Raw genomic sequence first — 72,089 nt, 5'->3', positions numbered from 1 at the left:
CCAAGAATCGATTGCCTGAAAAGATAGCTCTGAAAGTGGTTATTACACCTCCATCTCCATTCCCATATCGGGATAATAAACAAGTGTCTTGGAGATATGATTGCCAAATGGGAGATGTAACAAAAGAGAATGAGGAAGTAGATGAGGTGGGACACTTTACCAGAAGTGGTAGGTGTTATTCTCTTAATCCACCTAAAGAGTCTGAGAAGAAGGTTGCGGTTGATAAGGGGAAAAAGGTTGATGTGCAGATAGAAGAAGATAATTTTGTTATCAACGAACCTGTAACTGAGAGTGAAGCAATTGAATTTTTGAAGTTTCTGAAGCACAGTGAGTACAGTGTTGTCGAACAGTTACACAAGTTGCATGTCCGTATTTCTGTTTTATCATTACTTTTGAGTTCAGAGGCCCATAGGAATGCTCTGTTAAAGGTTTTGAACCAGACTTTTGTTCCGAAAGAGTTGCCCATTGAAAAGTTGGACCGACTAGTTTCTAATATACAAGCTGATAATTTTTTATCTTTTTCTGAGGATGAGATCCCTTCTGGGATGATTGGTAGTCAGAAGGCTTTGTATATCTCAGTTAAGTGTAAAGGGTATGTGTTGTCCTGGGTTTTGGTTGATAATGGTTCGGCTTTGAATGTGATGCCCTTAGTGACTCTGAAAAAGCTTCCATTAGATAGTACGCTTATGAGAACCTGCCAAAGTGTGTTCGAGCTTTCGATGGGACTAAAAGAAAGTGTTGGGCAAGATTGATGTTCCTCTGACTATTGGTCCAGCAACTTATGAAGTGGAATTTCTCGTAATGGATATTATGCCTACGTACAATTGTTTGTTAGGAAGGCCTTGGATTCATCAGGCCGGTGCAGTTTCGTCCACATTGCACCAGAGACTGAAATTTGTGATTGATGGAAGTTGGTATGTATTCACGCTGAAAGGACATTATTGCTTATATTTCTACTACTGCTTCGTATATTGAAGTTGATGAGGAAGCAGTCGAGTGTTCTTTTAGATTGTTGGAGTTTACAATGCCACGTTTGTGGTCGAAGATAGGAGATACAAAGCCTCGATTGTCAAACTGTACCAATATGGGGCTTAAATTGACTCTTGGAAGAGGAGCGAAAGTTGGAAAGGGGTTAGGTCGACAGTTGTAAGGACCGGTGAATCCAATATACCCTATTACTAAAAGAGATCGATTTGGTTTGGGGTATCAGCCAACTTCGAGGGGCTAAGGGGAATCAAGAAAGGTTAGGAAATGAGAAAGACCAAATTGGCTGGTGAAAACCTTAGCTGGGAACCCATGACCTTCCCGCCATTGAGCAGCATTTTCATATTTGGGGGGAATTCAAGGAATAATGAAGTGATGGTTGAGAAGGCTTTAGAAGATTTAGGCATTAATGTTATAACTGATGGTGAGTTTGAGGAAATGAGAGCTATGGACATTTATCCTACACCGCCGGGCTTCGTGTTGAATATTGGACCGCGGAAGAACTGCCTGTAGTTTAAAAATATTTTACAAAGTAATGCACTGGGACTTTCTCCCTGTTGTTCATACCCTGGGGCAATAGGTGATTTTATGTAAAGGGTTAAGCTGTTTGTTTTTGCTCGCTTTCAATAAAATATGCATTTTGTTAGTTCCAAATGGCAAACATTCTCCCATGCATCTTTTTCATTCATTTTTTGTTGTATATATATATATATATATATATGTATTTATTCATTTCTATTTATTTATATGGGAAACGATCCTCCCATATGTATATATGTATATATATCTTCTCTTTCGTTTTTCTTTCAGGAACTCAATATCAATAATATGAATGCTAATGACTCTGACCCGGATATTGATTTCGAGAAGCCTATATGTCAAGGGGAAATTGAGGATTGTGATGATGATGAGGGATGTGAACTACCTTCTGAATTGCTGAAAAAGTGAGAATGAAGATAAGCAGATTCTCTCATAAAGAGTCTACTGAGATTTTGAATTTGGGGACAGATGATGATAAGAGAGAATTAAAGATCGGTACCACTCTGTCAGTTGGAGGTCGACAAGATTTGATAGAATTGCTTCGAGAATACAAGGATGTGTTTGCTTGGTCATACGAAGATATGCCAGGTTTAGATATAGAATTTGTTGTTCACAAACTGCCAATAAAGTCTAAATGTAAACCGGTACAACAAAAACTGAGAAGAATGAGACACGAGATGCTGCTCAAGATTAAAGAGGAAGTGAAGAAACAATTTGATGTCGGGTTTCTTAAAGTGGCTAAATATCCTGAATGGGTGGCGAATATCATCCCAGTACCGAAGAAGGATGGGAAAGTTCGAATGTGTGTCGACTATAGAGATCTCAATCGAGCTAGTCCAAAGGATAATTTTCCTTTGCCACATATAGACACTCTAGTGGATAATACTTCTGGAAATTCTTTGTTCTCTTTTATGGATGGTTTCTCTGGCTACAATCAAATTAAGATGAACCCTAACGATATGGAAAAAATAATGTTCGTTACCATGTGGGGAACATTTTATTATAAAGTAATACCGTTTTGATTGAAGAACACAGGGGCAACATATCAAAGGTCCATGGTGACGTTATTTCATGACATGATGCATAAAGAAATAGAAGTTTATGTCGATGATATGATTTTCAAAGCTAATACAGAGGAAGAACATATTGGGAATTTGAGAAAACTCTTTAAAAGACTAAGAAGATGCCAGCTAAAACTCAACCCAAATAAATGTACTTTTGGGGTGATATCTAGGAAGCTGTTGGGATTCGTGATAAGCCAAAAAGGAATTGAAATAGACCCAGATAAAGTAAAATCTATTCAAGACTTGCCAGCCCCACGAACACAGAAAGAAGTCAGAGGATTTTTGGGGAGATTGAATTATATAGCTCGGTTTATTTCACAGTTGACTGAAAAGTGTGATCCCATATTCCGCCTTCTTCGCAAGAATAACTCAGGAGAATGGAGTGAGAATTGTCAAAGAGCTTTTGGATATTTGTGAGTACTCCAATCTTGGCGCCACCCATCTCAGGCAAACCATTGATTATGTATTTGTCGGTTTATGAAAATTCAATGGGGTGTGTGTTGGGGCAACGTGACCAAACTAAGAAGAAAGAAAGGGCTATCTATTATCTCAGCAAGAAGTTCACTGAATGTGAGACTAGATACTCACCCATTGAAAAGTTGTGTTACGCTTTAGTATGGGTTACCCGAAGGCTTAGGCAATATATGTTGTATCATACTACTTGGCTTATATCCAAGCTTGATCCCTTAAAGTATCTTATAGGTGTGCCTGCATTATCTGGAAGATTAGCTCGTTGGCAGATTCTATTTTCTGAATTTGACATCCAGTATGTAAACCAGACAGCAATTAAAGGAAGTGCTATAGCGAAATTCATTGCAAGTAGGGCTTCGGAAGAATATGAGTCGTTGAGCTTTGATTTCCCAGATAGGATTTAATGACTATTTCGGTGGAAGAAACAGTTATGTGCACTAGTAAATATTGGAAGTTGAACTTCGATGGTGCTTCAAATTCCATGGGACATGGAATCGGGGAAATTTTGGTCTCACCAGAGGGAGAGCATTATCCTTTCACCAGTCGGCTTAATTTTGATTGTACAAACAATATGGCCAAGTATGAAGCTTGGGTTATGGGTCTTAGAGCTGCTATTAAACGCAAAATAAAAATGCTCAAGGTGTATGGGGATTCAGCTTTGGTAATTTACCAACTCAGGGGAGAATGGGAGACAAAAGATCCCAAGCTTGTAGAATACCGTAAGTTGGTTATGGAACTTGTTGAAGAATTTGAAGAAGTAACTTTCAATTATCTCCCCAGAGAAGAGAATCAAATGGCAGATGCCTTGGCCACACTGGCAGCAACATTTAAGATGAGCGAGCATTCAAATATATGTCAATTGAAATGAAGGCTTATGAGTATCCAGCCCATCATTTTAATATTGAAGAGGAAGAAGATGGAAACCCCTGGTATTATGATATCTTGCAATATATAAGGTATTAGAGTTATCTGGAACAGGCCACTGAGAATGATAAGAGAACCATTAGAAGAATGACATCAGGGTATTTGCTTAATGGTGAGACTGTATACAAGAAAAGCTTGGATCAGGTCTTGTTAAGGTGTGTTGACACGAAAGAAGCCAAGTTGATTCTTGAAGAAGTGCATGAGGGAATATGTGGTACCCATGCTAATGGGCATGCTAAGGCTAGGAAGATTATGAGATTTGGGTATTATTGGTCAACTATGGAAACAGACTGTATTAATTATGCCCGAAAATGTCACAAATGTCAAATTTATGGAGATAAGATACATACTCATCCTCATCTGTTGCATGTAATGACAGCGTCGTGGCCATTCTCAATGTGGGGCATGGATGTTATTGGACAAATTTCGCCCAAAGCTTCAAATGGTCATCGCTTCATCCTGGTAGCCATAGATTACTTCACCAAGTGGGTATAAGCAGCTTCTTATGCAAATGTTACCCAGTAGACAATATGCAAATTCTTAAAGAAAGAGATCATTTTTAGATATAGTTTACCAGAGAGGATTATCTCCGATAATGCGCTGAATTTAAATAATAAGATGATAGACTCGGTCTGTAAGCAGTTCAAAATAAAGCATCATAATTCCACCACTTATCGTCCGAAGATGAATGGTAAGAACATCAAAAGGCTCATAGAGAAGATGACTGAGACCTATAAGGATTGTCATGAGAAGTTGCCATTTGCTATGTTTGCCTATCGAACTTCTGTACGAACGTCAACTAGGACAACTCTATTTTCTCTGGTTTATGGGATGGAAGCTGTCTTACCTATTGAGGTGGAAATTCTCTCACTTCGGATTTTGTCAGAGGTGAAGCTAAATGAGGCAGAATGGGTACAGACTAGGTATGACCAATTGAATTTGATTGAAGAAAAGAGATTGAAGGCTATTTTTCATGGTCAGATATACCAGAAACGTATAATACGAGCACATGGTAAGAAAGTTTGCCTTCGAGAATTCCATGAAGGAGATTTGGTGGTTAAAAGGATTTTGCATGTTTAGAAGGATTTCAGAGGAAAATGGAGGCCCAATTGGGAAGGACTTTATGTTTTCAAGAAAGCCTTTTCTGGGGGAGCTCTAGTCTTAACCGAAATGGAAGGATCGAATATCCGACGCTGTTAAGAGATATTCGCTTGGAAAAAATGATGACAAAAGAAAAAGAGAAAAATAAAAAAAGAAATAAAATGAAAAAAGAAAAAAATGAAAAGAAAATGAAAAAATGAATGAAAAAAAAGAAAAATAGAAAATGGGAAAATAAAGGAAAAAAGAAAAGAAAAAATGTTGAAAAAAGAAAAAGAAAAAGAAATAAAAGGGGGGTTCAAGTTGAAAATCCGCAAAGAGCGTCTTGAAACCAAATGAGGTCTCAAGTTGAAAACCCGCAAAGGGCGACTTGAGTTTTGTTTAAATTCAGAATTCGTGCATGGTGGAGGTTCTGAATTGATTTTGGAAGTAGAAGGAGCTTCTGATATGGGTAGTAACAATGACAGTTAGTGATCAGGGTTGAGACCAAAGATTAATGAGTCTCGATGGAAATAACCAGGAGAGAAATTGACTGCACACGAGATTCAATGCTGGTTTAGGGCATCCAATGATGGGAGATTTAGGAGTTCAGAATTAGCTTCACACTCTTAAACATCATCACAATTTTGAAGACCCTTTCGACAGAAGCTACACTTGAGTCATTCTAACGGCGTGCCAGTTCAAAAGCATTTGCATTATTGATATTTGAAGATGCCTACTCTTTTGTTCTTTTGCTTTTCCAGTTAAAAGTTTGCCACGTAATTACCTAAAAATTCTCTATATTATATAAATAAAGAGATTTATTTTCTTGTTAATCTCCCTTTTGCAAACATCTTATTTTGAAAAGTTAAAACATATAGCTTAACTTGAAGTACATAAGATCATTTTGTATTATTGTGCAAAAGGTTTTGGAAAATACAGGTATTCTGAAGCTGACAATGGTTTAAACATGTAAGCTTGTGTGGCTATGGGAAACTAAAACCTTGGAGTTCATATAAAATCTCAGCCATTAAAAGATGACCCAAGGAGATTGTCATTTATCAAGAAGTTGGTCATGGGTACTAGTGGGTTTCAAGAAAGAAAGAAGTCAAGGTCATGTTAAACCGAATGATATGGTATTGAGATTGTCAACTGGGGTGAACTAGTCGAATGTTCTGTGCCCAAGACGAAACCGAGTTCCATTGAGATCAAAATAAGATGGTGTTCTTTCGAAGAAGAAAATGCATTAAATTGCATAATTGCATACATTTTAGGCATGAATAGGATCATGGCATTCATAATTGCATGATGACTTAAGCATTTACAGGTTTCCCAAAGATAGTTGAAGATTGAAGATATTGAAGCATTGAGATGAAGATAACTAGTTTTGAGATCTTGAAAGAATGATGTTTAGACGAAAACTAAGCCAAAGTAGATTCACGTATCCAATGGCTTCCAGACAAGTTTTCGCGATGGAGATGGATTTTTAGAAATTTTCTCAAATTCTAAATTTTTGAGTATAATATTCTCAAACATACATTAATGATTGGTAATGTTTGATTTTCAGGTTTGACCTTCAAAACAAGTTAATCTTAAGCCTTCATGAAAGAGCAGTGAAGCAATTCAATCTTAAGCCTTCACGGAAGAGTAGTGAAGCAAATCATCTATAAGCCTTCATGGAAGAGTAGTGAAGCAAACTCATTTTATGAAGATCGAGTCATATACTCTCTGAAGGAATAGGGAACAGACACGTAAATTGAAGATTGTTCGATTCTTATACTCCCTGAATGAATAGGGAGTAGACACGTTCGCTGAAGATTGTTCGAGTCTTATACTCCATGAATGAATAGGGAGCAGACACGTTCACTGAAGATTGTTCGAGTTCTATACTCCCTGAAAGAATAGGGAGCGAACCCGTTTGCTGAAGATTGTTCGAGTCTTATACTCCCTGAAAAAATAGGGAGCGAACCCGTTTGCTGAAGATTGTTCGAGTCTTATACTCCCTGAAAGAATAGGGAGCGGACCCGTTTGTTGAAGATTGTTCGAGTCTTATACTCCCTGAAAGAATAGGAAGCGGACCCGTTTGTTGAAGATTGTTCGAGTCTTATACTCTCTGAACGAATAGGGAGCAGACATGTTTGCTGAAGATTGTTGAGTCTTATACTTCCTGAAGAATAGGGAGAGACCCGTCATTTGAAGATTTTTCAAATCTCATTTATCTCGAAGTAACAGTGAGTGGTTTAATCTTTTGAAGTTCTCATGACCGGACAAATTTGATCATCTTTTGGTCTTTCCCTATTCTCGTTACACGACCATGAGTAAAGAGGGGGGGCTGTAGATACTCGATTTGTCCGGGGCTAAGTCGGAGAAGACTCGAAGTGATGACAGACTTAAAGAAGAGCCTAACTAGGTTGAGGCCCAATTCAAGTCCAATGGTCCTCAGCAGAGTGAACTCTAGTCCACGTGAAACCTGGAAAGTAAAATGGTTATAGAAAGTTAATAAATGTGAGAAGGGAGTTAACAAAAGAGGGATCCATTATTGGTAGTGGAGGAGCACGAAACTTGGGAAATTAAAAACTGTAAAGAGTAAATTTTTTTGGGGTTTTTAGAAAACCACTGTAAAAGAAAAGAGGGGAAGCATGTTGGTTCTTTTTTACAGAGAAGAAAAAGCATTGTACAAGGGTGGATTTTTATTTTTATTTGAAAGTCAAAGGAAATGGTGGAACTCCATTTTTCATTGAATCAAAGCAACGCATATCATCAAAAGGGTATTTATTTTCAATTTCCATTTTCCATTGCTTTCATAATATTCTGAATTATGCATATGTTTTGAATTGAAACAAAGTCAAAAGCATAAAAGAATAGTAGTATATTTACATTTAGTGATCGAAGCCATTTCCAGTGATGGGAGGTTAAAGGTTGTTGTTAATGTTAATCCTATACGGTTTGATTTAAGGGTTTAGATAAGAGAGAAAAGGAAACATTTACCTTAGAGAGTCTCGCCGACGAGGTCGTCAGAGATAGAAGTGTGAGGTGTCTGACCATCATGCAAGAGAGGAGTGGCAGTCAGTTCCTTTTTTTCTGGTCTGCTTTTTTTTGGTTTGCAGTTGCGTGGGATGAGTGGAGAGGCATGAGATAGAGTTGAGAGATGAGGAGCGATAGAGGTGAGGTTAGTAAATTAGTTTAGGTTTGCTTTTTATTTAGGCTATATATTAGAGTTTTTGGTTAAATTAGTATTTAATCACTGAATTTCTTGGTAAAATCATGTTTCCATTCCCCAATGTTTAAGCTTGTTTTATACTTTAGTCACCCTTAGGACTGTTTTTGAATCAACCTTTTATGTTTGTCCTAATTTAGACATTTTCCAGTTTCCAGTTAAAGTTATAATTTTGTTAGATTATTTGGGTGTATATCCCTCATTTATGCGCATGTTTCATTTTGAGCCATACTTTAGTTTTAATTTGTATGTCGAATTTTACATTCATTTAAATTTAATCATTACATTTATGTATATATACACTTTTTAAAATTTATAGTTTAGAATGTTATGATTTTGTTTTTATATTTAGGTTACATGTGTACATAATATGTTAATATGCATAATTTATGATTTGTAATTAAAACATATGTATATAATTTTTTGTATGTCACGCTGTATGATATTTTTAATTTTGTTTAATTAATTTTTGGCATGACATACTTTTTGCACAATTTGTATGATATCCTCATTTGCATAACTCGATATATTACATAATTGGATTAAGGATAATACACTTTTAATTTAAAATTATTTTAAGTGGGTTGTCATAACGCATTTGAGGTCCGCTTTTAATGATTTTAAAATAAAAGTGTATCTCATTAATGACTCTTAAAAATTGATCCATCACTTTAAAATTTGGGAATGGAAGAAAAAGAAATGTCCAGCTATTTAAATTTACTGAGAAAAGGTTGTTATAGCTTTTAAGATATGGTCTCGATATTTGTAAATAATTGAACATTCTTTATCTTTCTAAAACGACTCGATAATTTTAATTTAATTTATTTGAGTGCTTTTGAATGTTTTAATTTTACATCTTTGTTTTATGGGATTAAAAATCAAATTAATTTCGAATTTGTAAAGTTCATTGCAAAGACTTTAATTAATGGACGAGGTACTGATTTAGGGAGTTGTGGGGGTGCTAATCCTTCCCCACACGTAACCGACTCCCGAACTCATTTTTGGTAACGCATACCTCAATTTGTTGTTTTAATTAAAATAAATTTTTATTTAAAATGACAAAACGTTTTTGGGTCCCAATCACACCCTAATCAAATATTGGTGGCGACTCTTTGAACCGTATTTTTTCGATCGTAAAGGAAATCCAAAAAAAAAATCGAAACGAGAGGTCTTTTAAATCGCATTTGTTTTTAAATTGAAAGATGTAAATTAAAAATTAATGTGGTTTTCAAAATCTCACTTTTTCACCTTTAAGAAAAAAATCGTTTCGACAAACTCTTTTCCAGAAATTCATCTAAAAACTCATTTTCTTTAATCTCTTCTATATCTTTCATCTTGTTGTTTTAGAACAAATTAAGTTTTCCTTAAGCGTAATTATCATCTAATGATAATAACCCAACCTTAAAATCAATAATTAATCAACAAGCAAAGAAACTCACCTTTGAGCTTGGAGATACGGGAGGAGGAAGAAGAAGAAAGAAAACTCTGGAGAATTTTCTCCTTTCCCACGTGGTTCCCTTATCTTATAAAAGGAATATAAAAATTTTTCTTGTCAAATGACCATTTTGCCCTTTAATTCCTTTAATAATTACTAACAACTTTTAGGAAATATTTCCAGATAAATCATTGAACTATTCAATTATTCTACTTTAATCACCAAATTCTGAAATATTTCAATTTGGTCACTAACCCGGTATTGAGGATGTTACAAATATAGATTATAAATATGTGTCTATAATTATGGATTTTAATCCAACAATGTTTTGACAAAATCAACATATATGTTTAAGAAAAGCAAAAGGCTTACATATACCAATGAAAATGAGCGTATATGACATCCCGACTAGTTTTTGCACCACTTGAGAAGAAGTAGATAGTCGAGCTTGATGTCATGATATTTTACAATACATCAACCACCATCAGAAATATCCTGAAAGGACAATTGAGAATGATAAATGAACAATCAAAAGAATGACAAGGGATACATATTGGAAAGCAATGTTCTATAGCAAAGAGAAAGCGATCAGACATTGCTCAGCTTGAACTCTAATTTTTTTATTAGTTATATATTTTTATTAATTGTGCTCATATTTTTATTTGTATCTACCTCAAAACAAAAATTTTATATAGATAATATATGTGTGTTAATCCTAAAAAATAATTCTAAATTTGTCATTGATCATACCTAACTCAAAATGATCGATAAGGATTGTCATTTTATAAACACATACACCTCTACTATTTTGAATCACTTAAAAATTGTTTCGACAACATATATGGTAAAAAAGGGTTTATATTATTATTTTTAGTTGAACTTGGTTTTAAGGTATAATTTGATATCTAATTTTTTAATTAGATATATGAACTTAGGTTTAAGATTTAATTTCATAACTAAAATTTTTAAGTCAAATAAGTATCTTGAATTTGATTTTTAAATTCAAGTAAGTATTTAAACTTAATTTAATGATTCAAATTAATTTAAATAAATTGTTTATTATAAATATTAATTCCGTTCAAAAGTAAAATTTAACTATCAAATTTAATTAACAAATATTATATACATGGATGAGCTTATAACGCCACGTCGCACACCACAATACACCACTAAAGCGACACACCAAATACATCATTAATTAAATTATTCTTATTAAGTAAATATTAAAGGGTAAATTACATGTTTAGTACTTACACTATCAACTTTATCTACTTTTAGTACCTAAACTTTATTTTTTTTCAAAACTATTAATTAATTAAAAGGGTAAATGACATGTCGATTTTTTTTAAATTTTCACATCATTTTTTTATTTATCCGTCAACATTGTTTAATTAATTGTATACAACCAATTAAATGGTGACACATGTTATCAACTATGGGGATAAAAATAAAAAAATATTATTGCTCTTAGGGTGCGTTTGGTTCACGGAATAAAAGATTACCAGTGGGAATAAAAGATTACCAGGGAATAGGATTACTAGGAATGTTATATTTTGTGTTTGGTTGGTTTAGCATGAATGTAAGATTATCGTGTTTAGTTAAAGGAATAAAAGATTATTGGAATGTATATTTGACCAAATTGTCCTTATTATATAATTGTATAATATTACAAATTGTAAAATTTTATATATTTTCTTTAAAAAAATTAAATTCATAATATTTATATAAATTTTTTTACAAAATTAAAAATATAAAAAAGGTTTAATGAAAGGGTAAAAAAATTTAATCTCTGAACTTCATATAAAATTTTAATTATAGACTTTTTTTTTGTAAATCTAAAATAATTTAAGGATAAATTTGTAATTTAACCTTCGTAGAATTTTTATTATTCAATGATAGAAGAATGATGTTTTTGAAAAAAAATAAAAATTTAAGGGCATTTTAGTCCAAAACGCCGGTAATGTTAAAATACCTAAAGGAATGGAGGTAATAACATTCCCGGTAATATACCCCAAAAAATCTACTATTGGTAATAAAACATTACCGGGAATGAGATTCCCGACCAACCATGGGAATCCCACATTCCTTGAACCAAACACCCCCTTAGTACATTGCAAGGCACTCAACCATTAAATTAAACTAGTTATTTAAATTAATTTTATCATATTTTGTATTTAACTTAAATAGTAGAATTGCCACAAAATCAATAATTTCCAATAATTATAAAATTTGAATATGTGGCACTTTAAATTAATGATTGAAAGTTTAGTGATTTAACTATAATGTTAAATACAGAATATTGATTTTGTGGTGATACCGTTATAAGTCAAAAACAAATATGGTGAAATTTAAGCAAATGACTAGCTTAGCTCAATGTTGATTGATTTATGTATCATGTAAGAAACCTAAGATCAATTCAAACTAGAAGCAAATTGATGTAATAATTAAAAAATAATAAAATTGACATGTCATGTCATTCGAGTATTTTCTTTAGTGAGTATAATTTATTTTTTAACGAGAATTTTCCTTGTATATATAGTCGAAGAAACGAAATATTTATACAGTATGGTTTTGACTGTCGAATAATAATGATTACATTTACGCAAATTCAACTCAAATACAACCATCCACTTCCATGATTCTGATTCATAATTGTAACTTTTAAATAAATAATTAGAAGTTTATCTTCTAATTTTGTCGTTTTCCCCCTTGTAGGTAATCAGACTCATTTTATTCTAAAATCTGCACTCGTTAATTTTTGCAAAAACCAACACCATTCTTTATCACGCGAGAGATTATTTGCAAGTGGCAAACGCCAATTTTCTTTCATTTTTAACACACCAATTAATTAAGCTCGAGAATTTGCATTTGAATTGACTGATAATTTATAATAAACTCCAAAGCAATTAAATTTCATATGGGTATTGATTCTAAAATCTAATTTTTGTATCGTTTCGGTGTAACTTTAATTCCCTTTAAAATCGCATAAAGAGTATAAGACAAAAAAGAATAAAACTATGCAGGCTGAGATGAAACGAATATAAAAGAGAGAAAAGTGTGGCTGCAATTTCATGACAAAAATGTGTTTTGGGGATTGAATTCATGAACTAATATCAATTAAGATTAAAATAATATTTTTTCAGACATAATGTAGCTATTGATTTAGGTTAGATATTGATTCAATTTTTAATTAGAAATTAAAATAAATTTTATTATAATTTTACCGGTTGAATATTGTTTGATGATTAAATTCATTTATTAAGAATTATTATGTAATAAAAATTCTTGGTGACCAATAAATCATGTATTTGCCTTTAAAATTAGGTTTAATTAGAAAATAAGTGCTCAAAATATATCACATTTTCAAATAGGCGTACAAACGTTTTTGACAACGTTATTACTTTTAGTGTCTCGACCGTAACGACAGTTAAAATATTTCATTAAGTGACATGCGCCACATTCTGACAATTTTAAAAAATTTATTTAAAATTAAAAAAAAAGTATATTATATTTTTTTATAACAAACCCAAAAAATTAAAAAAAAACTTAAAAGAAAGTCCTAAACTTTAAAAATCCTAATTCCAGTCTCTAACCATGCTACCACTGTCATTCATTATCGACCGAACCTTCATCCGACCAAAGCCACCATATGACATGAAGAGGCCGATGTGACACCCAAAATGCAGAACTCGACTCCTCCCACATGTCTCCCACAACACCCAAGAGTCTTCGACAGTAACAAATCGCGACACTCACGAGTCTCTTATGGCAACCATGATGGCACGGATTACGATGACTAACAAAGGAGATGTCAAGGGAGGCAACAAGGTTGGTGGTATTGGCCAATAAGGGAGCTGATAACGTTAAGGTTAGAGATTTATGGGTTGATTTTTAGGGATTTGAGGGTTTTTTTTGTAATTTTAAAGAAATTAGGATTTTTTTAAAATATTATAATATTTTTATTTTAAAAAAGTCAAAATTATTAAAACGTGATACATATCACTTAACAGAGTTTTACAACAGTCGTTATAATCGGAGCACCTAAAGTAATATCGTTAGACACCTGGTTGAATTGAAAAAAACTTTAGGCACTAATTTGGGAAAACAATATAGTTTGGAAACTTATTTTCTAATTAAACCTTAAAATTATGAGAATATATTATTTTAGAAAGATGTATTTTTTTGTAATCTATGCAACTTTTGGAATTTACGTCACAAATATGAGTTTATAAGGATGTCGATAGACTGAATGTACTGATACATTGAGTTTTGGAATATACTTTGAGTTTTGAGATACATGATATATAATGTATTTGTACTATTTGTGATCTTTATTGTAACACCCTAAAAATCGATCTAGAAAATTTTTTATTTTAATGATCAGGCAATTTTTTTTTATTCCAATCAAGTTTTCAAATAAATATGTAATACCCTTAGACAGATACGGTGACCCGATCCGATCTAAGGTGTCACATTATGGCTACGGAAGCGACCCACAATAAAAATATCCATGAAAAATTAATTTTTTTAGTTAAAACATGTAAAATCATAAGACAATTTATAAATAAAATACAAGTTCAGAAAATTATTTCATATATTACAAACATAATTAAAATCATATAAGTTCCAGATTATTATAAAAGTCGAATATAACCTACGTACCCCTAATTATACAGGTACTGTACTCGCCAACAACACCGAAGGAATTCCCAATGTTAATGTCGATAATTGTACATAATCTACTTGTTAACCTAAAATGGTAAGTAGAAGAGTGAACTTTGGGAAGCTCGATAATACATAACTACCAGATGATGCTGAAGGACAAGCAGATAAACATAAATATTTTATAAATATTTTTTTTATTATTATATATTATTATTATTATATATCATTGAATATATTTAAATATTAAGTATACTAATGTTGTAGTATATATAAATAAATAAACATTAATATATTTATTAATATGCAGGACCGATATAATTGCAAGCCCCGAGCGACCCAAATATAATTTGACCCAACATCCCAATGGAAAAAGTGGCCCATGTGAGGACCCAAGGAAACCCTAGGACGTTAGATCTGGACCTCATCTAACAGTCCAGACCAAAGCACATTCGGGTTTCACCATAAACACACATCAACAGCCGTCGATAACGAGATCTGACCGTAGATCTCCCCATTCGTGAGATTCACACGCCCAGGTCTCCCACTCCCTATGACTCCTCATCTCCTCACGCTGCTGTCGTCACCGCTGTTCTCCTCAGGCGTTGTCCTAGCTGATTTTGCCCCCACGGTCAGACGCAAAAGCCGAAAATATAGGAAAAGAGAAGGCTTTTCTTCTCTTTATGATATGCACACAAAATCAAAGAAAATGATGAGGATTCAGCAACGCAAAAATAATCGTGAAGGGATAGAGATCCAAGAACCAGATTGGGACGAGAAAAAGAAAGAGAGAAAAAGAAAGAAGAAAAAGAAAAAAGAAAAAAAGTAAAAAAGAAAAAAGAGTAACCATATTAAAACATTTTCAGAGAAAAGGGAGATCGAAGAGAATCAAAAACCCTAAAAAAACTTACCTTTATATTTGATCGGAGAAAAGCCACCATCGTTGCTTAGATTCAAGAAACGTTCAAAGCCTTGAAGGTAACACCGTTCAGATCTGTTTATGGGTTCAAAGGAGCTTGCTTTGGTGTTGTAAAGTTTGAAAGGGTGTTTAGAAAAGGAACAAGTGCTGTAGTTTTGGAATTACAATGGATTTAAAGTTTTGGGTTTATTTACAAGGGCTCCGCTCACTTTCATTTTTTATGTAATTTAGTCTTCACTTGAGGTTTTTTTTTTTTGTCTATTTGTTTTATGTGCATTTTATTTCAGTCTCTTTTGGTTATTGGTTATTGTTTTATGTTTCTTTACATTTAACATTCGATTGATCTTTTTCATTATAGTCCTACATACCTTATGATTTTATTTTAACTGTAATGCTTGTATTGTATGAAATCCTCAACGTATGCCATGATCCTTGCCTTATTTCATACTATGCCTTCAAGGTTTTCATTTTACCTATTTAGGGGTTGTTTGTTTACTTTAGAATGATTAAGCGCTGAATGATTCAAATGCTAAATGATTCAGAGGCTCTGTATGAGTTAGCTCTGAATGATTCAGAGGCTCTGTATGAATTAGTATTGAATTTGACATGTTGTTTGATAATGGTTCTGAATCATTCAGAATATACTTTGATGTTGAATCATTCAACACTGTTTTGCTGAATCAATCAACACTGAATCATTCAGAGGTACGAAACAAACACGCTGAATGCTGAACGGTTCAGCATTAAACGCTGAATGATTCCATTCAGAGCCAAACAAACAGCCCCTTAGTCATATTTATAAATCTTCTTTAGTTGTTATTTATATTATGGTATGCCATGTTTGTATATTTACGTTTTAATCTATATTACAATATTCATGTGTGTATTATATTATATAAATAAATACATATGTAGCAATTGTTTTTCATCATTTATTTACATCCACGTATTATAATATATATATTAAACATTTTAATCCTTATATTAACACGTGCACTTCTGCCAAATTATTATTTTTTAGAGAATAAATAGTTTTTTTTAATTTATAAAATATCTTACATTTGATGGTATATTTTCAAGCTCTTTGCTCGATTATTTTCAAGGACATTATAGAAGAATTGGCGTGAAAAGTACAACTTGATTGAAGTAATACGATTCAATACAATTTTCGAATGAAAAGTGAACTTGAAATTGATCGAGTTTATTTTTTGTACAATTTTACGATTCAAAATAATTAATTAAGGTTCGTTAAAAAGGATCAGAATTTATATTTTGGCTCGAATTTGTAAATTCCATTGCAAAGACAACGTATAAGCAATTAGGTACTAATTTTGAGCGATGTGTGGGTGCTCACCCTTCTTCACATGTAATCAACTTCTAGATCTATAAAAAAATGAATTTCTGGTAACACGGATACCATTTTTCCTTTAAAATGATTTTTATTAAAATTGTTTTAAAAATGTTTTTAGGTATTTGACCTACTTAACTCAAAGTTCGGTGGTGACTCCTATCATCATTTCATAAAATTAGATGCTAAGTTTTATCTTGTTAAAAAATAGTGTCGACAATATTCTCAATGATGTCATTGGATTTTTGAATATTTGATTTGATTTTTTTAATGATTGAAAGTTAATATTATATTCTCTCCATGTTGTTTCATTTTGAGTTGAGTTCCGTTAACATCTCTGATTCGGGTTTTTCGCCAAATCCGGTTTTTATTTTATTTTTATGTCGCTACGTGATTATTTCGATTAGAATTTTGATGCTTGATTTTGTCTCGATGATTGAAATTTGATATTATCTATGTTTTCTAATTGTTTCATTTTGGTTTAAATTTTTTGATAACATCCCCGAATCGATTTTTGTCTAGACCGGATTGAGGATGTTACATTTATGTTTAAAGTGAATTATTTTTTCTTTTGTTCATAGAGGTAGACATTTACGCTGATTTTTCTTTGGTTTTTTTTTTCGTTTCAAAATTTCTAACAAGTGGTATTATGGTTATGGTTTGAGTTGTAAGATTTTGAAGGAATTCGTTATTACATATTTAATTATTAAGAAACCTTATGTAATGAGGATTTTTGGGGATAAAGTTTGTTTCCCGTATAAATATAAATTAAGATATGTATGTAAATTACTCTCAATAAAATTGATCTTTTAATTCGATTTTTATAACATTTAAAAATATTATAAGCTCGTGAATATGACGAATATTATTGTCCCACTACGTCTAGAAGAAATAGGTTAGGTTTTGTATAATTAATCAATATTCCATGTTTAGAAAAAAGGGAAGAACAAACAAAGATCGAGTAGGCGTTCTTGTTCTAGTAAAAATGTTTTAAATTTTAGTGCAATTTTAGTGTTGTCATTCATTTAGGCCAATGATTCTACATTTCAATTTCCAATCCCATAACAAAAAGTGCTAATGTTATCTTAATTTCAAATTATATACTATTAAATATAATAAAGAACTAAAAAAATTAATTCAATTGGTTATATAATCATTTTAAAAAATTAATCTTTAAATTTTTTTATTAGAATTTAAACATTTATTGATTATAATATGAATAGTCAGAAGACACACATAATTTGAGAAAAAAAATATGAAAAAACATCTTTTTCAAAATAAACATAGTTAAAAGTTATTTTTAATAGTCTAAAATGATTATAAGATGATTTATGTTCAAATCTTTCTTAATTACTAACATCACACATCATACATATGTATATACTCAAACTCAAGACATCTAGAAAGAATAATATTTCCCTTGAACATTGAGACTATTTGATAGGTTCAACATACTTAAATACTAAATTAATTATGTTAAAGATAACCCAATTAAGACTTGAATAAAATTTTAAAATTATATGGACTCAAAGATACACCGAAGGGTTGACGAGACAGTCGTCCCCTAAAAATTTAATTTTTTTTTATTATATATATATTATTTTCTATTAATAATATATTTTCATCTTTAAATTTTATACTCTTAAGATTTTATAAATTCAGTCCATAACATAAAATTCTGAATTTGTCATTATATGAACATCGATCCATCCAAAGACACCGATGCACGCATATCTCATCTTCATTTCCTTTGTTTGCACATTTAGGTGAAAGAAGGAGAGGGACATTATCAGAATTGGATTCATTCATTTAGGCCCTAGACGATCACACTTGTTGACAGATCGAAGGGGGCGGTAGTTGCAGTCGTCCTTAGCTCTAAATTTTATATATCATAATCTTGTAGATATTTTGTTGTAATTTCTATTGATAACCTATTTTCGATATCGAAAATTTTATAAATTTACCACTTAAAATATTATAAATTTGTCCCTTAACCTAAAATAATAATGTGTCCTTCACTGCTGGTTAGAAATGGGAGAATATGTTGAGCTGCAAATTCTAGGGTCACCATTGATGTTGGGAGGGCATGCAATGCCTTCTTTTTCCTGACAAGGACTTGGCTCCTTTTGCCACTCCTCTATGTCTAATGCTGTAATGTTTCCATTTGTCGAGCTGACAACATCCATCCATCAACATATTTGGATTTGATTTTTGGGTTTTTCGGAAGATCCAAAACCTTGGAGATCAGTTGGATTGGATCTCTCTTTTTCCCCTTTATTCTCTTTGGAATAAATTCCCCCCTAATCAAAACAAAACGTGCACAGTTCTCAAATGAATAAAATAGAAGAGGAAAAAGAAAAGATTAAAGATGAATTGACAAAAGACTAATTACGGACGGATGTAGGATTGTATATTAGGGATGCGAATTTGTAAAACTTTAAGGAGAATCAACTTATAAAATTTTAAAAAGGGTGAAAACAAATTATCAACAGAAATACTATAAAAATCTAAAATATAAGAAAATTTAACAAGATTTGCTCTCTTGAACATGGGAAGGGCTGGTGCTGTATTAATATTACAGCTGTTGAAAGAGTCATATATCTTTCTGTCCTCTTCTGGTGAAACCCCTCGTTCACGTTTGAATTACATCATCATGGAGCATTTGGTCTTTCATGTTTATATATTCAGATTATCATGTTGTGGTGGTGAATGTTAGAAGATGTACGATGGAACTATTACATCAAATCAATGAATCAGAGTAAGAGATAAATAGTTTCAAGTGTACCCAAGATAATATTCTTTAAGATATTTTATCAGTCAATACTCAAAAAACTCATTCATTGTATAAAAATGAGGCTTAATAATCAATAATAATTCGTGCCAACAAACTCAAAAGAGCTGAAGAGAAAATGAAAAAAAAAAAGTTTGAAAAATCAAGGTAATATCTTTTAAAAAATTAAAAATAATTTAAAAAGATTTATTTTTCTTAAAGAATCTTAAATAAGCTAAAATAACTTCTAGTAATTAAGATATCTTTACCTTAACTGAATTTAAGACGTTATCTATTAACCATTTACTATTTTCGAACTCTCTCATAAATTCAGTAAAATAAAAGCATTATATAGAAGTTGAATTTAGTTATTATGCATGCAAGTCTAACACCTCAACTTGACACTAATAATTTATAATGACTTATAAATAAAGTTGTTGTGTTTTCTATAATGAATGTAAAATTTGATTCCTTTTGAAATACTTAATTGTACATAATCAATTGATATTACTTTATATCATATTAGTTGTTTTATTGTTGGTAAAATAGTAATGCAATGAAGTACTTTGTATCCTACATTAGTGAGATACATGCTTTGTAAAAAGGTTTTTAGATATCTTCTTATCCTTGCATTGAGTATTTCATTAACAATCTAAGCTAAAATCAAATTTTAGACAACTATAATTTTATCATATGCCATAAAATAGGTAAATTAATATTTTTATTATTAACAACTATATTCTTAACATTAGACGATAATAGTTTTTGAATAATCTGATATGATTACAATATAGTATATATTCATTTTTTTTTATGTGTATGACAACGCATATATCCTCCGGACGACATTTACATATTTAGTAACTCCCATGAAAATAATGAAATGCACCAAAAGAATTTATCGTCTAGTCTATATATGCTTTAGCGTAGTTAGTGTTAACTATAAAGATGTCATAACGTTGAGACGTGAGACACTTGAGGACATGGCACGAGTAACATCACATAATACTAACAAGAACAACAAGGAGTATCAACAATGTGGAAATCATTCAAGTACAAATTGTCCCTAAGAATGTTGGAAATATTGCACCAAATCGACGAGTGGGGATACAAGATAAATAACTTGGTATGCACAAGATATTATTCTTAAGGATATTTCTTCGTATAGCATATTCTCTAAAATTCAACAAACTCTTCTATTATATAATAATGAGACATAGAAAGCAATAATAATTCGCGACATGAATACTTAAACTCAAGAAGGACAAAAATAACGAGTGAATAAAAGTCCCAAAAAAATAATAATTACAAATTTTGAATTCTCTTAAAAAATCAATAAAATAAAAACATTACAAACTAATTCAAAACCTTAACTCTTACAAGCCCATAAGATACAATGACTATAAATAAATTTTTTATAATTTCTCTAAAAGATTAATTCTTTTAAAATATCTTAATTTTTACAACAAATATAAATTAAATGCATGCGAAATGATTATATATTTACATTGACCCACCGGTAGTTGACACTGCAGAAATGTATTTGGATATCTTACCATATATATATATGAGGTAATTAAATCACGTTATTATGGTGGATATTATTAATAGTAAAGGTGATATATTTATTTGGATATCTTACCATATATAATGAGGTAATTAATTAATGGTGATTGATAAATGCATTTCCATGCAGGCCGCATCATAAATGCGCTGCACCATTATGAGAAACCATTCCTGACGTTTGTACCAAATAATTACATTTCACATTATTCAAACCAATGATTAACAACATGCCGGTGGTTTATTCCAGTCCACTTAATTTGTTTTATTAAAATAAAATTAACTATTAATCTAACATCCTCTAGGTTATTTTTCTGGGAAAACTACGTATTTAGTCATCCATCTATTCTCATATGTCTTTTTTGGTCATTAAATTATTTTTTTCTCTCAAAAGCATACATAAGTTCTATTTTGGTCACCCATTGTTAAAAAAAACTACCGATGTGTCAATTTTTCAATGATGATGTGATATTATTTTATGGCGACACATCAGTATCATTGTTATTTTTTATAACAAGTGACCAAAACGTAAAGTTAGGTGTGTTTTTTTTAAAAAATAGTTGGATGACAAACGAAACTTTGGGAATAAGTGGATGACAAAATACGTAATTTACCCTTATTTATTTATTTACAATTTTCTTTTCGGAGAAGCACACAAATGGTCATTGACTATAAAATGACACCTTGTTGAGTCCCCTAACTATTAAGAGGTACAAAATGATCACCCGACTATTCATATGTTCCAAATTCATCATTTTCCATTAAAGAATTGATGAAAGTCTGAGCTGGATGTTAATTTATTGACCAAGATATGATAGTCATTAGAGATTTTGGGATCCGATTTTATCATATCATAATCGATAGGTCAATGTCCTACTCATTTTGTTGTAATTTTTTAAACAGAAAATGACGAGTTTGGAACATATGAATAATCAGGTGACCATTTTGTAACTTTTAATAGTCGGAGGATTCAACAAACCAATGTCCTATAGTAAAGGGCCATTTCATAACTTTTAATAGTCGAGAGGCTCAACAAAGTAACAACATAAAGTTGGGGCACCAATTGTATACTTTACCCTTTTCATGTTATGTGAAGAACGGAAGAGACCAATTGAGACGGATCAAGTGATGAGTTGAAGTTGATTTTTTGGCCATTGGCTCAAATTCATACGGTTGACATAATTTCAGTGGAAATATGGCAGTGAATATCATTGGCTACCATTCGTTGTAACTCAGTGATTTGAGAATCTAAAATGCACTCGCATCAATCCCATCTCTCATTAATCACAAAGCCTTCTTTCTTTTGATTCCACGCATGTTTTCCCAAACAACCTTCTCTCATAGACATATAACGACCCACTACATCTTATCACTTCTGTAATAGATTATTATTCCATAAATAATTTTTAGAGTAAATATATATATATAATAATTTATATTAATTAAAAAAATTTAATCGTAAAATAATTTGAGTTCAAGTAATTGTATTTATAGGATGTGTGTTCATTGTTAATAGGTTAAGAAAATTTCAAACATAGATTATTTTAAAATTATCTAGACTATTCAATATATATATATATATATATATATGAGATGCACACAAATAAAATTTTAAGGTATGCACAATTAATAAAGTATATAGTAAAATATATATTAACAGAGAAAAATAGATTTTAACCCTGAGTTAATACGTTACACCATTTATATTTTATTTTAAGGTATAATTCAGTAATTAAATTAGATAATTTTAAGTTTTAACTTAAGATTTAATGTTTTTATCCAACAAAGTATATGAATTTGATTTGTCTGTTAAAATTAGTATTTAAATTTTATATTTATGGCCAAAAACTGATACTTAACCTAAATGACTTATATGAATTATGAAAATAAATTTAGATATTAATTAAAACCTAATATTCAATTCTATGTATTTAATTAGACTATAAAAAATAGGTATCAAATTGAATAAATTTAAAATCTAATTCAACAAAAAAAACATTTAGATACTGAATTATTTATCGAAATTAAACTCATATATGGAAAATACATATATACCTTTTTAGGGAATTTGGCAAACCAGCCCGTCCCCACACCATGTTCAACAAGTCCTTTATATATATGCTTTTCACAAACTCAGAGACGTCTCATCTGCATTTGTTCTACGCTGTAGTTCTCCATAAAAATCGTAGGAGCCTTTTGACTCGCCCTCTTTAGCTCAGTCATGGTGGCTCACCTAGTCAACACTGTCCGAAATGTAGTTGGAGTCACTGGTATGTTAGTTTATGTCTGTGTATTCATATCAGAACTTAAAAAAAAAAAACTAACTAATATGAGTTATTCTTCTTCTTCTTCCCAGGGAACGTTATCGCACTCTTCCTGTTCTTGTCTCCACTGTAAGCTTCTTCTTTGTGCTTTAGCATTATCCTTTCTATTTTCGTTTTTTATTTTTTTCCCATCCCGAAAACGAAAAAGAAGATATTGCACGCTTAAACATACCCTAAACCCATCGAACAATCTCAATAGTTAAGGAGAGTGAGTGTTCTCCTTAAAAGCTCGAGTTCTTGCAGCTGATGCGTGCGTTGTTAATGATTAAAAAAGATTATAAACTTATATCATCTTATAATCACCCTATATTATTTCAAAAAAAAGTTTCTTTATATATGGCAAGAACATGATTTTAATCTAAGTATTATTTAAAGGATTGATGAGACTACCTATTAAAGTTATTATGTGTATAGAAATTATATTATTATTATTATGAATATTTGTTTTCTTAGCTTGTGAAGGAAAACAGTTCAACCCAAATTGGTTATTTGACATTAAAAAGAAGCAAGTTAATAAATATTGTATTGTTCAAATTAAAATAATAACGGTTCAAAATTAATTATTTTACAATAGTTTTGAATGAAATTAAGTAAATTAAATTGTAAATTCCAATTTACAGTCGTTTAATAAATAAATAACGAGATTTAATTCCCTTCATTATTTTATTCATCTTTTTGCCCAATATAGCATCTGTTTATTGCAGGCCAACTTTTATTCGAATTTGGAAGAAAGGGTCAGTGGAGCAGTTTTCACCAGTCCCATACCTAGCAACCTTAATAAATTGCATGGTTTGGGTGATCTACGGGCTGCCAATGGTGCACCCCAACAGTACCCTCGTGGTGACCATCAATGGCGCCGGTACCGCCATTGAGGTCGTTTTCTTAACCCTCTTCATTGTCTTCTGTCATGACAAGAAGAAGCGACTCACGGTGGTGCTAATCGTCGTGGTTGAGATCATTTTAATGGCCGCTCTCGCCGCTCTCGTTCTCACCATAGCTCACACCACTCAACGACGTTCCGTGGTCGTCGGAATTATAGCCATCTCCTTCAATATCATGATGTATGCTGCTCCTTTATCCGTCATGGTAAGTGTCAAGTGTCAATAGACTCTAGTTACCCTATATACATGGTAGGAGAATACGACTATAGGTAGGAACAAACGCAGAATATTATGTCATAATAAATGACGATGGTACAGAAATTGGTGATTACGACCAAAAGTGTGGAGTATATGCCATTTTCCCTCTCATTGGCTTCATTCCTCAACGGTATTGCTTGGACTACTTACGCTTTCCTCCCTTTCGACCCTTTTATTGCCGTAAGTTTTACTTATTGTGACTGATTTTTTATTTTTTCTATCTATCATTTGTGGAAATTAAGAAAAAAATTGTTGTGTTTTTTGTATTCGAATACACATTATGTGTGTCGCCAGGTCCCAAATGGAGTGGGAACAATGTTTAGTTTAGCCCAGCTGTTGTTATACGGTACATATTACAAGTCCACAAAGAGAATAATAGCAGCAAGGAAAGAGGCGAAGATAGAGATGCATCTCTCGTCGTCGTCATCGGTGACGGTTGCCAACAGCGGGGTTGGTCCCAAGAAGGGCGTCGGAGCAGCACCTTAAGAGACCCAAACCGTCCATTTCCAATATAATTATGTGTCCAACTCCCTATCTGTGTTATTTATTGAGACAAAAATCAGTGGGAGTATGTTTTAGTTGTCAACATTGCTTTCGACTTCTTCTCAATCCATGTTTGGTTCCTTTTTGTTTTTAATAAATGGTTTGTGCTATGGAGAACAAAGTTTTCTTCATTTAATGGAACGATTTTGTTAAAAAATTATTATGTATTATTTAGATCTCCAAAATTAGAATAAGAGATCCTAGGAAAAAATATCCTCAATCGATTACAGATTTCGAAATCTTATGCTCAACGATCAATTATCATTTCCTTAACAAGGCTCTTTATATAATTACTGATAAATCCATTTGAATTGTCAGAAATGAATCTATTGGTAGATAACTATATTCATTTAGTTTATCACCATACGTGTAGTCATTATAATTCCATACTTGACATTGAAGCTAGTGATTTTTAATGGGGCTATGAATTTATGAGTTTATGTATTTAAAGATTTGGGAACAGAAAAGGTGAGGTCAGTTAGTGGGTGGACCACGAAAAAAATTAGTGATAGAAAATAATCGTCGACAATTGATAATGGGTTAAAAGGAGAGATTTTAGATTTTTTTTAGAATTTTTATAATTTTAAAAAAATATTTTTTTAATTTAATAATATTCTTAAATTTTTCTAAAAAAATCAAGTGCCAAAAAAAAATAATATACGTCACTTAACAATTTTTTTAATGGACGTTACGACATAAGTACCTAAAAATGAAATGTTGTAAACATTAAACACCTATTTTAAATTAAAAATTCTTTATACAACAAAAATTAATTATGGATATAATTTGGACGATAATTTTAAAATTAAGCCTTAATAAATTAATAGTTCAATTAAGTTTGTATTACAGACATCTTGCTTCTAATATTCTACAAAAAAGTCAACACATGGAAAATATTTTCTCCGAGAACCTCGGAAACCCTACTGAATCTCAAGCGATCAATCCTTAGGGACGGCCGCCGGACAATTTAGCTCATGTTAGTGGGGGGCCAACACTGGAACCGCCGGGAAGTGATCTTACTTTGGAAGAGATGCTGGCAGGGAAGAGACTAAAAAATAATGTTACATCATTGGGTTCACCTGCTCAAGGTCTGGGAGTAGATGTAGCCGATATGGATGAAGTAATGGATGACGTGTCGGTTGATAACTCAAAACAGGTTGGAATGATGGAAGAAGGAAAGGCATCAGGAGAGATTGCTCCTCAAAAACTGTACTTTAGAGACATGGTAGCTGGAAGATATGCTGTCGCTCTCGCTCATAAAAAAAATTTATTAGTGATCTTGATGTGGAATTGCTTGAGGGAGAAGTCTAAATTGGCCTGGATGGAGCAATACCGGAGATACGTTTCTTAGAAAGAGTCCATCGATCTATTGATGAAAAACTATCAAAATTGGTGATAAGCTGTTTACTCGGGAAGAAGATAGTGTATAAAGCCTTACTAAATTGAGTTCAAACGCTATGGAGGCCGAAATGGGAGATACAACTTGTGGATCTGGACAATGAGTATTTTCTTGTCTGTTTCGCTCATGTGGGAGATTACCTGAATGTTTTAGGTGGGGTTTGTGGATGGTGTATGGAAGCTATCCGACAGGTCAACCTTGGGCGAGAAATTTTTCTGAGTATTATCCCAAAATGATCCTGGTCTGGGTTTGGTTGCCGGGGTTTCCATACCGTTACTATACCAAGAGCATGATTCAAGCAATCGTTGGAGCCCTTGGTCAAATAGTTAAAATTGATTACAATACTACAGAAGGAAAAAGGGGGCTTTTTGACCGATTGGCCATTGTGGTAAATCTAGAGAAACCACTTGTTCCAAGCATTATGATAGATGGGATTTACCAAAGCATTGAGTATGAGGTCTTATGAACTATTTGTTATTGTTGTGGAAAATATTATTATGGCCACACAAAAGAAGTTTGTGATGCTGCAGAAAATAAGATCGATGCTAATTTGGCCAAACCAAGAGAAGTTTCAAATCCGGAGGAACCTTAGGGGGCCGTGGATGCAAGTGGTTCAAAGGAAGAAGAAGACCACTTTGGATAAAAAAATTGATTCCAAATAGTAAGTACAATGATGAAAAAGGTAGCCATGATGGTGTCTCGCGGTTTGATGCCCTTACCTTGCTGGATCGTGAGGGAATCCCGGTGCACAATGAACGAAGCATGACAAAAAGAACATTTACTGAAAGGAGACCACATGCGTCCCCCATTGTGGACAAAAAAATGTCAAAAAAGAGGCTTCTGATAAAAGCAGGAAGGATAAGCAAAGTACCATTATGGTAATCGATTTAACTGACAGGCTCTTTTGAGCTCTCAGGTTAGATGTAGAGGTAAACCAGGATCTGGCTACGAATACTTCAATGATCGTTGAAGGAAACTCCCATACAAGAAAGCATGAAATGACATTATTGCTCCCAAAGAGAAGGTTGTTCAAGTTCGATCAGTTGGGAATGGAGGGAATCATACAACTATACAAATTGGGGCGGATGAACACAGGAGAGCCTTAAAGGACAATAATGGACGAGCCTCTTTAGGGACCTCATACAAATCCTCTTCGAAGTATGAGGCACAGACGATATCAAAAACAAAAGGTTTGACAAAAAAAAAAGGCCTCACAACAAAGAAAAAAGAGGATAGATGACCGAAGAAACCGGTGCTTGCGGACTGGGTTACTTCTCTGACTAACGTGATTAATCAAGCAAGCTCTAGCTCGATCCCCAAAAAAGCTTCTTCAAAGGAGCTACAACAATCCGATGATGCAGCGGTGTAATGGCATGCGAACAAGACTTTTGAGGGAAGTTCAGAACTAGATCGGAAGGTTTGATCTTACACATTTTATCACTTTTTCAACCTCTTTTATGGTCAGAATTGTATTTTGGAATAAACAAGGCATCATGGGTCTTTCTTTTAATCGCTATTTTTAAAATGCTTCTATGACTTCACAAATTGGATATTGTTGCTTTAATGGAGCCGCGGGTGAGTGGTGTGCGTGGTGATGAGTTCATTAAAAGAACCGGTTTTGATTCTTCTTGTAGAGCGAATGCGACTGGTTTTTCAGGTGGTATTTGGGTTGTCTGAAAAAGCACGGTGTCTATGGATTTCTTATCATATATATACTTGCTCATTTATGTGTTATATCTTATCATATGTTTGTATTTACCTCTTAACATATACTTATCCATTGCATGATTTTTACTTATGCATGAATTTGCATAAGAAAATTATAGTTTGCATAACATTCATTGCATTCAATAAGTTTTTTGTTCATTAAAGCATGCATTGCATTTAAGCATGTATTTCATATAACCATGCAGTTTACTAATGCATATAGTTCATTTAGTTATGCACTTCATTTATAGTTAATCCATGCATTTAGTTCATTTAAGTCACGTTCATTGAATAAGTTAGTTCATTGATCAACTAGTTCAATTTATTTAACTAGTTATAACTAGCTTTTAATTGTTTTCATGCATGTTTTCAATTAAAGTTTGAATAAAACCTTCTTTTGTGTCTATGTGCAAAAGGAAAGTTGAACAGTCTCAACAAATGCAAGAATATTAGTCGATATATATTCCAATTTTGGATGCGATACAGACATGTTTGAGTCTATAAATCAATTGGACATTATTCCTCTATCTCTTACTTTTCTAAAGCATTTTGAATCACCTCAATCTGACATCAGGAGTTTGAGATATGATCGATTTACCGAAGACAATACATACTAAAATTTTATTATAGGAATTATATGCATGGATGATTTGTTTGAGTTTGAGCCCAAGAAGAGGCCTTTTCAACTTCAGCCAAGAGACAAACCATTGAATGCCTTCTTAATTCACACACTCATGGCATTCAAGGTTGAATTATCATCCATTTTCAAGGGCCAAATTCTTCTTGAGATATGTAATGACAAGCCTTCAAACCATGCATTCGCGGCCCTATTATCATCTTTTTAAGATTATTCACGTTCTAACAAGGAGACTAGCAATGAAGGTTGATTTTAATTCACTAATTAACACATTCAATTGTGAAAATCAACAAGGAATAGGAAGGAACACACCAAAGTGGACAGCAAGGGTGTATATATTCATGCAAAGTCCACATTCATTCCCCCTTTTGTTCAAAACAAACAAAGCAAGACAGCCCAAGAGCCTATACTCCATGGACAAAAATAAGGCTAAATTCAACATGAAATTGTATAGATTCATTCCCAAAATGATCTAGAATATTCAACCAACTTTGAAGATAAGAAAGACAAAACATTCAATTGTATTCAAGTGCATTAAGATGAGCATTCATCCTTCTTTTGTAAAACCTTTCATATGGTGCCTATCAACACTATAAATAGGCACCACCATTGCATTTGTAAAGAGAACCTTTTGCTTATATAGAACACCTTCAAAGATTGCTTTCATTATAGTTCTTTGAGAACTTTATCGGCTTCAAGTTGATATTGTAGTCTTCATCCATTCAATTTTCTTATAGTGTTAGTTCCTAGCTCTTCTATAACTAGTGGGTCATGTTACATATCCTACCATTTCACTTCCACTTTGATATATTGTTGGTTCCTAACTCATATATAGTTAGAGGATCACAATCCATTCTTTGAAGTTGATCCTAGTTCATGCCAAACTCCATTTGTTCTACACCACTATCCATACTCTCATTCAACCATAACAACCATCACACTTCCAACATTCACTAATCACTTCAACACACTCTTTATCTTATCATTTTTCACATAACTATTTCCCTACTTACAATGTTGTTTGTGTATTTTCAGACTTCAATCAAAGCACTGCGGAGTTCTTAATAGAATCACGATCGGGGAATCACATATATGGTTCGGAACACAAAACCGGGATCATATCAATTTCTTCTTATTTTATTTACATTATTTATGACTTATATTTTTTAAAATTCATTTTAATTTTTAATTATATAAATATTAAAATTTAAAAATAATAAATAGAGAATAAAAAAATTAAATTAAGTAATTGTGTCTTTTTATAATATATATTTTATTTTATTTAAATAAAACTATTTTTACTATAATTAAAAGTTTCACTCAAATAATTAATTAAAATTATTTTTTAATTTATTTTATCATCAAATAACTTAAAAGATTAAAATAATTTTATTTGGTGTTAAAATAAATTACAAGTAAATAAATATTACTAACGAGATTGATTCAAGTAGTAAGCAATTTGATATCGTTTAAGCATGTCTCAAGTTCGAGTTCTTATATATGCAGAAAATCTCCTCTAAGAATAAAGCCTTAGAAAACCAAGAGGAAAACAAAAAAAAAAGTTTATATTCATTAGTTATTTGAGTGAAACTTATATTATATTAAAAAATTATTTTATTTTATTTTTATTAAATAAAAATATAAATGATTACGTAATTTGATTTTTTTTATTTACTATTTATTACCGTTAAATTTTAATTTTTATATAATTAAAAATTAAAATAAAGTTTAGAAATATAAGTTATAAATTAACGTAACTTAAAAGAAAAAAAAATGAAATGACATTTATCACCAAAACAAACAAAATGTAGTATTATTTATCGAAGAAAATACGTATAAAAAATATATTAAAGGGCAGGAATAGGGACAAGAGTAAGGGACAAGGAATTTCTATTTAATACTCACACCCATATATATAATGTTAGGGTAAAATATATAAATAGTTCTCAAATTTTTAGAACTCCTATATTTTGGTCACTCAACTTTTGAAACTTGCAATACAGTCATTGAACTTTTATTTCATTTTCAGTAATGTCTCTTCCATTACCTCCCGTTATTTTTTTGCTAATGTGGCACTTAACTCCTGTTAGTCCCCGTGAACTCCTCTTCTTCTTCTTCTTCTCTCTTTACGTCTCTCTTCACATTCTTTGATTTTTTCCTCTTCTTTTCCCTACTTCCATCTCTCTTCACATTTTTTGATTTTTTTTCTTTCATGTTTTTCACTTCGAAGAAAGAATAAAAGGAATAAGAAAAAAAATCCTAGAGTCATTTTCTTTAAGCTAATTATCTTCTGATAAGAAGAAGAATAAGCTATGGGTTTAAGCATTTCAATTTTCTTTTCAGGAGTTTGAATTTATTGTGTTTTTAGTAATCTAAGTTACTCAAACAGATAGAAATATAGATTTTTCTTCATAATGCATTTGATCAGGAAAATATATGATCTTTCATTACAAATTTGCGTAACTAACTGAAGAAGAATCTTTATTTTTTTTAAATTGTTTCATGCAATGGGATGTGGAAGATAATGCTTTTGTGCGTATTATTTTAGGAAATTTTGTGAAAAATGGTGAGTGGAGGTGCTGATAGTAAGTTTTTCTTTGTAATAGTAGTGCATGGGTTTTTCTTTGCAATATCAATACTTTGATTGGTTCAGTTCTGCTTTAAAAGAGTGTCAGAGGAAATTACTGTGATTATTATCACCATTTAAGCTGATGATTGATGAGAACTAAACCTATTTCTTAACACATATAGTGGGGGCACGAGGGGTGTTTGGGGGGGGACATTGTTTGATAAGACTAACAAAGGCCAATACCTCAAAATTGTTCAAATTTCGGAAACATGGTGTAACCCCCTAGACCCAGCCTATGCGTTTCGACTAAATCTAGCTGATTACATTATAGATTCTCAAAGGCATTTTCCCCAAAACATTATTCGATCATTTAAAATCATAGTACAAATGAACTTTATATAAAAGTGTATAATAATTAACGATAAAAACTCAATTCGTAAATATAACACGTGAAAGTGACTAGGTAAAATAAAACATGAAATAAATCCGGAGCATCGAAAATCAAATGTCAGTTGTAAAAGCAGTATCATAAAAAAATAAATACTTCAAAATAAGGCACATGTCACCATAATTAAAAGCAGCTCTGAAGACGAAATATTATAACAAAATTATCTGAACAAAATGTACCAATCCTCCAAGTGCCTGATACGGAGTGTCTATCCGAAAGTATCTGAAAGGGAGTAAACAGTTTGAAAAGTGAGCTAGAGGCTCAGTGTGTCCCAACAGTACAGAAATAAAAACATACAATTATAATTTTTAAAACCAGTACAGATCACAGTCATTAAAACATCATAGGAGTTTTTAATTTAAAAACTCTGCATCATCCTCCAACTGAATGCCATGTGTAGATCCCCAAAATTATACAACCTAAGGGAGTAACCCGAGGCATGTGAGCCTACCCAAGACAATTCCTGGGGCCACTAAGGTTTACCCAAGAAAAATTCTCAGGGCCGTAGAGCCTACCCAAGGCTCGACTTAGGTCCACAAGGAATTATCAATCGGTGCTGAATCTATCAGAGGAATTACCAACAACGACTGAACCTGCCAGAGTCTTCATACCAGAACCCAGAGTACCCTGAAGAAAACATTTTTCAGATGGTAACCAGTAGTAACAATAATTTAGAGTTCAGATAGATCATCAGTTCAGTAAATCGGTATCCAGAAATCATAAGTCGGAAATCATACTTTACATTTCAGTAAATCCGGAATCAAGTAAATCATACAGTAGTTAAATCATATCAAACATTATATTTCAAATCAGAGAAAACAATCATGTGCACATGAGATTTCAAACAGATATTTAAAACATTTATTCTGCACATAAGGAACACACCTCGATAATAGGGTCAATCTGGAAGATCTATCGAGCACCAGCTTCACTAGGCTCTTCGACTGAATGGGAACCTAAGCCATATCAAAATAGGGTTATATTCAGAATAATATTCTAAACAGAATAACTAATAGGGTTTCAGAACTATACGAGTATTCACGACTTCTCGTGGACGAGCAGATTGGGAGGAACCGGGTCGAGCAGTGAAACAGTCAGGAGATCCTCGAGTACATTTAACATAACATAACAATAATTAGTCCTTGACCATTCAGTTCAATTAACTAAATTAAAATACTTAGATAAATATGAAATTTTTACGTTTACGGGCCAATTCAGAGGCTTTCGGTTTTGAATTTGGTAAAACTGACTTCAGAATCAGACTCAGAATATCGAAAAACATAAAATATGACTTTTCGAAAATTTTGAGTTTTTGGTCAAAGTAAAAAGTCAACGGGTTTGACTGACAATTTGAAGACTTTCGAGTTCGAATTTGAAAAAATGGACTTTGGATTCGGACTCAGGACATCAAAAAACATAAAATATGACTTCTCAGAAAATTTGACTTTTTGGGTCAAAGTCAACTCTGGTTAAAGTCAACTCTAGTCAAAGTCAACGGGTCGGGTCAAACAGTTCGGGTCGGATGAGACCGGTTCATACTGGTCTAGACCGGCTAGACCAGTTTCTAGAAGAAACTCTAATGAAGATAATACCCATGCGCACGAGGCGGCGCGTGGGAACGCATGGACCGACGAAATAGGGTCTAATCGGCGGTCGATTACTCCCTGAGCTACAACAATCTAAACCAACATAAAATATAACATGTTTTCAAGCTAAAACACTAAAATATTATCCAAATTAAACGATCTGACTTTACCCATGGCGGGCGGACGGTGAAGCAAGACGGTCGTTGAAATGGCTGGAATCGACAAAATTAAAACGGCGATCGGGGTTTTGGGCGTCGGTTTCCCTTTTCGATTCGTCCGAACTGTGATCGATTTCGAAGCGAGGTTGGTCAGGGTTGCTTCACGGAGGCCAAGCGCACCTGATGGAGGTGGCAGTGACGTGCACCGTCGGCCAGAGCAAGGAGGAGGAAGAGGAGCGGCAACTAGCTTAAATGAGGGAAAACTGAGTTTAAAACACGAGGGGGTTTTGCCAAACATGGGTAATCACCCAACATTTAAAAATAAAACAACCATTTACTGTTTTCAATAAAAAAAATAAAAACATGGCTTGGTGGTTAAGCCATTGTTTGCCACTACATGGGTCAAAGGTTCAAAACACCATGACCCCTTATTATTTTATTCTTAGTGCTATAAGATATATTATTTTTTGTGGCAATTTTACGGGGCAGAGTGTGACACATAGATCAATATCTTCTTACTATCCGAACCCCAATCTTTTTTTTGTGATGAGAATTTTTACCTTTTAGATAACTGTAATTCGGACATGGTTTCGGACTTTTGGTTTAGATGGAAAAAGGTTTAACACAGTTTTATTTTTTTAATTGTTATGGGTTTAAGCTTTTGAAGAATAAACTATGGGTTTAAGCTCTTGAAGGAGGAGGAGGAGAAGGTTAACGACGTTAAGTGCCACATCAACAAAAACTAACGGGAGGTAACGGCAAGGACCTTACTAAAAATGAACTAAATGTTTAGTAGATGTATTATAAGTTTCAAAAGTTAGGTGACGAAAATGCAGGTTCCCTAAAAGTTTGGGGACTGTTATATACTTTAACGATAGTGTTAAATAATATAATATTCTCAATAATACGTTAACTAAGTAATATGTTAACTAACGTAACATTGATCTAAACTACCCTTATAAATGAACTTTCATTAACCACTTCCACTACCAAAATACCCAACGAAGAAATGAGGTCTCAAAGTGGAAGAGATGACCACTCCACCGCCGCGGAACCTAACAACCAACCCCCTTTTCACACCGTGGAACGCCTTTCACGGACAGGTCTGAACAGATTCTTTGCGGTGGTTTACACATTGGCCATCCTAGCTCTACTCGACCGCCATGCACAAACACTTGTCAATTCCACCACCTTAGCCTCTTTCTCCATCACCCTCTCTTTGCTCATCGCCGATCTTGTTCTCGCCTTCATGTGGGCAACCGTGCAAGCTCTTCAGATGTACCCTATTCGTCGTAAATAGTACCCTGAAAACCTCAAAAAGTTTATCAGAGAATAATTTCCAGGGTTGGACGTATTAATATGCACGGTTGATCCTTACACGGAGCCGCCGATGGGAGCGATGTACACCGCGTTGTTGTTGATGGCTTATGATTATCCGACGGAGAAGATCTCCGTTTACGTATCGGACGATGGAGGATCAGCTTTTACTCTTTTCGCCTTCATGGAGGCTGGTAAGTTTGCAAGCTACTGGTTACCATTTTGCAGGGAGAATAATATTATCGATAGAAGCCCCCATGCTTACTTTTGGTCGGTTCATTCCACACCGATAAGATTAAGGTAAACCCATTTTCACTAACTTAAACTTTTTCCTTAACAATTTTGTTAAGATCACATGTTTAAAATATTATGTGCGGACCCTAATTTAATATAAAGGGTAAACTACATCAAATATAATTGAATTTTGTTTATAGATTTGTTTATACTATTAAACTTTTATTTTTTAATTATAGCACTGAACTTTAGTTTTATATTCAATTACATCACTTTATCGATAAGTCAATAGTAGGACTATAACATAGCTAAAAGATGCGATATGGCCTGTTACACCAAAACAACATCATTTTGGCAACGACTATTGATGTCTAAAATGGTGTCATTTTAAGTACTCAACTTTTATATTGATTTTGTCACTGAACTTTTAAACACTTTATTTTTTTGGCATTGCACTTTCTGGCCGCTATTAGCAACCAATCACTGTCCGTCGCCGATCATCTTTCGCGACAAGATCAATATCAAAACATTCGCATTTCACTCCTCTTCATTCTCCTATGATTGGTTTTTCACGAAATTCACTCAAAATCAGAAGAAAAAAAAATTTAAAGTTTGATGTTTTATTACTTTGATCTCTTTCAATAGACATCTGATGTAACATCCCAAACTATGAGTTAGTGACTTAATTGTAAAGTTTCAGAATTTGGTGATTAAAGTAGAAGAATGGGTTAGTTCAATGATTTATCTGGAAATAAATTCTAAAAGATGTTAGTAATTATAAAAGGTATTAAAGGGCAAAAGAGTCATTTGACCAAGAGATGAATTAAATAATGTTATATATATATGGATAAGGATGGGAGATTTTCCAGAAATCTCTTCTCTCTTTTCTTCTTCATTTTCTCTTCTCCACGTGAAAAACTCAAAGCAAAGGTGAGTTCTCTAATTTCTTGATTGTTTGTTGATTTTAAGCATGAGTTTTGATCCTTAGAGGATAACTAAGCTTAAGGAAAGCTTAAGTTATCTTAAAATTAAAAGATGAAGAAGTTATAAGAGATTTAAGAAAACGAGTTTTTATAGGGAATCATGGAATAGAGTTGATAAGTTGAATTTTAAGTTGAATTTGACTTGTCATCTATGAGAATAAGAAGATAGAAGTGTTAGAATTGTATTTAGAACATATGGAAAATTAAGTATGATTCTTGAATTTCATATGAAGGATAGGATTTTGAAGTTATAGATGATTTTCATGGATATAAGTTAGTTTAAGTAATGGTAGTTGAGTTTAATGACATGGTAGGGGTTTAAAATAGAAGAATTGAATGAAAAATTGATGATTTCCGAGCTTAAAATATAATTTCTGGGTAGAGGGAACCGATACCCTATGAATGGGAATCGATTCCCCCTCTTGAACGAAAAAATTCCAGTATGTTCAGGGGGTATCGATTCCCCTGGGGGGTATCGATTCCCCCCTAAATGAAAATATAGAATTTGATTCATAAAACCGGTTTAAGTTATTAACATAAAGTTTAAAGTTTAGGCTTCTGATAGTTGTTTTGAAATGATATATTTATGTAGATATTGAGCCTAAACAAGTTCCGGAATAATCAAAGGATTATAATCGAATCAAAGCAAGGCTAAGGTGAGTGCATCTTATTTTATAGAATTATATGGAAATTGGACTTGTGATAAGTCTATTTCCTATAGTTATAGTGCATGAAGTCTTGATTATAAGTATGTGAAATGACATGATAGGTGATAAAAATCGTGAGCCTATATGAATATGTGATATATGTGATGTATGGGAAACATATGAGAACAAGATATGACAATGATTTACATGTCATATGAACACCAGAGAAGTGATATTTCCTATAATTATAGTACATGAAGAAATAAATTTAAATATGTGAATGACATGATTTTTATCATGTATGAATTCATGAGTAAAAACATGTGTGAATATGATTGGTATGCATTATGTCATGTGAACATAAGAGGACAGAGCATAAATTATATGATATGAGATTCATAAATACATGTTTATGAGATATATGTTTACACACACATATGGTATGTGACAGAAGAGAATGAACATGTGATTATAAGATCAATGATTACACGTACATTTGGTACGCGACTGAAATGAAAAGATATATGTTCATAAGAGAAAGGATATGAATAAGTAAATTGACTGTTATAAATGATAATGCCCATGGTATATGATAAGAGAGCTAGTGGTATAGTTGGCATGCCAAGAGTTGAGAGTATACCTATGTTCTACGGAACATATGGACAGAATTACCTATGTCTTTCGAGACATATGGACAGTATACCTATGTTCTACGGAACATATGGACAGAATTACCTATGTCTTTCGAGACATATGGACAGTATACCTATGTTCTAAGGAACATATGGACAGTTTACCTAGGTTCTTCGGAACCTATGGACAGTTGCCGAGGATCTTTATGACCTCTGGATAGTTACCGAGGTTCCTTGTGACCTCTGGATAAGTCCTTCGGGACATTGATCGAGCTGTGGTAACAGCATATGTGTGCACAACCTCAATGTACTCACATACCTTAGGTTCTCACTAGTGTACATGGGCTAATAAAGAGATTAAACAAACATACTGAATGTGATATGTATACGATGGGTTTATAAATGGTTATCAAAGGTAAATGGTTTGAAATGTGTTACATGAACCATATGATGTTTTGTGTGTTTCTTAATGATAATGATAGAGATTATGATAATGATGGTATATGTTTATGTATGCTTTATGTTATATGAAATATTATATGTTTTATATGCCTCACTAAGTCAACGACTTAGCGTGTGATTGTTTCACACGTAGGTTTCGAGAAGAGTAAAGAGTAATGCGGAGCAAGACAGGTCAGTTCTCCTTACCAAATGTCAGGTCAGAAAATATATGTACTGTATATAGAGTGTAGTTGGCATGTAGTCTAAAGATATAAATTGTATGAACTCTGATATATTTTATAAACGTTTTGAATAAGTTAAATGTTATAAAAGTTTTTAAATTACTCACTATTTTATACGAATAAACGTTTGAAAAGTCAATGTGACACTTCGGACTCGTATCTGGGTCGGATACTGGTTGGGGGTGTTACATCTGATGAGACTAGTTTTGAGAAATGTTGTTTGTCTTCTTGAAATAATGCTTCTCACTGTTCGAATTTTTGAACAAACAACCCAAATCCCGTAAATCTAAGTCTCTCAACATCTAAAAATGATTGATTATTTTTGTTTAAATTCATCAATTTTGAGTGGATTTCATGGAAAACTAATCATAGGAGAAGAAAGAGGAGTGACTTGCGAATGTTTTCATATCGATTTTGTTACCAAAGACAATCGGTGATGGGTGATGATTGGTTGACGACTACGGCCGAAAAGTCCAGTGTCAAAAGAAGTAAAATGTTTAAAAGTTTGGTGTAAAAACGATACACCTCTAAGATTCAATGTAAAAATGTCTTTGCTTTAGGCATCAAAACAACATCACCAAAACGATTTCGTTTTGGTGTTGCATACCACATCAACAACCGTTAGCTATGTCATCATTCTGTTACTATCTTACTGGCAGAGTGACATAATCGAATGTAAAACTAAAGTTTAGTGTTATAGTTGGCAAAATTAAAAATGCATTGGTATAAACGAGTCAACGGACAAAGTTCAATGGTATCTGATGTAGTTTACCATATTAAAATCAAAAAATTATATTCTAACTCTCATAAAAGTATAATTTATCCTTATAGTTTTGGTTTACATTAGATATAAATTTAATCATAACTAATTAAGCTGATTTTTATAAAAATAAAATTTAAAATTTATTCTTTTACTATTGAATCTTATATTAATTATATTCAAATGATATTACGTGACAAAATCCAGTCAAATCTATAATCTCTACAAATCTTCAACAATATAATAGATTCAGAATTCAATTCATTTGGTGCATTGCATGTGGCAGGAGATGTATGAAAACATGGAGGCGAAAGTTGAAAATGTTATGAACAGAGGAGAAATTAGTGACATTTACATCACGATGATGAAGAACGTGAAGCTTTTAACAAATGGAAATCTGGATTTACTCTGCAAGATCACCCTACTGTTATTCAGGTTCTACTAGACAGCCGCCATAACAAAGACATCACCGGACATTTCTTGCCAAATCTCATCTATGTTTCCAGGCAGAAAAGTAAGACATCACCCCACCATTTCAAGGCCGGTGCTCTAAATGTTCTGGTATCTATTATTCGTCATCATCTTTCATTGCTTCCAACCAACATTGTACATTTTGATGGGTCTAACGTTTCTCCATGTTTTTTTCGTATATCAAAGCTTCGGGTATCGGCGATCATGACGAACGCTCCTTTAATATTAACCCAAAACTGTGACATGTATTACAATGATCCTACAACACCTCTGAGGATACTATGTTATGCATATGACCTTGCCATTCAACCTACTCGGGTTCATTCAATTTCCTCAACGATTTCAAGGCTTGAACAAAGATGACACCTATGGCTACGAGTTCAAACATTCGGGGTGCCGATGGTCTTTGGGGAGCATATTACTTGGGGACCGGGACATTTTTCCGTCGAAGAGCTTTATTCAGCGATCCATCAGCTTGTGTAGAAACGGGAATCTCTGAACTCAGCCCTGACTATCTTCTGAAAAAACACATTAAATCCCCTGATGTTTTGGCATTAGCACGTAGTGTAGCAAACTGCAACTATGAGAATCAGACCAAATGGGGTTCCAATGTGAGCTTTTTAATAAGGAAATGAATAAGGTTGCATGAGTTGATTGAGTTATTAACATTAGTTTTAATGATCAAAATGCAAATGCATATGGGTTTTAGGTATGGATTATTAGTTGAGGACTTGTTCACAGGTTATCGGATTCATAGCGAAGGATGGAGATCCATATTTTGCGACCGTTGAAAGGGCTGCATTTCTAGGGAATGCACTGTTAAAAGTCCAAAAGTTGGCAACCAACTTTGAAAATGGTTTTCAAAGTTTGATAAATATTTCTTTGAAAATGGTTTTCAAAGTTTGGTAAATATTTCTTTGTAAAATGTTTTTTCAAAGTTTGTTAAAGTTTAGTAGATGTTTGTTGAAAATGGGAATGAGTAAATTCATTTTAGTCATTGTACTGTAGGGTATTTTCAAATATTAGTCCCTAAGTTTCAACTATAAATACCCTAGCTCATTTAGCTTCAAAATCATCCCAAAAATCATTTCTTTCTACCAATACTAGAGATTTTTTTTATGAATAGTAAGTGTTTTGTAAACACCTGTAAATTTTCTCTCTTAGTAAAAGATCTGCAGCTGTCCGGAGACGTAAGCAAATTGGCTGAACTCCGTTATCAATTTCGGGTATTATTTTTCCGCTTTTATTTCGCATTCTCACTAATCTGGTTATAGGGACATTACTCGTACTCGGTTTATTTCTTAACAACTGGCATCAGAGCTTTTGGTTGTGAATTTTGTCAATTTTTTTACGAGGTTACTATTCATTACTATTCACGTGAATAGTGAATTTCGTGAATAGTAAAAAAATTTCGACGATACGAGTTTGTTGACGGAGGTGTTATAATACACGGTGGTTCGCAAGAATTGTCAGAAACGATCCAAACGAAACCAAATTCGAGTGGGAGCGATGGCTGCACACGAATGGAAGGTGAAAATTGAAAAGTTCGATGGTGCAGACTTTGGCTTTTGGAAGATGCATATCGAATATTTTTTGTACCAGAAAAATCTATATCAACCTCTCTTAGGAAAGCAACCAGAGGGCATGAAGAATGAAGACTGGGCTCTTCTCGACAGACAAGCCCTCGGAGTTATCCGACTGACGTTATCCCGCAATGTTGCTTTCAACATAGCAAAGGAAAAGACCACGGCGGGTCTTATGGCGGCTCTCTCCAGTATGTATGAGAAGCCATCAGCCTCAAACAAAGTGCACTTGATGAGGCGATTATTCAATTTGCGGATGACGGAAGGGGCATTGATGGCCCAACACCTAAATGAACTCAACACAATCACAACCTAGTTGAGTTCAGTGGAAATTGAATTCGATGATGAAGTTCGAGCTTTAATTCTCTTATCATCTCTACCAGACAGTTGGAATGCTACTGTTATAGCAGTTAGCAGCTCATCGGGAAATAATAAATTGAAATTTGTCGATGTTCGGGATCAGGTACTGAGCGAAGAAATTCGACGGAGAGAATCGGGTGAAGCATCAACCTCCTCAGCCTTGCACACGGAGTCCAGAGGGAGAACTTCAGAAAGAAATTCAAATCGTGGCAGATCCAAATCTAGAAGGGGAAAATGAAGAACGGGAAAGAAAGATTTACCTATTATAATTGTGGCAAGAAGGGTCACTTTAAAAGAGACTGCCGAGCACTAAAGAAAGATACCCGTGTACAGGAATCTGCCAACATGACAGAGGAGACATGTGATGCCATGATTCTAAGCGTCAACACTCCGATTGAATCATAGATCCTGGATTCAGGGGCATCTTTCCACTCCACCCCATGCCGAGAAATAATGGAGAACTATGTTAGTGGTGATTTTGGGAAGGTTCATCTAGCCGATGATAAAACCTTGAAGATCGTCGGAAAAGGAGACATCCGATTAAAGTTGCCAAACCATACCACCTGGAAGCTGACAGGAGTGAGACATATTCCTGGCCTCAAAAGGAATTTGATTTCTGTAGGATAGCTTGATGGAGAATGATATAGTACAACCTTTTCAGGCTGTGAATGGAAGATTACCAAAGGAGCACTCGTCATTGCTCGTGGTAAGAAAACTGGTACTCTCTATATAACCTCAAATTTAGAGAATATCATTGCAGTAGCAGATGCTGATGGAAAATCAAACCTATGGCACCAAAGGCTTGGCCATATGAGCGAGAAAGAGATGAAGACACTTTTGTCAAAGGGGAAGTTGTTGGATCTAAAGAATGTAGATGTCGGACTATACGAGGATTGCATCTTTGGCAAATAAAAGAAAGTCAGCTTTGCAAAGATTGGTAAGACACCCAAGGCTGAAAAGTTAGAGTTGGTTCATATTGATGTACGGGGACCATCTCCAGTCCATCTCTTGCAGGCTCATTATATTATGTCACCTTCATCGATGATTCTACAAGGAAGGTGTGGGTTTATTTTCTGAAGAAAAAATCAAAAGTCTTTGATACCTTCAGAAAATGGAAGGCCATGGTGGAAAATGAGACTGGTCTGAAAGTCAAGCGGTTGAGGTCTGATAATGGAGGAGAGTACAAAAATCGTAGATTCAGAGAATTTTGCGCAAATAATGGGATCAAGATGGAGACAACAGTTCCCATGACACCGCAACAGAATGGCGTAGCAGAGCGCATGAACAGAACTCTGAATGAACGTGCCAGAAGCATGAGGATACATGCCGGATTGCCCAAATTTCTATGGGCTGAAGCTATCAACACTGCAGCTTACCTGATTAACCGTGGGCCCTCAGTTCCTTTGGATGGCAGAATACCAGAGGAAGTTTGGAGCAATAAAGAAATAAACCTTTCACACTTAAGAGTGTTTTGTTGTATTTCTTATGTACACATAAACTCTGCTGAAAGAAGTAAACTTGATGCCAAGTCCAACAAATGTGTCTTTGTTGGTTATGGTGGTGATGAGTTCGGCTACCGGTTTTGGGACTATGAAAATCGGAAGATCATCAGAAGCAGAGATGTCATTTTCAATGAGAATGTGATGTACAAAGACAAGTCAACTGTAGAATCAAGCAGCTCCAATACCAAAGCTGAAACAAAGGAATTTGCTGAGTTCGAGGAGATTTCTGGAAATGATGTTCAGATTAGTCCTGAAGCAGTTCAAGAAGAACCAGGCACACCGGAACTAAGACGCTCCTCCAGAATTCCTAAACTAACCCAATGTTATTCTCCTTCTTTGCAATACTTGTTGTTGACTGACAATGGTGAACCAGAGTGCTATGATGAAGCAATGCAGGTGGAGGATTCAATCAAGTGGGAGTCTTCCATGAAAGATGAGATGGACTCTCTTATGTCAAATCAGACGTGGGAATTAGATGAATTACCACCAGGCAAGAAAGCACTCCACAACAAGTGGATTTACAGGATCAAGGAAGAGCACGATGGGAGCAAACGCTACAAAGCAAGATTGGTTGTCAAAGGTTTTCAGCAAAAGGAAGGTATTGACTATAATGAAATTTTCTCTCCAGTTGTAAAACTGTCTACAATCAGACTGGTGTTGAAAATTGTAGCTGCAGAAAATTTACATCTTGAGCAGTTAGATGTAAAGACAGCTTTCCTTCATGGTGATTTGGAGGAAGAAATCTATATGAGGCAGCCAGAAGGCTTCATAGAGGCAGGCAAGAAAAACCTGGTATGCAGGTTAAAGAAGAGCTTGTATGGTTTAAAACAAGCTCCTAGACAGTGGTACAAGAAGTTCGATAGCTTCATGTGTAGCAGTGGTTTTACCATATGCCAAACAGATCATTGTTTCTACATCAAGAGGTTCGACAATAGCTTCATTATTTTATTTTTGTACGTTGATGACATGCTCGTTGCAGGCTCAAACATGCAAGAGATTATACACTTGAAGTAAAAATTGTCGAAGCAGTTTGCTATGAAGGATCTGGGTGTTGCAAAGCAGATTCTTGGGATGAGGATCAAGAGAGACACAAAGTCGGGGACTTTGATGTTATCACAGGCTGAGTACATCAACAAAGTACTCTCCAGGTTCAACATGCAAGATGCTAAACCAGTAAGTACACCTTTAGGTGTTTAATTTAGACTCTCCAAAGAACAATCACCAAAGACGGAGGAAGAACGTGCACACATGGTAAAGGTGTTGTATGCCTTAACAATTGGAAGTCTGATGTATGCCATGGTTTGTACCAGACCATATATTGCTCAAGCAGTGGGAGCTGTTAGCAGGTACATGAATAATCTGGGCAAGGTACACTGGGAAGCAGTCAAATGGATCCTCAGATATCTGCGGGGTACCACAAACAAAGAACTTTGTTTCAAAGGTGGAGATACGATACTGACAGGCTATGTAGATGCTGACTTAGCCGGAAATGTTGACATCAGTAGGAGCACTACAGGGTATGTCTATACTCTAGGAGGAACCGCAGTGAGTTGGGTTTCTCAACTACAGAATATAGTTGCTCTCTCCACAACTGAAGCAGAATATGTCGCTGTTACGGAAGCCAGCAAGGAGATGGTTTGACTCCACAGTTTCTTGGAAGAGTTAGGCAAGAAACAAGAAAACAATGTCTTGTATTGCAACAGTCAAAGTGCTATACATCTAGCAAATAATCTGTCTTTTCATTCCAGTACAAAGCACATACAATTGCGATATCATTATATCCGGTCTCTTCTGGAAGATGAGATTTTAAAACTTGAAAAGATCAGTGGAGCTCAAAATCCGGCAGACATGTTGACAAAGACGATGACCACGGACAAACTGAAGTTGTGTTCAGCTTTAGTTGGCATGCAAGAATAACAAGACTAGAAATGTTGCTGCATCGATCGAGGTGTGAAGACAGATTAAAATCAGTCTTCAAGTGGGAGATTGTTAAAAGTCTAAAGGTTGGCAACCAACTTTGAAAATGGTTTTCAAAGTTTGGTAAATGTTTCTTTGAAAATGGTTTTCAAAGTTTGGTAAATGTTTCTTTGAAAAATGTTTTTTCAAAGTTTGGTAAAGTTTGGTAGATGTTTGTTGAAAATAGGAATGGGTAAATTCACTTTAGTCATTGCACTGTAGGATATTTTCAAAGATTAGTCCCTAAGTTTCAACTATAAATACCCTAACTCATTTAGATTCAAAATCATCCCAAAAATCATTTCTTTCTCACAATACTAGAGAGCTTTCTTGTGAGCAGTGAGTGTTTTGTAAACACCTGTAAATTTTCTCTCTTAGTAAAAGATCTGCAGCTGTCTGAAGACGTAAGCAAATTGGCTGAATTCCATTATCAATTTCGGGTATTATTTTTCCGCTTTTATTTCGCTTTCTCACTAATCTGGTTATAGGGAAATTACTCGTACTCGGTTTATTTCCTAACATGCACCAATCAACCTCGTTGATGCACTGTATCAGCAGGAGCAATGGGGGTTTGGCCTACTTGAAATGGGTTTATCAAAGTACTCTCCCACAACTTTTGGAACTCATACATTGGGATTGCCAGTAGGTCTTGGCTATTGTTACTACATATTCTGGGCAGTGTTATCCATTCCAACTACAATCTATGCCTTCCTCCCTCAATTAGCACTCTTCAATGGAGTCTTCATCTTCCCCAAGGTTTAGATTGTAAATTTGTTGGTAAATTTATTGTTGAATATTATTCATTACATCCACTTACAATGATGAACCTATTGCAGATGAATGAACTATGGTTTCTCCTATACGTGTTTCTTTTCCTTGGTGCATACGGCCAAGATTTCATTGAATATGTCATAGAGGGATCAAGTTTCATTGAATATGTCATCTTCGGGTTTTTTAAGGTAATTTCTTAGAAAGTTTTTAAATGGAAAAAACTTACACTTCATCCTTAAAATGTGTATACAACCGACATTAGTTAAACTACTAGGTGATAGCCTTAAATTATGATGTGTTTAGTTCGGTTGAAAAATAAAAAGAAATGAAAAAATCCTGGAACGAAAAGATTTTTCGTGGAGACTAAGGGGCTGTTTGTTTATCTCTTAATGGAACCATTCAGTGTTGAATGCTGAACCGTTCAGCATTCAGCGCGTTTGTTTTGCACCTCTAAATGATTCAGTGTAGACTGATTCAACAAAAACAATGCTGAATGATTCAGCACATAAGTACATTCTGAATGATTCAGAGCCAGTAAACAAACAGCATGTCACATTCAGAGCTAATTCATCCAGAGCCTCTGAATTATTCAGCCTTTGAATCATTCAACATTTGAATCATTCAGCACTTAATCATTCTGAAGTAAACAATCAGCCCCTAAGATTTTAAATGTAAGATATGAAAATACCCTAATCCAACCGTAAAATAACAGGCATCGTTCTATGATTACAAGTACGTAGATGCTTTAGGTTTGTTATGATGCAAAAAATAATAATATTTGATATTAGGATTTATCATGTTGACAAGTACTAAATATATCAGAAACCAATGAATATTAAGTGAGAAAATAATGGTTATTAACCATACAATTCGCCAAAACTAAAATGGCATGTTCAAAGTGTTTCTGGTGTCGAACGAGTTAGCAGTAACTGCTCTTGTTCCTCTGCCTGTTCCTGTTTGATGAAAGCAAGATTGCCTGGGTTTTCCTCTTCCAAAACAAGATTCAATGGAGTTTGAGGAGGGTACATGTTTAAAATGAAGTCAATTTCCTCTCCATTGATCTCCTTTTGATTCAGAAGAACCTGCAAAAAACAATGCATAACCAAAATTAAACTTTCATTTTTCCTGGGGCATTGTTGTTTCTTTTTAATTATCAAGTCTGAAACTTCTTTACTAATTGGGATACCAGCTCGTTCGTTTAGAACGCAGTTGACATAGCAAATCAAATTACCTTCACTGCTTTGAACAAAGCCGCATGGTGACTCCTAAGAAGAGACACCGTCCTTCCATACATATCTCGCAGTAGTTCCTCACTCCTATTTGCAATTTCATCATCCATATTGAAGTTGACAGGGGGTTCGATCAGGTCATAGTCGTCGTAAAGAGATCCTTCAAAATCTAGACGCGGACCTACGAATTTAACTTTCTTCCTCCAAGGCGGTGGTTCTCCATGTATGACCATTGGATTCTCCAAGTTCCATCTGATAGAAGACATAAAAGACCTGATATTAACACCCTTTCCCTCGGTGAAAAATATAAAAAGCATGCAGCAGTCTTTACGACGACTAACATGGTTATAATTTTCCGACCTAGCCAAGATGCATCTGCAAGGTAGTTAAGTGATGCCCTTGAGGTGTCTCGCCCATAAATGACCTCCTCTGCAGCTCTTCCTCCAAGAAAAACCTTCCACATAAGCAATGACTTACATTACGAATATTGACAAAATTCAGAGTCTAATTAAAGTGCTAACAAAAACCCACACCTGAAGACGATGCAACAGCTGTGGTTGGCGTTCAAAAATGTATGATTCATCACCAAGCCTATGAAACACAACTTGTGATAGCGTCTGCATAAATAACTCGACTCTCAGTCTATTGTCTACAATAAATGTCAATTATCATTTAAAACATTGCCACAGATTTAACAGTATGGACCCCTTAGCTATGTCCCTGACACTGTAAACCGTCGAGCAGTGGTGTGCTTTTGTTTTGTCCAACTTTAGGTGATATTATAAGTATGCACGACAGCCAAGCATCGAAATTAACTTACTCAAAGAAGAAAACAGTAAAAAGAAAAGATGGAAACATAAGGAAACCAATAGCACCTGACCACGAGGAACAATTGAGATGCGATCACAACATTCAACTTCAGCATTTTCATATTGCCTAAGTAGATGAGAAGTCATAACAATTCCAACTTCAGTGGTTGCTCTACGACACTGTCCCTGATGAGCCAAATCAATACCAACACGCTTAGGTCCCACGGTTAGTCGGTCCACTGCATCATCCATATCTGACTGAAGAATTGATTGATGTCTTTTCCTGACAGCTACAAGAGCAGCCTCTTGGACTAGTTGAGCCAATTTTGCTCCAGTCCATTCTATTAAGATAATACATTATTTTCACTATTAAAATAGAAACCAACTAATCGAGACAACCTTGTTTCCATCTGTTTTATCAAGAAATGCATTACTTCAGTTATCAAATTAGAAATCAAGAAAAATCCTCAAGTTGAATGCATACCAGGCAAATTATTTGCATAAGAAGACAAATCGACAGACTCTGAGATCTTCACTTCGCTTGCATGAATTTTCAAAATTTGCAATCGCCCCTTAGCATTTGGGGGACGAATTCTTATCTGCATAAAAACCACCACAAGCAAAAAATGAACAAGTAGTGACATTTCACAGAGCAATTCAGAAAATAAAAGCAACACTTCATGTATAATGGATCCAACCAACAGAGTGCATAGCATAGATGCAAAAGAGTATATGCAAATATGAGACAGGATATCACCCTGAGAAAAATACATGTTTGAGTAACAAATAAAATGTCACACTTCGTCGAGGCCTTCAAAGTAAATACCAGAACAACTTAGTATATTCCTTGAATATGTTTTTCTATTGATAAGATGTGTTAACAAATTACATCTGCTATTCAAGTGATGGAAGCTAACCTTGCGGTCAAAACGACCTGGTCTGAGAAGAGCAGGATCTAACAAGTCTCGACAATTTGTAGCAGCTAAAAATATAACACCTTTCCCGGTATCAAATCCATCAAGCTCTATTAGTAGCTGATTCAAAGTAGTTTCCCGCTCCTGAGTGGCTGCATTATACAGCTGGTCTGTTGTTTCCTTGAAAATTCCTTGACGCCTGCCATACAGAAGAAAGAGAAAATAACTCAAAATAATGCATATATGATCTTAAAGACAGCTAAGTTTTTCTCCTGTCCACTAAACGTATCTAGGTCATCTTCCTACACAAAATTTCTATGAAAGTTTTAAAAGACACCGAGTGTGGCCTAATTTCAGTTTATAGAATACCAATAAAACCTAACTCACTATATTTCCATTACTTGATTTAAATCAGATCAAAACAATAGTGGCTTAGTCACAAATCAGAATCTGCAAAGTTTATATTTCATTTGCCTTCAAAGATATCAAGTTGTCAGCAAATGGTGTGGTATCAAAAAGTTATTTCCCCATAAAAACAAGAAAAGAAAAGAGTAGAGCAAGATTATCATACCTAGTTGCTAAAGCATCAATTTCATCAATGAATATAACTGATGGTTTATTTACCTGCAAAAGATATAATGAGCTTATAAACAAATGACATAAAGAACATAGCACCACCAAGTATTTGTAAATAAAAGGAATCAGCACTTATAACATAAAAATCAATAACACAGAGAAAATACAGTGTGCTGATTTATAGGTTTCCCAAAAGTCTGCAAAGTTTCCTTCGTTTTCTAATTATTAGTGGATGCCAGACAAGTTTCTTCAAGGTTAATTGTCAAAATAAGGAATCTAGATTGCAAGGATGGCACCGTGATTAACAGTTACAATCTGCATTAGCAATCATATATAAAACACATATAATTATCACCTTGGCTCTCTTAAACAAATCCCTGATACGAGCAGAACCAACACCCACTAAAACTTCCACAAATTCTGGGCCTGCCATTTGGTAGAATGGAACCCCTGCTTCACCAGCTATAGCCTTGGCAACTAACGTCTGGAAAAGTGCAAAATTTATCAGATAGATAAAGGAAATTCCATATTGAATTTTGCAAAACTCTTAATAGGAAACTAACCTTGCCACATCCTGGGGGGCCTTCCAGAAGAACCCCATGAGGAGGCTTTATTCCTATCTTATCAAATAGTTCTGGATTCTTCAAATATCTCACCAACTAATAGAAATACAATAAGAACTAATAAAACGCCATAATCACAGAAGATTCTCATACAAATATATGTTTTTGTATAAATATACATATCTACATATACAAAACAGACGGTGAGAAATTGAGAAGGAAAGGAAACAAAATACACAGAACTCAAACAAGGAACCATTCTTCTCTTTCTTCTATTTTTCAAATAGAAAAATGGATACCTCTTGAAGTTCCTCAACTGCTTCATCTATGCCTGCCACATCATTAAACTTAACTCCAGTTGAACCCTGAAAGAACAAATCTTCAAAGTAACCTTAGAAATGCAACACTAAACTCTGATAAGATAAAGATGAACACATAATATTTCAAGGCTCACATCAACACGAGCTTCTGCTTTAGATCGAGAAAAATGAATGCCTTGCCATAGATCCTGCCATTTTGTATGCAATATTATTTCCAAACTCTTTGAATAGACAAACCAGATTCAACAATAAAAATTTACAAGGATTAACAGTGTTTACCCATTTCCTGAATTTCTTAGGTCTTCTTGAAAGTGTGAAACGGACAAGAAGAACCATAGTTAAAAGGACAATTGTGATTGGTTTTAGCATCTCAATACTAGCAGATACACCACCAAAAGTGTAAAACTCATACAACTTGGAGAAAATCCCCCCATCACTGAACATATCAACTAGATTATCCCAAATCCTCTCTAATATACCGAATATGATACCTAGAAAAAGTTTAACAAATGGTTTCGCTATGGGCCATGCAACATATACAGTTGTTACAAATACAACACTGGTTGCAGAAAATACAGAGGCTGCTAGAAACCCTCCAACAAGAACTGCTGCAGTGGCCATTCCAGCAGTGGCCATTCCAAGCTCTACCATCACTCTGCTGGATATGGAAGATGCCACTGGATTAGGATACTCGGGTACTTTACCCACCCAAGACTGCATCACAGTAAAGGAGATTAATAAGGAACCAAAAGATATAGACTACCCAACACCCAAGTACCAAACAAGCTTCAATGCCAATGACATGTGCAATGATATATATCCTGCAGTGTTTTCCCCAGCTCACCAATGAAAGATAGCACTGATATTTAACCAAAGATATCACTAACAGAATTCCACATGCAGTTTTTACATAATATTCAAGTCATCAAGGCAACTCTTTCAACAAGAACTATATTCTTACTAATTCGATGTAAACTTCACCGTTTTCAGTCGAATTCAATTCTTATACAATGTGTTTGTCCATAGCTATCACAAAACCCAATGCAAATATATATCAAAACACAAGTACATAGTGAACTAATACATGGCTTTCAAAATATACCAACTGTACAGCCACATTTAAGTTAATCTATAAAATACTCATAAGCAACGTTCATATATAACTAGAGAATCAAAGAGAAGTTATATGGTTTGTCACCATCATTGGCCTCTCAATTTCATATCGTTGTCCAGTGTACTCTCTTAAAAGATCTTGAGCTTCACTCTCATCTTATCTCATTGCCCTACAAAGATAAAACAAACCACATAGATATATATATATATATGTATATCAGAGAACGGAAAAGAAATACAAATTGAGAAAAAATCAAGTCATATAAATATTCACCATTTAGGGTGTCTTTGGTTTACGGAATGTAAAATTACCAGTGGGAATAAAAGATTAACAGTGAATAAGATTACTGAGAATGTTGTATTTTGTGTTTGGTTGGTTTAGCAGGAATATAAGATTACCGTGTTTGGTTAAATGAATACAAGATTATTGGAATGTATATTTGACTAAATTGTCCTTATTATATATTTGTTTTTTAACAAGTTGGAAAATATTTATATATTTTCTTTAAAAAATTTAAATTCATAAAATTTATACAATTTTTTTTTACAAAATTGAAAATATAAAAAGGTTTAATGAAAGGGTAAAATTTTATTTTAACCTGTCAACACACATTTTTCGTCCTACTATGATTCAAACTCCTAAAAATAGGATAGAATTTTAGGATTCAAACTCCTAAAGATATGATAGAATTTTGCTATGATTCAAAAAATAGGATAGAATTTTATGATTTAAACTCCTAAAGATAGGATCCACAAGCACTATAAATAGCCATTGTAACTCACCATTTGAAGACACGATTTACACACAAAACATAGAGGAAAGCACGAGAAGATACAAAGGCAAAGCTATTGTAAACGATTCGAAAAATAAATAAAAGGTAGTATCTTTTTTACTTTTGATTTGGTCTCTTACATTTACGTTTTAATTATTATTATTTTATTTATTTAACTTTATTTATAAGCACATTTCCCTTGTTACTCACTTTATTTAATTGTTTTGTTATTTTTTTTTCATGTAATATTTTTTTACATTTTATGTATTTTCTTTTTTACTTTAGTATATATTTTTATTTTTTTAGATTATATATATAAATATATATTTTTTATTATCAGTTTTATTAATTTATATATATATATTTACTTTTTTATTTTTTTTATTTTATATATATATTATTTTACTTTTTTATTATTATTTTATTTATTTGTTTTATTTCTATATTTTTTTTCTTTTTCTTCTTTTTCTTTATTTTTTATATTTATTTTACTTACTATTTTATCTTTGTTTTCTTTATCTTATCTTTTATTTAATTTGTTTTCTCTTTATTTTAATTTAATTAATTTATTTATTTCTTACCTTTTTATCTATTACCTTTTTATCTAACATGGTTTTTTGACATTCTTAAGGCCACACCTTTAAAACTATCTAAGGTAAGTAATTGTGATCGTATATTTACCTTTTAATTTTAAATTACAATTTTCTTAATTTAAGACAACCGGCAAATTACGTAGTACCGAAAGGGCGGTTCAAGGGTGCTAATCCTTCCTTGACCGTAATCGACTCCCGAATCCGACATATCTTTGGTAAGACGCAGATCAGGTAAGATAAAAGGTATCTGATTAACCTATTTATTTTTTAAATAAATAATCGGTGGCGACTCCAATCACATTTTTCAAGTCGAAGCCCAATTCCGGGGCCCAACCAAAAGACGGTTACGACAGCTTGGCGACTCTGCTGGGGACCGTAAGTGAGTCAGGCTAAGGTAATTTCCAGTTGTTTTTTTAATGAAAAGGGTAAGTTTAAATTTTAAGGTAACATTTCGATCCTTATTGCTTACTTTTGATTATATTTTCGAAGTAAATAGTTGTACTGACCGTTTTTAATGATTTCAGCCCTTAAAGATTTTTCATCTAAAGGCTCTATACCCGAGCTTCGAACCCTATTTAAGTGGGGGTGAAAGCGACGCCTTCGTGTGAATTTATTCTCCGTATAGGCCTAGCAAGTAACCTTCGGGATTCATATACCTTATGCCTTCGTGTGAATTTATTCTCCGTATGGGCATAAGGGAATGTTTCCTCTCGAGTTTAACTTAGTCCACACAAGCCTGTGATGGGTTTAGGACTAAGGGTCTGGCAAGCCCAAGGGGGCACCAGCAAGGAGAACTCGGGTACCATTTTTTAGCACCTAAACCGGGAGACCATGGAGAATTAGAGCCCACCCCAAAATCTCATTCCAAACCCTAGGCTGCTTTGTTTCCTGCTTTAGTTTCTGTTCAAAGCATGCGAACTAGACAAATATGCGGTTAGGATTTGTTTGAAAGTAGCATGCGGGATAGAGATCATGTCCGGGTAGGAATAATAAGCATGTGGGGTAGATATCATGTGGGGTAGGACTTTCATTTTTATGATCGTTTTTTATTTTTTTTTCACCTCACTAACTCTTTTCATCTTTCTTTTATTTTATTTCATCACTTGCATCATAAAAGAGGTCATTGATCCACTAAAACGTGTTTGTTAAAACTCGAATAATCTGAATCCATGGACAAAGGTGTTGTAATACAAGAGATTAAAAACCCCGAGGTACGACTATGGTCCGAGAAGACTCAGAAGGAAAAGGGAGACAGTCTTCAAGGAAGCTATGTGTCAGTGCTGGTTAGCTACGCCTCTATCAACCTAAAACAGAATAATGTGCAAGAACTTCGAGACATCTGAGATAGTTGGAAGAATGATCGGAAATAGAAGTTCAGTCAGCGGTATGGTGACATTGCATTTTTGCTTCATGTTAAGACCGATGAGCCCTTAATCAGAGTCTTGGTTCAATTTTTGAACCTGGGATACAATTGCTTCACTTTTAACCAGGAGGACATGGTACCTACCATCGAGGAGTATACTACACTATTGCACTGTGAAAGCATTAAACTGGAGCGAGCCTACATCAAACACATCAAGAGTCAGTCTTTCAAGAACGGACTGGCTAAGATTGCAGGAGTTGATGAAAAATGGGTGACTGACCGACTCCGAAACAAAGGTAACGGGCAAGACTATAGACCTTTTTGCACTAGGTCTGTATGGCTTGATCATCTTTCCGAAGGTTTTAGGATGCATTGACACAGCCGTGGTGGAACTGTTTGAGCAACTTCCGAAACGAGTCAACCCATCACCGACCATCTCAGCCGAGACCTTTTAGTCTCTCAACCATTGTCGAAGAGCTGGCGGAGGTAGATTCATTGGATGTGTTCAGTTCCTTCAAGTCTGGATTCACATCCACTTCTAGAAGACTAATGGGGTTGCCTACTGTAGATTTAACACTACGTATTCACCTTTGAGAGAGTTCATCACCATGACAGGATATGAAGGCGCTTCAAAAGAGAAATGGATGAAAGTCTTCACTCATCTACAGGACCGAGATATTACCTGGAGAGCCCCCTGGTTGTTCCTCAGTGATGTTCTTTTCAAGTGTGGGAATTCTGACACTATGACCCTATTTGGACTTTGAGGTGCAGTTGGGTATGCTCCGTTGTTGGCACTTAGACAGTATGGGGCACATCAGTTTGTCCCAGCAACATATGGATTATCTATATCAGAGTTTATGTATCACGATGACAGTTATAAGAAGATGATCAAAGAAGCAGTCGAGTCATGGAAGAAAGTATCTCGGATGGATGTCTAGAAGATTTAGTTCGAACATACCTTTTATTGTTTTTATGTCTCTTACAAGATAAAACATTTTTGTCTGAATAATGATTATTTATGATAATGGACACTTTTCTGGATCAATGCCTCGAACATTTCATGCATTCTTGCATTTTGTATTTTTGCCTTTTTGCATTTTCATCTACATTTTAAGCATTTTCACAAACATGAAATTAAGTCGTGAAGGGCTCGATGAAGCGAATTTAACCACATGGAAGCAAGATTGTAACAGTAGGAGCCTGATCAGCTGATTGTAGGACAAAGCTTGCCAGGATGATCTAAGAAAAGAATCCCCATATCCTAAGGGCCACGATGTTGAAGCTGCTAGCTGTTACCACGTAAGAAGCCCCAAACATTCCTCTGAAACCTGTAAGGCGCTTGCCGAAGAAGGGGGCATGGCATATACCATTTGCACTTAGAGGATTGTTTTGTTTGAACACGTCTTTGATCTTTCGCTTAATCTGTTAAATGATTGAATTTATGCTACTTTCTAAGGTAGAGCAATTGAACAAATTTTAATCTTTAGTTCTTCGAATATTAAATGAATTAAGGATTCTTTTAATTCTTCAAGAATTATAGATTTTGACATATGACAAGATTAGACCTTTCTTATCCTGTCTCAAACCCCCAAAATGAAATACCTTGATCAAAAAACCAAATTTTGACATTACCTCCATTTGAAATTCTTGAACATTACCTTTATCTTTTTGATACACCCACACCTTTCTTTGAGTCAATAAGATCACACAACTGTCTTTTTAGACTCAAAATTAACCTTTTTTACCATTAAAACCCAAGGCATTGAGTTGTTCATTTGAACATGAGCATTCTTCCAAGATACAGTTTGGGGCATCTCGCCAGGAGCCTGAACATTGAGACATGTTGGGAGCAAGGAGCAAAAAAATAATTCATTCGAAATAATTCTATCATGCATTAACTACACTGTTTTCATGTGAATAGAATTAATTCTGAAAATCTATCCCCCTGGGGATACCTCTTCTGTGAAGACTTACATGTATGAAATGATGAACGGCTTTCTTTCTTTATCCCTTCACAACAGGAGAAAATATATATCCCTTGCGTCCCCTTTTGAGCCTATAGTATTATTTTTTCTTCTGATTCAACCCTAACCAAGGATCACCCTCCACACTAGGGGGCAAGGTGGAGAAAATCTGCTCACATGAGTGAAGACATTGATTCAGATGAGATACCGAAAGGTGAACCAAATGCCAAGTGTGATGATTCAATTAGAAAAAAAGGGCAAAAAGAAAAAGAAAAGAAGCAAAAAAGGAAAAAACAAGAACAAAAAGAAAGAACAAAAATAAAAAGGGAACAAAAACAACATGCAAAAATTCCCTAAAGACAAATGGTGCATCAAGCTTCAATGAGATTGATCAAGCACAATCATTCCTGAATCACTGAATCCCTTCACTCGAAGATCATAGAGCATCAAGAGAAAGAGACATTTTGAGCAAGACAAGATCGATGGCATCAGAATGAATTGATCCTTGGTTCAATACCCTGAAACACTTGTTTGGGCCTATTTATCCTTTTCTTTCATAACCACGAACCCTGGCCTACATTACGTGCCTTAAAAGTCCCTTCTAATCATACATGGATTTCTAAACAGAAGAGACTATCTTCAGATTTCATCCCGCCCATCAGGATTAATCTTTGTTTGTAAAAAACAATGTAATTAATGTATGGTAGAGAAAAATAACAAAGGGGGGTTCAAGACGTAAATCCTGAATAACGTCTTGAAACCAAAGGAGGATTCGAGTTGAAAACCTGAGAAGGCGGCTCGAATATAAAAATTTTGCAACTGAGGCGATCACACAAATTCCTTGATAAGGCATCGCACAATCCAAGTGTGACAACGAAGGTTGGGAGTCAGAGAACACTTCCAGTAGAGAAGCATGCAAGCTACCCCATCAATCCTTTGAGCATCAAATACCAAACCTTTGAGCATCAAATGCCAAACCTTTGACCAAACACAATGACCTGAGACTTTTTATCCTTTCTTTACTTGACCATCTCTCAAAGATAGCTTTGATCTTGACACTTGTCAAATAGCTATAATTTATTGAAGGATTAAGATTGTAATTAATTCTTTGATATCCAATGAACTCTAGTTTTATGATTCGTCTCAATTGTAAAACCGTGAAAGGGGCAATATTTTTAAAACTTGGGATTAAACATTTTTTGAAACTCTTTTAATTGATATTAAAAGAGAAAGAAAAACATTTTTTTTAAACAAGACAGTCTCTCTAGAGTGGATCTTGGTAAATGACATGTGACTTTCAAACACAAAGCTCATGCTTAGAATCAATGATGAAGCAAGAAATGAGGAACATTTGGGGCATCTTTGAAGATTCAACATGAAATATTGGGGCATTTTTTTGGGCATCTTTGGGGATTCAACATCCTAATGCGAATTATCAGGCCTTTTTCAAGAGATAAAATATAACCAATTCATGTTATATGCATCTTATGCATACATTTTAGAGCATCGTTTTTCCCCCACATACATAATTTTTGCAGCTTTTAGAGTCAAGTTTCGACTTCAAGATGAAGGATACTCGATTCAAAAGCACCTTTAAAGATTGATGTTGGTTGCTTAACTCAGCAGCAAGAAGCTACACTTCAACCAATTTGACATATTGAAAGATCGACAGATCTTAGAATCAACTTCAGACGAGTTCGAGAGATAATTCAGAACCGATCCAGTTCGCATTTTCAAGTTGGATTTCAACTTCACGACGAAAGATATCCAATTCCTGGCTCAACTTCACAACGAAGGGGCCACCCACGATTTCAACTTCATGACGAAGGGAATCGTGCTCACCATTGTCTCTCTTGAGACAGTTTCCCTTGAAACAAACTTTGTCTCTGTTGAGACAGTTTCCCTTGAAACAAAATTTTTTCTCCCTTGAGACAGTTTCTCTTGAAACATAAACATTGAAAACATTTCCCTTGAATGAGTTTTGTCTCTCTTGAGATAGTTTCCCTTGAAACAAAATTCCGTCTCCATTGAGACAGTTTCTCTTGAAACATAAACATTGAAAACATTTCCCTTGAAATGAATTTTGTCTCTCTTGAGATAGTTTCCCTTGAAAAAAATTTTGTCTCCCTTGAGACAGTTTCTCTTGAAACATAAACATTGAAAACATTTCCCTTGAAATGAATTCCGTCTCTCTTGAGATAGTTTCTCTTGAAACATAAACATTGAAAACATTTCCCTTGAAATGAATTTCGTCTCTCTTGAGACAGTTTCTCTTGAAACAAAATTTTGTCTCCCTTGAGACAGTTTTCTCTTGAAGCATCATCTTTGAATATGTTTTCCTTGGAACTAATTTCATCTCCCCGTGAGACAATTTCTTTTGGAACTAAGTTTTGTCTCTCTTGAGACAGTTTTTCTTAAAACAAAATTTTGTCTCCCTTAAGGCCGTTTCCCTTGAAACAACAAATATCTTTGAGATCGTTTCCCTTGAAACAAGTTCTGTCTCTTTTGAGACAATTTCTCTTGAAGCATCATCTGAACCGTTACACTCAGCTCAGGCACATACTTGAGATGGTCGAGAAGCATTTCTCAAATCAAAAATAGAATGTGCACATCAAATTTGAACATTTGAAGAATTCAAGATCAGGGATCAAAATTTGAAGATTCAAGAATCAAGATTCCAGACAGGCAACTAGAGATCGAGATTTCTCTCCAGAGCCCCAAGATAACATATGTTGCATATGCATTTTAGGCACACCTAAGAGCATTGCATCCATAGCATCACATATATGCATAACTTTTTCAGGTTTTAGCTAGAGTCAATTTCAACTTCGCGGCGAATGATATTGAACTCAAAGCGACACAATTTGCTCGAGAGTGGATTTCAACTTCACGACGAAGGATATCTAGCTCGAAGCCAAACTTCACAATAAAGGGGTCTCCACGGTTTCAACTTCACGGCGAAGGGAATTGTGTCCACCCGCAACATACAATACTTGGATTTCAACTTCACGACGAAGGATATTCAAGTCAAGGCTCAACTTCACAACGAAGGGGCCATCTGCGATTTCAACTCCACGACGGAGGATATCGTGGCACTCGAGACAACACAAGTTTAACTTCACAACGAAGGGACGACTGGTTGTCAACAAACAACTTCTCAATTTCAGAGCCAATTTCAACTTCACAACGAAGAATATTGGACTCCAGACAACGCAAGTTCAACTTCACGGCGAAGGGACCGCTGCCTGTCAACAACAACTTCTCAATTTCAGAGCCAATTTTAACTTCACAACGAAGGATATTGGACTCCAGACAATGCAAGTTTAACTTCACGACGAAGGGACCGCTGCTTGTCAACAACAACTTCTTAATTTCAGAGCCAATTTCAACTTCACAACAAAGGATATTGGACTTCAGACAACGCAAGTTCAACTTCACGACGAAAGGACCGCTGCTTGTCAACAACTTCCCAATCTCAGAGCCAATTTCAACTTCACAACGAAGGATATTGGACTCCATACAATGCAAGTTCAACTTCACGACGAAGGGACCGCTGCTTGTCAACAACAACTTCCCAATCTCAGAGCCAATTTCAATTTCACAACGAAGGATATTGGATTCCAGACAACGCAAGTTCAACTTCACGACGAAGGGACCGCTGCTTGTCAACAAAATTTCATTCAGATTCAATTTCAACTTCACAACGAAGGATATTGGACTCGAGACAACACAAGTTCAACTTTACAACGAAGGGACGACTGGTTGTCAACAAACAATTTCCCGGTTCCAGAGCCAATTTCAACTTCACGACGGAGGATATTAGACTTGGAACAATGCTACTTACTTGGATTTCAACTTCACGACGAAGGATATCCAACTCAAAGAAGGATTATTTGCCATCAAAATTGTCGAGTTCGACTCCATTCAGCTCGATGACACATCAATCGCACTACTTTCCGGTTGCAGTCGAGGTTTTCAAGTCGAGGAGAGGACCTGGGTTAGCCGTGCCTTAATGACAAGCAAACATTTTCAAACAGCATAGCTTAAGTCAAGAAAAAGCTATCTGTCAATGAAGATTTCTCAGTTCTATTCCGATCCAAGGTCTTTAAACCGAGAAGAATACCGAAGGGTAACGGGAAGCCACGTGCTGATTCAAATTCCGAACTACGGCTTTAATTTCATATCATTTCAAGATGAACTCGACTTCACGATGGAGGAGTCATCCGTAACTCAATTCGACAGGGAGTTATTGAAACATCAGAGTTAATTTTCAACTCCACTGAACGAAAAGTGTGTCTTTTAATCTTTGCCCTATCCCCGTTATACGACTATGGGCAAAGAGGGGCAGCTGTCAACACACATTTTTCGTCCTACTAGGATTCAAACTCCTAAAAATAGGATAGAATTTTAGGATTCAAACTCCTAAAGATATGATAGAATTTTGCTAGGATTCAAAAAATAGGATAGAATTTTATGATTTAAACTCCTAAAGATAAGATCCACAAGCACTATATATAGCCATTGTAACTCACCATTTGAAGACACGATTTACACACAAAACATAGAGGAAAGCACGAGAAGATACAAAGGCAAAGCTATTGTAAACGATTCGAAAATAAATAAAGGTAGTATCTTTTTTACTTTTGATTTGGTCTCTTACATTTACGTTTTAATTATTATTATTTTATTTATTTAACTTTATTTATAAGCACATTTCCCTTGTTACTCACTTTATTTAATTGTTTTGTTATTTTTTTTTCATGTAATATTTTTTTACATTTTATGTATTTTCTTTTTTACTTTAATATATATTTTTATTTTTTTTTAGATTATATATATAAAATTATTTTTTTATTATCAGTTTTATTAATTTATATATATATATACTTTTTTTTATTTTTTTATTTTATATATATATTATTTTACTTTTTATTATTATTTTATTATTTGTTTTATTTCTATATTTTTTTTCTTTTTCTTCTTTTTCTTTATTTTTTATATTTATTTTACTTACTATTTTATCTTTGTTTTCTTTATCTTATCTTTTATTTAATTTGTTTTCTCTTTATTTTAATTTAATTAATTTATTTATTTCTTACCTTTTTATCTATTACCTTTTTATCTAACATGGTTTTTTGACCTTCTTAAGGCCACACCTTTAAAACTATCTAAGGTAAGTAATTGTGATCGTATTTTTACCTTTTAATTTTAAATTACAATTTTCTTAATTTAAGACAACCGGCAAATTACGTAGTACCGAAAGGGCGGTTCAAGGGTGCTAATCATTCCTTGACCGTAATCGACTCCCGAATCCGACATATCTTTGGTAAGACGCAGATCAGGTAAGATATAAGGTATCCGATTAACCTATTTATTTTTTAAATAAATAATCGGTGGCGACTCCAATCACATTTTTCAAGTCGAAGCCCAATTCCGGGGCCCAACCGAAAGACGATTACGACATAACCCCTGAACTTCATAAAAAATTTTAATTATAATTTTTTTTTGTAAATCTAAAATAGTTTAAGGATAAATTTGTAATTTAACCTTCGTAGAATTTTTATTATTCAATGACAGAATAATGATATTTTTGAAAGAAAAAAAAATTAAGGGCATTTTAGTCCAAAACGCCGGTAATCCAACAATACCTAAGGAAAGGGAAGTAATAACATTCTCGGTAATATACCCCAAAAAATTCACTATTGATAATGTAAAATTATCGGGACTGACATTCCCGGCCAACCAAACGAGGGAATGTGGATTCCATTCCCATGAAAATCCACTATTGATAAGGAAAGGGAATGTGTGTTTAGTTGGGGGAATGTGAGATTTTCATGGGAATGAAATCCACATTCCCATGTTTGGTTGGCCGGGAATGTCAGTCTCGATAATCTTACATTATCAATAGTGAATTTTTTGGGGTATATTACCGGGAATGTCATTACTTCCCTTCCCTTAGGTATTGTTGGATTACCGGCGTTTTGGACTAAAATGCCCTTAAAAAACAATTCTTTCAAAAATATCCTTATTCTGTCATTGAATAATAAAAATTCTACGAAGGTTAAATTACATATTTATCCTTAAACTATTTTAGATTTACAAAAAAAACCTATAATTAAAATTTTATATGAAGTTTAGTGGTTAAAATAAAATTGTACCCTTTCATTAAACCTTTTCATATTTTTAATTTTGTAAAAAAAATATATAAATTTTATGAATTTAAATTTTGTAAAGAAAATATATAAATATTTTCCAACTTATTAAAAAAATAAATATATAATAAGGACAATTTGGTCAAATATACATTCCAATAATCTTTTATTCTTTTAACCAACACGGTAATCTTACATTCTTGCTAAACCAACCAAACACAAAATACAACATTCTCAGTAATTCTATTCCCTGATAATCTTTTATTTTACTAATAATCTTACATTCCGTGAACCAAACACACCCTTAGTCCTTTCAAGCTCTTGTCACCAGGAATATTCTCCAAATCCCCAACAAAGTCTCCATACCTACGGATGTACGAAACACCAAAAACCTCCTTGGAAGTCAACAATTTAACCTTGTTACTCTTTATAGCTTTCCTAAAATCTCCCAGGCTCATTTTGGGCAGTTCCTCCAAATTCTTCTCGAATTCATCTTCCTCTGATAATTCAGCCCCAAAAATCCGCTCGGGCACATAAAGCTTCCCTTTATACTCCCTCAAAATATCATTCAAATACACGTTGTCATTTTCACTACTCGCTTCACACTGTTTTTCACGTTTCATTTTTCAATGTTGCTTTTGTTTTCAATATCTTCATAATTTCAATCAAACCCAGAATTTTACCTTTTCTCAAACCCTCTTTTTCTCTCGAGGCGTAAATCTTGTTACCAACGAGGTACCTGGGTTCTACCTGGCTAGGGTTTTCCTTCAAAACCCTAGTCACAAAGTCATCCCCTTTGGACTTGCTAGTGTCACCACCAGGCCGTGAGGATTGCAATTCACATAGAACCGTGAATGACCGGTGAAGAAAGGAAGTTTTTGATGGGAATTTCCGGGTCAAATTAAAGGTCTTTATTTGCCTGGGGAGAGAATTGACAGGGGTGGAGTATGGTTTTGTAAAATTAACCCCAGCTGAGGCTAGAGAATCAATGGAGGCCATTTTCTCAGCAAACTAGGAAAGCATTAGCGTTTACAGAAAGGGCATTATTGCAATAAAGCAATAGTCAGCATGAACTTTTTTATCACCAAAATCGCAGAACAGGGTTTACCCAACTAGGGTTTTTTGATCAATCGAAACGAGGAAGAAATGGGAGTTTGAAAGGTTGTTTTACATGTTTTAGCTTATCTGGATCGAGGATCCGAAATAGCAAAACATATTTGGGTCAGGTCTGACCGGTTTTATTAAGCGCATATTTGGATCCAGAGATTTTGCAAAGTCCATTATGGGAAACTATGGGTTTTTTTGGTCCATTATGCAAAGCGAGCTAATTATTTAGCTCAATACAGCACAAAGAAAATTATTTAGAGAACTAAAGCATTTGCTACAGTATACTTGAAGCTCTTCATGTCAATATAACGAGTTCTATTGGAAAATATATTTTAATGGACTAAAATAATATTTTTCAAATTTAGAGATTTATTTTTTAAAATAATTTTTTAGAAAAAAATCATAGAACTCGTCATACCAACGTGATGAGTTCCAACGATCATATTTTTTAATTTTTATTAAATAAAAAGTACTAAATTTTACATTCGAAGCATTAACGCATGCATTACATCAGAAACAATAACTCCTATGTTACATTAGAAACATTAACTATTATATTACATTATAATACAATAGAAACATTAAGTGGTTACCCACACATCTTAGTCTTCATAGTCAGTTAACACGTCAGATGTTAAGTTCTTCAATCCTCCATTCTTTCTCACGTTTCCTTCTATGTATAAATAGTTCAAGTTCTTGAAGTTCAGCTTCTGTATTGTCAGAGACGTCTAGAGATTTTGTTTTTGATGTGGAATTAGTTACGGCTTGCTTGTGATACTCGATAAATAAGTCAACATTACGCACTGAATTGTAATGTATATGTCAATCATTGTTCGAAGTGCAACATCATTGTTCAAATAGCCCATTGATGAATGTTGTGGAACCAAAGAGGTTGGAAACTTGAACTGTAGTAAAGAAAGTGTTGAATGTTCAGTAGTTTCAACCTTGTTTGAAATTTTAGTCATCAAGTCATCAAGTCGAATGTCTCCCTCGAAGGAAATGGCAAAAGATTTCCCCTCACAATAAATTGTTGCCAAGGAATTTTTTGAAATATGAACTTGAACAATAAAGCTTTATGTCTCATATAGGCAAGGCAATATATAGCACTGAAAAGTTATGGTTAAATAATTATGATAGAGTATGATGGATTATTAAACATGGTAAACAAGTTCAGAAATGAGGTGATATATCACTGAAAAAGAAAAAAAATGATGTTTTGAATTATTATGATAGGGTTTGATATGTCACTGAATTGAGTTGATTTATCACTAAAAATTCAGAAATGAAGTGATTGGGCACTAAAACTTTTCTATTATTGTTCATTAAATGATCAATGAGAAATGACATTTTTCATTAAAAATAGTCAAAAACATCATTCAATGGTCTGATGTAACACTGAATTGAAGTGATATGTCACTGAAAAGTTCAAAAACGAAATGATTAGGCACTAAAAAGTTTTTGTTATTGTGCATTAAATGATCACTAAGAAAAATGATGTTTTTCATTAAAGCATTGGTTGAAAACATCATTCAATGGTTTGATATGCTCATATGTGATGAAGTGATATATCACTGAAAAGTTGAAAAATGATTTGATTGAGCACTGAAAAGTTTTGTCATTGTTCATTCAATGGTCACTGAGAAATGATTTTTTTTCTTTTAAATTGGCTTATGTTCTATGAATCTTCACAAAATTGTTGCTTTTCTACAACTTCATTGAAGTACTAGAAAATTTTATCAATCAATGACTAACAAATTTTTCACAGTTGTCCATTTCAATTGTCAAATTATACAAACTGAATATGGTGTTGTGTTTACGTCACTGAGGTCCATAAACATGACGATCCCCCTAAATGTATATTATCACCAAATAAAGTAGAAAATTGAAAGAAAACTTGGAGATTTTGTTTCATGTTTGAGTTCTCAACACATAATCTTAGAAACTCCACTCATATATGGAGCAATCCAGCTTGAGGATGATGAAGATGTTGTTGTTATGGTTGGACTACATCAATTATCAAGTAATCAAATGATCGAGATTTACGTTAAAATGTCAAATGCAATAGATCTTCCTACCTCATCAATAATTAGATCTGCTGCTGAAGAATCAAGATCATCTATTCCACATGAAAGTAGTACAAATGATAACCTTGTTGGGAGATTCGGTGAAAGTCTTATTGAGTTTAGCGAGGATGATAAAATTATTATTCCAATGACGACGTACCAATACTTGACGATTATGATATTGTCGGTGTTGTTTTAGAGAGACAAGGTTTCGATATTAAGTGTAATGTCTTGGAGGTAGTAGTTTTATGGGGTTTTGGATTGTAAAATGCTCCAAGGGGTTGGACCACTTCACTAATACCGCTCAACCCTAAATACCTTAACCCCAAATGCCTTATTATCATCATCTAATTATAATGCATGAAATTAGTTATGATGCTATAAAGAATCAAGAGATTCTTAACAAGTTAGATATATGTGTTATTCACTGGTACCTTCGACAATGTATCAATAGAGTTATTAGTTGAGTCATCTTTTGAAACTAAAAAAGATGCACAACTAGCAGCCAAGGAGTATTGTATCAAAGCCCATATTGATTTCTATGTGGTGGAGTCTGATCAAAAGGCATATTTCGTTATGTGTATAAACCATCATGTCGGCTATAAGTGGAGGATAAAAGTTTCATACTTAAAATAGAAGATGTTGTGGAAAGTGAAAAGGTTCAACGGTCAACACACATGTACATTGAGCTTGTTGGCACAAGACCACAAACATTTACATTCAGATGCCATATGCTAATATATCAAGCTTCTGGTAAAATAATACAATGCTCTAATTTCAGTGATAGTGGATTCCATTTGGAATACATTTGGTTATATTTTTGCTGACTACAAGTCGTGGATGGTAAAAAGGAAAGCATTGACACTATTGTACAATAATTAGGATCAGTCATATAGTGAGTTACAACATTTGTGGCATGCAATGGAATTTTTCATCTCTGAAACCATTGTATGATCTTATATTCATCTTGTGACCACATTACATGGAGAAGTTATCCCATGAAATGTAACTTTTGGTGGCTTGTTCTGAGCTTTCAAGTCATCTATTAAAGGGTTTAACTTTTTCAAACAAATGGCTCAAGTGGATGAGACTTTTCTGTATAAGGTATACAAACACGTCTTAATGATAGCTACTGCATAAGATGGTGACATAAACATTTTCCCCATTGCCTTCGCCATTGTTAAAAATGAGTCAGAGGAAACTTGGAATTTCTTTCTCCCTAACTTCATTCTCATGATGTCACTCAAGATGAGGTTTTCATGATATCAGACTGTTCACTTGAACCAAACTTCCGTGCAAGGCTAGAAATTTTGAGGAAATACGAAGAATGTGTTTATAACTTTGTAGTTGAATTATCTCGGGAAAGATGGTCACAGGCATATGATGACCTGGGTCGACGTTAAGACCATATGATAACCAATCTTACTGAATGTATCAACTCAGCGTTTAAAGGGACTTAATATCTTCCAATAGCAAGTACTGTTAGGGAGACTTACTTTAGATTGGGTAAAGTTTAGGCATACAACGGTGCACAAATAGAGGCAATGACCAATGATGAGAAAAATTGAGCTCTAGTTTTGGATAAGGAAATGAACAAAAATCAAATATGTGCATGATAACTCCGTAAAAAGGTCATATTTGGGACCTTTTCACTTAAGTTATTGACTGTCTTAGAGCTCATATAAGATCATATAGATGCATTTAGGAGCATATAATGCATGTGGTGAAATTATGTTTGCCACGGTATTTTATTTTGTAATCAGTGCTGCTTTATGGGGAAGGTGTTTGGCTGGTGATGTGCAGGATTTGGGAGCAAGGAAAAGCAAAAGGGAAATACCATGACATAAGGAGATTGTTGAGCATAATGCAAATTCCGAACCAGTTGGCATTTCGAGAGCGATCAAAATGAAAGAAAAATATTTTTAGTAAGAGCCAGCTGTCATGGCATAAAAAGTGTTTTCTGCAATCAGCCATAATGGAGGGGCTAGTTACCATCTTTGCACCGACTCTCACATAAAAGGAATGAACTTTAGGGTGCTAGTGTAATTTTAACACAAAACCCTAAGTTCATTCTCTCCTATAAATAGAAGATGAAGCCTGACTTTTTTAGGAGACTTGGAGATTTTTAGACAGTCGCCAAGAGCCTAAAAATTCGGAGAAAAAGTTCTCTCTTTTTTCGTCAATCATTTTTTTCTGTGGCATTCCTCCGTTGACAGGTTATAAGGAGTGGCAAACTAGGCGTCTGAGAGGAGCTAGATCGTTGGGACTGTTTGTGGTGGCCGAGGGAAGCTTTGGCAGTGCACGTCGAAGGCTTTTCCTCCTTCTCTTTGCTCTTTGCTTTTGTTATTTATTATTTGGGTTGTAAGGAATAGATTAACTTGATTTGTGCTTGCTTGTTTCGAACCCCACCATGAACTAATCCTATTTGGTGGGAGTTTATTTTGGATATTTAAGTTTTTCTTTAATGAATGATTGTTTTTCTATGTTATATTCTGTATTGTTTATGAAGCTTAGCGCCTTAAGGTTGTAGGAGCTACGAGAGTAGCCGTTCCTTAGGAGATTACTTAGTGTTCGAGAGAATGTCTAGGTAGCACGTCTTTAGCGTTCGAGAGAAACTAGGGAGGAACCACATAAGCAAGGGGTTCTAGATAGTAACTAGGCCTAATCCACCTTAGAGATAAGGTTAGGATTTCATTCGACTAAAAGGAGTTGTGTATGAGCGATAGGTTCGATGTTAATGCTGCCGCAAAAAGGTATTACCGAGACATATCTTGTTATTTGGACTAATAGGATCCCTGCAGTAGCTAACGCCAATAGGTTTTGCCAAGGCATCTTCAATCTGTCGAGTTCCTTACTAGAGATAGCATAAGGCACCCTTAGTAAACTCTGTCGGGCAGAGAAAACATAGAAGTAAGACCATTATGAGAAGTAGACTTAAATTTCCTAAGTAACTCCTATCACTCATTCCCATAGTAGCTTGTCGTGTGAGGAGTCTAAAGTCCTTATAATCAAATCCAGTATTTACAGTTTATTTTGCCTTTACATTTTTATTTGATTGTAGTACACACAATTCTTTTTGCCACAACATATCCATTTACTACCACATTGTCATCGTTCCATTTCCATACCATCCATTCATTTTGCCACAGCATTACCATTTGTATATATACCATCTCTAACTTTACTTAGGTGACAGAGTAAAGTGCCGTGACAAACTTATTTGATTTCCCCCAATCCCTGTGGAGAACGATACTCACTCATCACTTTATTACTTGTTCGATTGTGTATACTTGCACACATATCTGCACCATTTATAGTACTCACAAACAGCGGAAAGTGCAACATTAATGTTTGTTCATAATTTCGCCAGACTTGATTCTAATTACGTTGTCCAACCACTTGTTCAACCACATGAGGGTGACAATTCTGCCATATACGCTAGTAATGTTAATAGAAGATGGTGTGATTCCGGTCGATTTCAAACTTTTAGATAATCATGTGCTCACGTTGTCATTGCATGTATGCATGTTAATGTTGACCCATACTCTTTTGTTGATGATTGTTATAGCCTATATACTATGCACAACATATGCAATTTTGAGTTTAAGTATCTTTCAAATTATGTTGATTAACCACCAACAATTTCTGAAGAATGGTTACCAAATCTAGAATTACGTAGAAAGTTGAAGGATCGACCTGAATCTAGTCCCTGAATCTAGTCAAATTCATACTAATATAGATGATCCTCAATGAGAGAATGGTCTACCAAAGCTTTGTGAGCACTGTAGAGATAAAAGCCATAATAGAAAGCATTGTCCACATCTTCCTAAATATCAACATGGCCGATAAAACCTTCATAATTGTGTTCCCATATTATTTGTTGTACATTTTTTACTCTCGCACTTGTACTTCTCTAATTTTTATCTTTAACTTCTTTTTTGGATAATCTGTGAACATCCTTAACCATCTTTATTTTTAAATTTTCATATATAATTGCAAACCATTCATAAATAACTTTGAACTAGAAATAGCTACTTTATTACTAAACATAAATTCATACATATATTTAAAACATTTTAAACATAAAAATCAACTCTTCGTCTTATTATTCTTCTCAATTTTCATACTATTATTTTTTTCATTCCTCTCTATAAGTCGTTTGTTACGTCGGGTTGGTAAGTCTTCATATTTTAAATATTCTTCTTAATTTTCATTTCCTTATTCTCTTTTTCAAGTTTCCTTATCTCCTTATGTTCATTATGTATATACTTTATTACCCCATTTATCCATTCCACATCTGAAGATCAGCTTGAATCTAAATCGTCGAAGTCGTCAGACCCAAAAAGACCGTTCGAGAATTTTTCATAAAATTTATCCCACAATACATGATTTGATTCTCAAATTTTTTTCTTTCTCACTTCTCGTATAAACTCCATCAACTCACTCCACTCCTATTTATATAAAAATTTATCAGTATGACGGTTGGAACTCGTCACGCCCACATGATAAGTTCGATCAATTCAAAATTTGGTTGTTGTCTAACTGCTATAAACGACTAGATTTTTAAACCAAATGGTACTTGTCACGTCAGCATGACGAGATTCATGGTTTTTATCATAATTTTTTTTATAAAAAATCTTTAAATTCAAAAAAATATTATTTTAATAGAACTTGTCATGCCGGCGTGACAAGTTCCAAGAAATATAATAAAATATTAGACCCAACGTCTGGGTCCATTAAAATATATTTTCTAATGGAACTTGTAATGTCGGCATGACAAGTTCCAAGTACACCATAGTAAATGTCGTAGTTGCATAAATAATTTTCTTTGTGTCCTATTGGGCTAAATAATTAGCTCGCTTGGTGTATTGAGCTAAAAAATCAACAACTATGGATGAGAATGGGTCGGTTGGGTCGAGTTTCTAGTCAATCCGGCTCAATTAAAAAAATATACAACATATATTTTATTCGATATGAGTTTAGGATGAGTTCACCTTACCCGACTTGATTCTAAATAAATATATTTATAAAATATTATTTCTTTTATAGTTTTATTCGATAAAAATAGATATTTAATTGAAAAATAATATATAGATGGATATTATTGCAATTATCTCCAAATATATAAGGTAAAATTATACTTCATTCATCACACTAAATGTGTCTTTTTTTTTGTTTTTAAAATTGTCCCATTAAAAATGTCCTATTAGAAAAGTCAACAGACAATAACACCTGTATTTCTTTTTTTACTCCTATACGACTCACTCTTTTACATTAATCAAATCTATTAATCAACTTTTAGGAATAATTATGTCATTTTATTTGGTCAAATATATTTCCTATAACTATGTGCATAGTCAATATAAGACAAATTATGGGACGGATGGAGTATTATATTTTTTTATTAAGTTGGGTCATGTAATTTTCACATTAAATCTGACCCAAACCATTTTTTAAAAAAATATGTCCTAATAGAGTCAGGTTAAGTCGAAACCCGTCAAATTATGGGCATGTACTCATCCCTAGGGGCGACCATCCTAACTAAATTTATTTCATTTGCAAATACGATGATATAAACTTTTCGAATTTTTATCTCTAACTTTTTTTTGATAATTTGTGAACATCCTTAACCATCTTTGTTTTAACTTTTCATATATAATTTCAAATTATTCATAAATAATTTTTAACTAAGAAATAGCTACTTCATTACTAAATATAAATTCATGCATATATTTAAAACATTTTTCAACATAAAAATCAACTTTTCGTGAAGTGCTTCGAATCTCGGGTTAGTAGAATCAAGTTAACCCGAGAGAGTGTTTAAATAAACTCATTAGCTTGTAGTCAAACTTAACCTAAGTTGAGTGGAAATTGGGCTTGGATCAAGCCCAATTAGAATTAAAAAGGGGATTTTTGAAGCAATGCCAAAACTTGAGGGACCAAAGAAGAAGTTTACCCATTTTTGTTATGAAAGGCTGAAATCCTTAATTGTTTTATGATAACACATATGGGGTTTCTCTTTTTTCCCTACTCTCCTTTGTCTTCTTCGTTCTTCTTCATCTCCTTATTCTTCCTCTCCAATAATCAAGCAAAGGTTAGAATTTGATAGCCAACAATTCTAGTCCATTCCATTAAAGGTAAGAATTGAAAGCAACATCTTTAGAGCTTCCATTTGAGACCACAAGATCAAGTTTTGGTTACGGTGTTCAAATATGGGTTTTGTGTGGGTTTACGGAACTTGAGAGTTTCAATTCATTTTTCAGATAGTTTAAGCCTCAGGAAGTATTATTAAACCCTTGTTAACCTTTAAATCAAGTTAATATCTCAAGTGTTTGATTCTTACCTAGTGAGAGAAGTTGCAGAAAGCTCTAAGGTCAATGGGAAGGAGAAGCTAGTACTTGGTTGAATTTTGGGTGTTAACTTGCATGAGTCATTAAGCACATTCATGGTAGAATTCAATTTTTGGTGTTTTCCAGCATGTTTATGAACTTATTATGACCCTTATTATTAGACATAACACTCTAATAACAGTTGGGACCTTAGTAGGACATTTGAGAGTGTTGGAGAGTCTTTTTCATGTCCAAAACATGATATTTTTAGGCACGAGTATCGATACTAGAAGAACAACACCGATACTATTCTTTATATGCTAAAAATAAAGGGGATTTTAGGCTAGAAGTATCGATATTTATGCAATAAGCATCGATACTCGCAGGGTGGTATCGATACTGAGTTTACTTAGCATATTTTAGTAGTCATTTTTTGTATCGGTACTAATGGGAGTATCAATACCAAGGGTAGAATATCAATATTTTTCAATAAGAGTACCGATATTTAGGTATTTTTCAAAAACATTAAAGTCAAATTTAGTATCGATACTTAGGAAGGTATCGATACCCCAAACCACGAAACTATGAACCTCTAAAGGTGGGGAGACAAAGACCGCGATCTCTTCTTCCAGCATGCACCCCATTTTTGAGAGGGCATCAACACAAAAGTTGCCTTCACGGTAAGAATATTGGAAATTAAGGATTCAATTTCGAGCTTTGAGGTTGCGAACGTCCTCAATGATAGGTCCCAAAGGGTGAAGGGAACAATCTTCATCTTCAATAAGTTGGAGAACCACTTTGCGTCAACTTCACACACGATGACACTATAACTGTATTT

General features: G+C 33.9%; 3 protein-coding genes and 1 pseudogene across 3 annotated transcripts; 2 read left to right on the top strand and 2 right to left on the bottom strand.

The window, feature by feature from the left end:
- The first annotated feature begins 23,134 nt into the window (after positions 1–23,134).
- On the top strand, positions 23,135–25,061 carry LOC120172105 (bidirectional sugar transporter SWEET7-like). Its single transcript, XM_039179663.1, has 5 exons — positions 23,135–23,244; positions 23,331–23,367; positions 24,003–24,384; positions 24,498–24,617; positions 24,732–25,061. Exons 1-5 carry the CDS (start codon positions 23,196–23,198, stop codon positions 24,921–24,923), a joined length of 780 nt encoding a protein of 259 aa, XP_039035594.1. The 5' UTR covers positions 23,135–23,195; the 3' UTR covers positions 24,924–25,061.
- Positions 25,062–34,493: 9,432 nt separating this feature from the next.
- LOC120172130 lies at positions 34,494–45,583 on the top strand (annotated as a pseudogene).
- Positions 45,584–46,276: 693 nt separating this feature from the next.
- Positions 46,277–46,768, bottom strand: LOC120172129 (probable inactive ATP-dependent zinc metalloprotease FTSHI 1, chloroplastic). The gene is made up of 2 exons (XM_039179676.1): positions 46,615–46,768; positions 46,277–46,465 (listed from the first exon to the last, which is right to left on the bottom strand). Exons 1-2 carry the CDS (start codon positions 46,720–46,722, stop codon positions 46,277–46,279), a joined length of 297 nt encoding a protein of 98 aa, XP_039035607.1. The 5' UTR covers positions 46,723–46,768.
- Positions 46,769–47,873: 1,105 nt separating this feature from the next.
- On the bottom strand, positions 47,874–50,430 carry LOC120172127 (probable inactive ATP-dependent zinc metalloprotease FTSHI 1, chloroplastic). Its single transcript, XM_039179675.1, has 8 exons — positions 50,074–50,430; positions 49,929–49,982; positions 49,774–49,839; positions 49,475–49,570; positions 49,267–49,395; positions 48,907–48,959; positions 48,339–48,534; positions 47,874–48,020 (listed from the first exon to the last, which is right to left on the bottom strand). Exons 1-8 carry the CDS (start codon positions 50,428–50,430, stop codon positions 47,889–47,891), a joined length of 1,083 nt encoding a protein of 360 aa, XP_039035606.1. The 3' UTR covers positions 47,874–47,888.
- Positions 50,431–72,089: the final 21,659 nt, after the last annotated feature.

This window comes from Hibiscus syriacus, unplaced genomic scaffold (genome assembly GCF_006381635.1).
Source record: "Hibiscus syriacus cultivar Baekdansim isolate YM2019G1 unplaced genomic scaffold, ASM638163v2 tig00111842_pilon, whole genome shotgun sequence".
In the NCBI taxonomy this organism is placed as follows: domain Eukaryota; kingdom Viridiplantae; phylum Streptophyta; class Magnoliopsida; order Malvales; family Malvaceae; genus Hibiscus; species Hibiscus syriacus.
Note: the sequence above shows the minus strand (reverse complement) of the source record. Positions and strands in the feature narration are given on the sequence as shown.

Coding starts and splice junctions, on each gene's coding strand:
- LOC120172105 (XM_039179663.1), top strand. CDS start 23,196: ATGGTGGCTCACCTAGTCAACACTGTCCGAAATGTAGTTGGAGTCACT. Junction 23,368..24,002: donor TTCCTGTTCTTGTCTCCACT/GTAAGCTTCTTC, acceptor TGTTTATTGCAG/GCCAACTTTTATTCGAATTT. Junction 24,385..24,497: donor CTGCTCCTTTATCCGTCATG/GTAAGTGTCAAG, acceptor ACGATGGTACAG/AAATTGGTGATTACGACCAA.
- LOC120172129 (XM_039179676.1), bottom strand. CDS start 46,722: ATGGATGATGAAATTGCAAATAGGAGTGAGGAACTACTGCGAGATATG. Junction 46,466..46,614: donor CTTTGTTCAAAGCAGTGAAG/GTAATTTGATTT, acceptor TGTTTTTTGCAG/GTTCTTCTGAATCAAAAGGA.
- LOC120172127 (XM_039179675.1), bottom strand. CDS start 50,430: ATGGCCACTGCTGGAATGGCCACTGCAGCAGTTCTTGTTGGAGGGTTT. Junction 49,840..49,928: donor AAGCAGAAGCTCGTGTTGAT/GTGAGCCTTGAA, acceptor TTGTTCTTTCAG/GGTTCAACTGGAGTTAAGTT. Junction 48,021..48,338: donor CAGGTCGTTTTGACCGCAAG/GTTAGCTTCCAT, acceptor GTTTTTATGCAG/ATAAGAATTCGTCCCCCAAA.